This window comes from Zea mays, chromosome 6 (assembly GCF_902167145.1).
Source record: "Zea mays cultivar B73 chromosome 6, Zm-B73-REFERENCE-NAM-5.0, whole genome shotgun sequence".
NCBI classification, from domain to species: domain Eukaryota; kingdom Viridiplantae; phylum Streptophyta; class Magnoliopsida; order Poales; family Poaceae; genus Zea; species Zea mays.
The window spans coordinates 12,861,586-12,933,674 of NC_050101.1; the positions used below are offsets into that span (position 1 = coordinate 12,861,586).

The 72,089-nt window shown below is 51.8% G+C and overlaps 1 long non-coding RNA gene across 1 annotated transcript; it reads right to left on the minus strand.

The window, feature by feature from the left end:
• Nucleotides 1–46,557: 46,557 nt before the first annotated feature.
• On the minus strand, nucleotides 46,558–54,281 carry LOC118472152 (uncharacterized). The gene is made up of 3 exons (XR_004850035.1): nucleotides 53,494–54,281; nucleotides 53,200–53,372; nucleotides 46,558–52,374 (listed from the first exon to the last, which is right to left on the minus strand). It is a non-coding gene; the product is annotated as an uncharacterized lncRNA (long non-coding RNA).
• Nucleotides 54,282–72,089: the final 17,808 nt, after the last annotated feature.

Here is a 72,089-nt window from a genome sequence, read left to right on the forward strand (position 1 = left end):
CCGCGGACGCGGACCAGGGCACCGGCTTGGCTCGGGCGCGGCGCGGGGCGTGCTCGGGCGTGCTCTGGCGCGGCAGACGGCGTCGAACACGTGGCGGTTTGTTTCTTCCAGTGTTCAAATGTCGCCAGAGGTCGCAACCGTGCGAATCTTTGCAAAGGTCCGGCGCAGACCTCTTCCTGGCACCTAGGGCTGTCACTCAACTGTGAGACGCCGGGGCAGATACGGCCTAGGGAGGAAGATCTTCGGGTGCCAAAACAGGTGTGTCATACTGAGCATAACACGACAAAAGCCATGCCATGGCATGTCAAACGTCCGAGTCTCGAGCTCAACTTTTTCCAGTGGGTGCCCTAAGTGGTATTGCACATTTTTGGTATAGAACCCAAGTGGTTTTGGCGCCATTTTTGAAGTGAACACGGTTGATCTTTGATTTAGGGCTAAAATGGGACTTAGAGGGAATTAGAGAGCTCTAGCTCTCTCTCCACTTGGAGAATTGAAATGGGGTTTCCCTAGGGGCCTTTTTGTAATATTTCCCCCCCTAATTGATGGTTATAATGTTGCTTAGGGTTTGGGTAAGGATTACCCATGTTTTGCACATTTGCTCACTCTCTTTCCCCTCTTATCCATGGTTTGGGAGTTAGGGTTTAAGAGAGGCCTAGGGTTCTTTCCCCCTCTCCCAAGGTGATAGTTGCACACAATTAGGGTAATGCCTTTGGTCATTCCCAACTCTGGGTAACAACTTAGTTTCCAAAGCCCCTTATACTTTTGCTCCTTAAGTTCTTCCACATGTGATCATAGTCTTGAGTGCCAAGGTGTGCTCCAGCCATAGCAACACCTGGGGTGTTACACGACCCCAGGGCTCGGACTCGGGCTAAGACCCGGAAGACGGCGAACTCCGCTCTGCCCGACCCCAGGGCTCGGACTCGGGCTAAGACCCGGAAGACGACGAAACTCCGCCTCGCCCGACCCCAGGGCTCGGACTCCGCCCTGGCCTCGGCCGAACGACCTCCGCCTCGCCCGACCCCATGGCTCGGACTCGGCCTCGGCAACAGAAGACAGACTCAACCTCGGCTTCGGAGGAGCCCCCACGTCACCCCGCCTAGGGCACAGACCCGCCACGTCAACAGGAAGCGCCATCATCGTCCTACCCCGAATCGACTCGGGTCACGGAGAACAAGACCGGCATCCCATCCGGCCAGCTCCGCCGGATGGGCAATGATGGCGCTCCACAAGCTCTGTGACGACGGCGGCCCCCAGCTCTCTTACGGAAGCAGGGCGACGTCAGCAAGGACTCGACCGCTCCAACAGCTGTCCCTCCGCCAGGCTCCGTCGCACCTCCGACAGCCACGACATCACGCCAGCAAGGTGCCAAGACCTCTCCGACTGCCACATTGGCATGTACCTAGGGCGCTAGCTCTCTCTCCGCTAGACACGTAGCACTCTGCTACACCCCCCATTGTACACCTGGATCCTCTCCTTACGACTATAAAAGGGAGGACCAGGGCCTTCTTAGAGGAGGTTGGCCGCGCGGGACCGAGGACGGGACAGGCGCTCTCTTGGGGCCGCTCGCTTCCCTCACCCGCGTGGACGCTTGTAACCCCCCTACTACAAGCGCACCCGACCTGGGCGCGGGACGAACACGAAGGCCGCGGGACTTCCACCTCTCTCACGCTCGACTCCGGCCACCTCGCCTCTCCCCCCTTCGCGCTCGCCCACGCGCTCGACCCATCTGGGCTGGGGCACGCAGCACACTCACTCGTCGGCTTTGGGACCCCCTGTCTCGAAACGCCGACACCCATTGTACACCTGGATCCTCTCCTTACGCCTATAAAAGGAAGGACCAGGGCCTTCTTAGAGAAGGTTGGCCGCGCGGGGACGAGGACGGGACAGGCGCTCTCTTGGGGCCGCTCGCTTCCCTCACCCGCGTGGACGCTTGTAACCCCCTACTGCAAGCGCACCCGACCTGGGCGCGGGACGAACACGAAGGCCGCGGGATTTCCACCTCTCTCACGCCCGTCTCCGGCCACCTCGCTTCCCCCTTCGCGCTCGCCCACGCCCTCGACCCATCTGGGCTAGGGCACGCGGCACACTCACTCGTCGGCTTAGGGACCCCCCGGTCTCGGGATGCCGACAGTTGGCGCGCCAGGTAGGGGCCTGCTGCGTGCTGACGAAAAGTTTCCCGTCAAGCTCCAGATGGGCAGTCTCCAACAACCTCTCCAACCCGGGACGGTGCTCCGTTTCGGGAGTCTTGAGTTCATGTCCCTCGACGGCAGCTACGACATGATACTCCTTCCACCGCCGCGCGACAACGACAATGGCGGCCGACAACCCGCCCGCCGGCGGCGGAATCGACGACATCTTCCCCGCGTGGTGGAAGGACAACATTCGAGCTCGCCCCGTCCTCTCCCCCGCCAACGGAGGAGGAGGCGGGGCAACCAAGGCCAAGCGGGAGGCCGCGCTTCGTCGGCTGTCGAGCGAATCGACGTCCCCAGCGCCCCAACGGGGGGCGCGTCGGGCGTCGACCTCGCGTTTGAGACAAAGGCGAGCGCCGTCCCCCCGCGACACGCCAATCCCGAGCAAGTGGACGACGCCAGCGCGCTCGCGGAGGGCCTGCAGGACGTCGCCCTCGTACCTAAGACGACGGCGCAATCAGTCCCCGACGTGACTATGTCGCTCCTCATCGACCAAAAGGTACTGACTGATTCCCATCCTACGTCATTTCGACTCAGCCTCAACCCGCCTAGCGTGCCGAGCCCCGGGAAATACCCGCTCGTCGTCGACCCCATCGTCGGCGACGTCAGGCTCACCAAGGTCCTGATGGATGGGGGCAGCTGCCTCAACATCATCTACGCCGAGACCCTCAGGCTCTTGCGCGTCGATCTGTCCTCCGTCCGAGCAGGCGCTGCGCCCTTCCACGGGATCATTCCTGGGAAGCGCGTCCAGCCCCTCGGACGGCTCGACCTTCCCGTCTGCTTCGGAATGCCCTCCAACTTCCGAAGGGAGATTTTGACGTTCGAGGTGGTCGGGTTCCGGGGAACCTACCACGCGGTGCTGGGGAGGCCATGCTACGTGAAGTTCATGGCCGTCCCCAACTACACCTACCTGAAGCTCAAGATGCCGGGCCCCAACGGGGTCATCACCGTCGGCCCCACGTACAAACACGCGTTCGAATGCGACGTGGAGTGCGTGGAGTACGCCGAGGCCCTCGCCGAGTCCGAGGCCCTCATCGCCGACCTGGAGAACCACTCCAAAGAGGTGCCAGACGTGAAGCGACATGCCGGCAACTTCGAGCCAGCGGAGACGGTTAAGGCCGTCCCACTCGACCCCAGTGGCGACACCTCCAAGCAGATCCGGATCGGTTCCGGGCTCGACCCCAAATAGGAAGCAGTGCTCGTCGACTTTCTCCACGCAAACGCCGACGTCTTTGCGTGGAGTCCCTCGGACATGCCCAGCATACCGAGGGATGTCGCCGAGCACTCGCTGGATATTCGGACCGGAGCCCGACCCGTCAGGCAGCCTCTGCGCCGATTCGACGAGGAGAAGCGCAGAGTGATAGGCGAGGAGGTCCACAAGCTAATGGCAGCAGGGTTCATCAAAGAGGTATTCCATCCCGAATGGCTTGCCAACCTTGTGCTTGTGAGAAAGAAAGGGGGGAAATGGCGGATGTGTGTAGACTACACTGGTCTCAACAAAGCATGTCCGAAGGTTCCCTACCCTCTACCTCGCATCGATCAAATCGTGGATTCCACTGCTGGGTGCGAAACCCTGTCCTTCCTCGATGCCTACTCAGGGTATCACCAAATCCGGATGAAAGAGTCCGACCAGCTCGCGACTTCTTTCATCACGCCCTTCGGCATGTACTGCTATGTCACCATGCCGTTCGGTTTGAGGAATGCGGGCGCGACGTACCAGCGGTGCATGAATCATGTGTTCGGCGAACACATCGGTCGCACAGTCGAGGCCTACGTTGATGACATCGTAGTCAAGACAAGGAAGGTTTCCAACCTCCTCTCCGACCTTGAAGTGACATTCCGATGTCTCAAAGCGAAAGGCGTCAAGCTCAATCCCGAGAAGTGTGTCTTCGGGGTGCCCCGGGGCATGCTCTTGGGGTTCATCGTCTCCAAGCGAGGCATCGAAGCCAACCCGGAGAAGATCGCAGCTATCACCAGCATGGGGCCCATCAAGGACTTAAAAGGCGTACAGAGGGTCATGGGATGTCTCGCGGCCCTGAGCCGCTTCATCTCACGCCTCGGCGAAAGAGGTTTGCCTCTGTACCGCCTGTTAAGGAAGGCCGAGTGTTTCACTTGGACCCCTGAGGCCGAGGAAGCTCTCGGGAACCTGAAGGCGCTCCTTACAAAGGCGCCTATCTTGGTACCCCCAGCTGATGGAGAAGCCCTCTTGGTCTACGTCGCCGCGACCACTCAGGTGGTTAGCGCCGCGATTGTGGTCGAGAGGCAAGAAGAGGGGCATGCATTGCCCGTTCAGAGGCCAGTTTACTTCGTCAGCGAGGTACTGTCCGAAACCAAGATCCGCTACCCACAAGTTCAGAAGCTACTGTATGCAGTGATCCTGACAAGGCGAAAGTTGCGACATTACTTCGAGTTTCATCCGGTAACTGTGGTGTCATCCTTCCCCCTGGGGGAGATCATCCAGTGCCGGGAGGCTTCGGGCAGGATCGCAAAGTGGGCGGTGGAAATCATGGGCGAGACAATCTCGTTCGCCCCTCGGAAGGCCATCAAGTCCCAGGTATTGGCGGACTTCGTAGCCGAATGGGTCGACACCCAGCTGCCGACGGCTCCGATCCAACCGGAGCTCTGGACCATGTTTTTCGACGGGTCGCTGATGAAGACGGGAGCCGGCGCGGGCCTACTCTTCGTCTCACCCCTCGGAAAACACCTACGCTACGTGCTACGCCTCCATTTCCCGGCGTCCAACAATGTGGCTGAGTATGAAGCTTTGATCAACGGATTGCGAATCGCCATCGAGCTAGGGGTCCGACGCCTCGACGCTCGCGGCGACTCGCAGCTCGTCATCGACCAAGTCATGAAGAACTCCCACTGCCGCGACCCGAAGATGGAGGCCTACTGCGATGAGGTTCGGCGCCTGGAAGACAAGTTCTACGGGCTCGAGCTTAACCACATCGCTCGGCGCTACAACGAGACTGCGGACGAGCTGGCAAAAATAGCCTCGGGGCGAACGACGGTTCCCCCGGACGTCTTCTCCCAGGATCTGCACCAACCCTCCGTCAAGATCAACGACACGCCCGAGCCCGAGGCACCCTCGGTCGAGCCCGAGGCACCCTCGGTCCAGCCCGAGGTACCCTCGGCCCCCGAGGGCGAGGCGCTGCGCATCGAGGAGGAGCGGAGCGGGGCCACGCCTGATCGAGATTGGCAGACCCCGTACCTGCAATATCTCCGCCAAGGAGAGCTACCCCTCGACCAAGCCGAGGCTCGGCGGGTAGCGCGACGCGCCAAGTCGTTCGTCTTGCTGGGCGATGAGAAGGAGCTCTACCACCGCAGCCCCTCGGGCATCCTCCAGCGATGCATCTCCATCGCCGAAGGTCAGGAACTCCTGCAAGAAATACACTCGGGGGGCTTGCGGCCATCATGCAGCGCCTCGAGCCCTCGTCGGGAATGCTTTCCGGCAAGGCTTCTACTGGCCGACGGTGGTGGCTGATGCCACTAGAATTGTCCGCACCTGCGAAGGATGTCAATTCTATGCGAAGCAGACCCACCTACCCGCTCAGGCTCTGCAGACGATACCCATCACCTGGCCCTTCGCTGTGTGGGGTCTGGACCTCGTCGGTCCCTTGCAGAAGGCGCCGGGGGCTACACACACCTGCTGGTCGCCATCGATAAATTCTCCAAGTGGATCGAGGTCCGACCCCTGAACAGCATCAGGTCCGAGCAGGCGGTGGCGTTCTTCACCAACATCATCCATCGCTTCGGGGTCCCAAACTCCATCATCACCGACAATGGCACCCAGTTCACCCGCAGAAAATTCTTGGATTTTTGCGAGGATCACCACATCCGGGTGGACTGGGCCGCCGTGGCTCATCCCATGTCGAATGGGCAAGTAGAGCGTGCCAACGGCATGATTCTATAAGGGCTCAAGCCTCGGATTTACAACGACCTCAACAAGTTCGGCAAGCGATGGATGAAGGAACTCCCCTCGGTGGTCTGGAGCCTGAGGACAACGCCGAGCCGAGCCACGGGTTTCACGCCGTTCTTCTTGGTCTACAGGGCCGAGGCCGTCTTGCCCACTGACCAGGAATACGGCTCCCCGAGGACGAGGGCCTACGATGATCAAAGCAACCAAGCTAGCCGAGAAGACTCGCTGGACCAGCTGGAAGAGGCTCGGGACAAGGCCTTACTACACTCGGCGCGGTATCAGCAGTCCCTGCGGCGCTACCACGCCCAAGGGGTCCGACCCCGAGACCTCCAGGTGGGCGACCTGGTGCTTCGGCTGCGGCAAGACGCCCGAGGGAGGCACAAGCTCACGCCCCCCTGGGAGGGGCCATTCGTCATCGCCAAAGTTCTGAAGCCCGGAACGTACAAGCTGGCCAACAGTCAAGGCGAGGTCTACGGCAACGCTTGGAACATCCAACAGCTACGTCGCTTCTACCCTTAAGATGTTTCCAAGTTGTTCATATACCTCGCACCCACGCAAAGTTTAGTCAACAAGGAAGGGTCGGCCTCGCCTCGGCAAAGCCCGACCCTCCCTCGGGGGCTAAAAGGGGGGAAACCCCCTCTGCGTCAAAATTTTCCTCGAAAAAAGATCTCTTTTACCAGAATATCTTTCGTGCTTTTTGACTACTTCGAAAAGTGGGTCCTGGAAATGACGGAGTACACGTAAGCAGCCAAGGCTGACCGAGCCGAGGGACTCCTACGCCTCCGGGATACGGATACCTCACTCATCACCTTCTGCGATAAGTAACTCGCGTTCGGATAAAGTGGCTCTGCGGATCGAACAAGTCTTTACGTTCGGAAGCCCTTCTGCCGAAGCGATCCTTCGAGCCTTCTCGACCGAGTCGGTGACAGGGCCTCACGGACGGGTGAAAGTACGAGTAAGCGGCAAGGCTGACCGAGCCGAGGGACTCCCACGCCTCCGGGATACGGATACCTCACTCATCACCTTCCGCGAGAAGCAACTCTCGCTCGCACAAACATCCCTGTTACCGACAAAAAGTCCAGATAATCGAAACAAGAGGAAAAGAGACGCAGCTTTACAACGCAGCGTGGGTGTGTGTTCTGGCCTCGGCGGCCGCACAAGGCACACGCTACAAGACAATCTGATCCTGCAGGCTCGGGTCTTGACGCTGGAAGGGGGCAGCAACACCCTCGGCATCGACGACACCTTCGGCGAGGCCCGACCTAGCCTCGGACGGCGACGCGGTCCGAGGTTCTCCGCTCCGAAGGACGACGTCATCACCACGCCCGGGCAATCGCTGCCAGGGACTTCTCCGGGAATCCGGCCCGAGCAGGCGGCTCGGCTGGTTACCCCAGGGGCCTCGGCCAACCATCTTCCAAGGGCGCCAGCCCGACCTGAGGCCTCGGCTGATCAACTCGGACGTCGGTCCCTCCAACGGACAACCCGGCTAGGCTCCGGCCAACCAGGTTTCATTCTCGAGCCGACTCCACCTCTGTTCATACTGATATCGCTACCCCTGGCCTTGGCTCGTCGAAGAGCGGCCGAGGGGTCTCTTTAACTAAGCTAGAGGAGCCTCGGACAGCAAGGCCGACCGAGCCGAGGGATTCCTACGCCTCCGGGATACAGATACATCACTCGTCACCTTGACACGGGGCGACTCATGCTTGGTGAAGCGGTTCAGATAATCAACAGACGAGTCTTAGCGCTCAAAAATGAGGAAAAAACGCGGCTCCGTGCCGTAATTACATACATGTTCAGGCCTCGACCGCCGCAATGAACAAAAAACCCTGGCATTCGAAGTGCCATTACAAACGGAACTCCGGTTCCCCCTCCGCAGGTACGAACAACCCCACTCGATAGGGGCGGGCCTGCGGGGCTACAGAAGACTGACGAGCGGCTCGCCGCCGCCCGCTCTGACTACGACGACAACGGCCCCCACACCGGATGGCCGAACTGCAGCAGCGCAGGCCTCAGGGTAGGCACTGCTGCGGCCTTGCCCTCGCCCACGCCGACGCTCGAGGGGCGAGGACAAGTACAAAGAGCCGGAGGCCCAAAGCGCGGATGGTGGCGGTGATCCCGTCGGCAACGGGGACTTCTCGAGCCGCCTCCGCCTCGGCACCGACGGCAGGAGCCATCAGCTCTCCGGCAGATCCCCACTCAAATCCTCCCGGACGAGTGGGGCACCGGCCTCCGCGTGAAGGCGCCGTCCCGGTGCAAAGGCAGGACCACCCCAGAACACGAACGCCGCCCTAGCAGCGCGCGGCATCTAGGGTGGTCCTCCCGTGTACACGGCGCGGCAGCCGCCTTCCTGCAGAAGGGGCCACCGGGAGCCAAGCCGACGAACCCGACACGCTGGAGGTGACGACGCCTGCCGTCGACCAGCCCCGCGTTGTCGAAGTCCGGGCCGCCCGCAGGGCCAGTGAGCGCCCTCTCCCTCGAATGCCGCGGGAGAGGATGACCCACAAACCCTCGCGGGAGGAAGAGCGCCGGCTCAGCCTGGCACCCACCCCAGCGAGGATGATGAGCATCCTTGAAGCTGAGGGTGGGACCAAGATCGCAGCCCGGCTTGCTCCTCCCCACCCAAGAATTGGTGGTCACCATCTTGGGTGACCACCGGCGGGGGGTGCAGCCGGGCTGGCTGATGAAAATCCTTGAAGCCGAACGATGGCTGAAAGGTACCAACTCCCACGGAGTTGCGTTCCTCCAACGATGAGGCGAAAAGACGGCGGGTTCCCCCCATCCGGGGGCTTGGAAGGTGGAAAGGCGCGACGCATAAGGGAGCGAGAAGACATGGTCGCCTTACGAAAGGGGTCACCCTCCTTTTAAAGGCAACTCTCCCTGCTTGCGCCCCCAATCGTCACGGGCTGGGTCTTCTCCAACACACTCCAAAGCCCTCCCCTGCGGCCCGGGGGCTGGGTCCCGCATGTCATGCAGACCGGCTCCGGGCAGAAGAAGCCAAACCGCCGCGCATGGTGCACGCAACCGCCCAGCGGTTACAAGTGACCCTCCACTTTTGCCCGGACCAACGGGCGAAAGAGGCGGGCAGCCATGCAGGCGGCACGCAACCGCACCAAGTGGACGCGCTTCTCCGACTCCCGACACGCCAGCATGGAGGCCCAAGCCCACGCATCGCGCAACCGGCGCGCCGGACGCTGCATGCAAGCAACTGCACCGCTTGCGCCACCACCGCGCCTCCTCGATTGCGGAACCAATACCGCGACTCGAGGCGACCCAGCGCGCGACCCAGCAGCGCCAGCCTGACGCGGCGGCCAACGCGGCCAAAAGTGGGCCGGCAGTAATGACGGTGGTAGGCGCGCGGGAGCAGCGGTCACGTCGTCAGCCAAGCTCACGTCCCATCCGGGGGCAGCAAGAGAACCCCCTCTCACGGCGTGAAGACAACGCGCCTGTGATTCGTTCCTCGAACGGCTCGCGCACGCGCAACGGCTGCCCCGCCAACTACTCGCCCCGTCGCATTAACTCCGCGGCTGGACAGGCGGCGCTTCTGGCAGGAGCAACGGGCGACGCTTCGCCTTCGCCGAAACAACCGCGCCAAAAAAAGGTACACCGCGTCGTTCGGTTTCGTATCCTTTTTCCTTTTTTCCTCTTTCTCTATCTCTTGCGACAGGGACCGGGAAAGGGGGATACCCCGAAAGGGATCCTTCCCCGTGAAGGAACCAGGCTCCGAGCCTCCTTACTGATCAGGGGTTCGAAGGCTGGCCCCCCGAAGGGTTCAACAGCCGCCACAGATCGCGTGGGCCCTACACCCACTACTGGTCAGAGGTTCGAAGGCCGGCCCCCCGAAGGGTTCCACGGCCGCCTCAGGCTACTCGGGCTCCGCGCCCATTACTGATCAGGGGTTCGAAGGCTGGCCCCCGAAGGGTTCACAGTCGCCTCAGACGCCGAGCGAGGGATGACCAAGGGTACGTTCGATACATAACCAAGGCTCGGGCTGCGCTCTCGAGGTACCCTAGGACATTTCCGAGACCAGCGGGAGCGATCTTGTAACGGAATCCCATCGGAGGGAGGCATCGAGCCCTCGGACCCCATCGCCAGGGGACCGGGTCCGGCAGATCACCCGCAGGTACTTTTGGGCGTGCCTCTGGGCCCCTAGCCGACCCCCAACGAACGGGGCACGGACGTCCACTCGGATTACCCGCTTGCAGCTCACCGGAGACACCATGTTCGGTGCCCATCGAGGGTAACATGGCGCTCTCCCCCCTCCTCCTTGCGGAAAGGCGACGTAGGGGCGTATGTAAAAAAGCCGAGTCTGTCCCTGATCGCCGTCTCGCCCTGTGCGGAGGCTCGGGGGCTGCTCTCGCAAACCCGGCTCCGGCCGAACCGTTGACAGCGTCAACATACCAGCCCGAGAACTTGGGCCCCGACCGTGCTCCCGGGCTATGGCCAGTTCGCATGAGGGAACCACCAGACCAGCCGAAGTATTACGCAAGGCATTAAGACCTCGAAGGAGTGAAACCACTCCTCCGAGGCCTCGGGGGCTACACCCGGCGGGTGCGCTCGCGCGCACCCACCGGAACAAAATGCAACCGAGAAAGGCTGGTCCCCTTGCAAAAAAGTGCGACGAAAGCCTCCAAGCGAGTGCTAACACTCCCTTCGAGGCTCGGGGGCTACTGTCGGGGACCATAATTAGGGGTACCCTCAAGACGCCTAATTCTCAGCTGGTAACCCCCATCAGCATAAAGCTGCAGAGGCCTGATGGGTGCGACTAAGTCAGGGATCAGTCCATACGAGCGACTCGATCACGCCTCGCCCGAGCCAAGCCTCGGGCAAGGGCAGCCGACCCCGAGGGGTTTCCGTCTCGCCCGAGGCCCCCCTTTTAACGGCGGACACATCTCCGGCTCGCCCGAGGCCTTGCCTTCGCTAAGAAGCAGCCCTGACTAAATCGCCGCGCCGACCAACCGAGTCGCAGGAGCATTTAACGCAAAGGCGCCATAGGAAACTCCGCTCCGCCCGACCCAGGGCTCGGACTCGGGCTAAGCCCCGGAAGACGGCGAACTCCGCTCCGCCCGACCCAGGGCTCGGACTCGGGCTAGGCCCCGGAAGACGGCGAACTCCGCTCCGCCCGACCCAGGGCTCGGACTCGGGCTAGGCCTCGGAAGACGGCGAACTCCGCTCCGCCCGACCCAGGGCTCGGACTCGGGCTAGGCCCCGGAAGACGGCGAACTCCGCTCCGCCCGACCCAGGGCTCGGACTCGGGCTAAGGCCCCGGAAGACGGCGAACTCCGCTCCGCCCGACCCAGGGCTCAGACTCGGGCTAGGCCCCGGAAGACGGCGAACTCCGCTCCGCCCGACCCAGGGCTCGGACTCGGGCTAAGGCCCCGGAAGACGGCGAACTCCGCTCCGCCCGACCCAGGGCTCGGACTCGGGCTAAGGCCCCGGAAGACGGCGAACTCCGCTCCGCCCGACCCAGGGCTCGAACTCGGGCTCAGCCCCAGAAGACGACGAACTCCGCTTCGCCCGACCCCAGGGCTCGGACTCCGCCCTAGCCTCTGCCGAACGACCTCCGCCTCGCCCGACCCAGGAGCTCGGGCTCGGCCTCGGCCATGGAAGACAGACTCGACCCCGGCTTCGGAGGAGCCTCCACGTCGCCCGACCTAGGGCACATGCCCGCCACGTCAACAGGAAGCGCCATCATCACCCTACCCCGAGCCGACTCGGGCCACAGAGAACAAGACCGGTGTCCCATCTGGCTAGCTTCGCCAGATAGGCAATGATGGCGCCCCGCTAGCCCTGTGACGACGGCGGCTCTCAGCTCCCTTACGGAAGCAGGGGGACGTCAGCAAGGACCCAACCGCTCCGACAGCTGTCCCTCCGCCAGGCTCCGTTGCTCCTCCGACAGCCACGACATCACACCAGCAGGGTGCCAAGATCTCTCCGGCTGCCACATTGACATGTACTTAGGGCGCTAGCTCTCCCCCGCTAGACACGTAGCACTCTGCTACACCCCCATTGTACACCTGGATCCTCTCCTTACGCCTATAAAAGGAAGGACCAGGGCCTTCTTAGAGAAGGTTGGCCACGCGGGGACGAGGACGGGACAGGCGCTCTCTTGGGGCCGCTCGCTTCCCTCACCCGCGTGGACGCTTGTAACCCCCTACTGCAAGCGCACCCGACCTGGGCGCGGGACGAACACGAAGGCCGCGGGATTTCCACCTCTCTCACGCCCGTCTCCGGCCACCTCGCTTCCCCCCTTCGCGCTCGCCCACGCGCTCGACCCATCTGGGCTGGGGCACGCGACACACTCACTCGTTGGCTTAGGCACCCCCCGGTCTCGGGACGCCGACACACATATATATAATTCCTCCTTTTAGATTTTTTTTTACAAAGTGGATATTACAAAGTGAGAGCTTGAAGTCCACCTCAACGTGGATTAGGGGTGATCGGCAAATCACCGATACCACGGGATAAATTTCGGTGTCTCTACCTTCTTGCATTACTTATTGCCTTGCAAGTAATTAGTGTTTTGCATATTGTTCCTCAAGTATTCAATCACCGTAGTTGTTTCTCATACATTGTTTACTTATTGTCACTAGAGAATTTATTCCTCTTGTTATATTGATTAAATTTACCTAGTGTTTTTTATTTTAGTCAAAATCGCCTATTCACCCCCCTCTAGCCGGTGTCCTAGATCCTACAGGCGACACTACGTCCACCCGATCACACATCAAGGGCCAGATTTTTATGAGACGAAGGGGTACGCAAGATCAAATCTCCGCCGCTTATTTACGATCCCACGGCTCCCACCATCACAACCCTTCATCTAATCGTGGCCGTTTATCACGAAATCGATGGCCCCGGACTCTTCTTCCTCCCACCGATGGCCATGCCATCATCTTCTACCTACGGCTCGGCTAGTGATGACACCGCGCCTGCCCTAGGGCCGTGACCAGAGCCGAAGAGACAACCCAGACGGGCGAGCGCGATTCTGTGTATCACCGCCGGTGGGTGCCCCAGTAACGACGTGGGCAAAGCCCGCGGTGGTGCCCGAAAGCTGCGGCCGCGCACAGCCTATGAGGGCAGCAAGAACCCCGACGACTACAACCCAGCGCAGCAAGGCGAAATAGGAAAACAGGTAAGGTCGCATGGGTGCCTTACCGCGATCCGTGTCGAGACAGTCCTTCGCTCCCGCACGGTGCGGCCCACGGCACCAGCGGCATCGAAGCACAAGGCGGCCATCATATTCCCTCTGGATCTCTCCCTGCGCACCCCTCTCTCTCCTACTATCTCACGGCCATGGCGAAACTCGGCGCACAGGGATTGGTGAAGATGGCAGCGAGGGTCTAAGGGTTAGGGTAACGAGGCTCGCGTCCGCCTTAAACCACTCGGGATCGGCTACATGGGGGAAGGTGGCACCCGAATCCTGCGGAGCTCGTTGCGCGCGGCAGTGGATGGTGAGGCAGCACTGCGCCCGAGTCCTCAGGCAGAGATGGCACATGACGCGGGTAAGGGCGACCGACGATGCGGACCACCAGTCAGGGTCACACTGCCGGACTAGTGCGCGCGCATAGAGACCGACGTCTCGGGCCCGCTTGTCGGTCACCTGAGATCGATGCACGCAGAGGCACAAGCGCGGCTGACCAGGGGGGGCCCACGTGTCGGCGCCATCCTCCGGGTGGGCTGCGCGGCGGAAGAGAACTTGGGCCGCCCGTGAGGATGTGGCCCAACACGAGTTTATTATTTTTTTTCTTTTTCCTTTTCTGTTTTCTCTCTCTTTTTTTTTCTTTGTAGAATTCAAATTTGAATCCAATTCCAATTGTGAACTTATACTCATTTTAAATGTACAAATTTAATATACTACTATGGAAAGGGCTTCTTGTGTTCATGAATTTATTTCTCTACTCTGTGTAGTAGTTTTATCCTCTTCCCTCAAATCTTAGAATTTCCTTTAGAATTTAAATTCTAATTCGGAGATTAACATATTTCTTTTTTTACATTATTTGTATATGGTCACAAAATGCAAACAAAAGGGGAACCTCAGCATGATGCATGATTTTTTTGAGTTTTTTTAATTATTTATTTGTGTAAGTGAGGTGTCCACATGAAATGATAAATAGAGACAACACACATATATATAATTCCTCCTTTTAGATTTTTTTTACAAAGTGGATATTACAAAGTGAGAGCTTGAAGTCCACCTCAACGTGGATTAGGGGTGATCGGCAAATCACCGATACCACGGGATAAATTTCGGTGTCTCTACCTTCTTGCATTACTTATTGCCTTGCAAGTAATTAGTGTTTTGCATATTGTTCCTCAAGTATTCAATCACCGTAGTTGTTTCTCATACATTGTTTACTTATTGTCACTAGAGAATTTATTCCTCTTGTTATATTGATTAAATTTACCTAGTGTTTTTGATTTTAGTCAAAATCGCTTATTCACCCCCCCCCTCTAGCCGGTGTCCTAGATCCTACAGGCGACCGTGGGGGTGGCAGCTCCTCTCGTGGCCGAGGTGGCGGCCAGGCGTGGCCATCACTCTATAACCCCTGGACCGGGAGGCCCCACGTGCCTCAGGTATATAACTTTCAGTCTAGGTACAGACTACTGAGAGGGGGGGGCTCTGTTTTACTTCTGGACAGCGAGATCGTGGGCCTGACAATCCAGCTCCAAAGAAAGTTGTTGGGAGTCTGGGACTATGTGGAGAACGAGGCTGCACTTGTGATGGCAGAAGTTGTGACAGTTTGTTTCCCCTGAAAATTGTAGATTTGCATCTGATTTCCTGTCCAACAGCTAGGTCTCTTTCAGAGAAGAGAGTTGCTTCTTTTGATTCCCACATCCGGAATCTGAAGTTCAGAGATGTCTCCAAACAAGCAGAAGATATGGACGTAAGCAACTACCAAAGATCATTCTTATTGGAGATATTCAGCGCAAAGCCCACCCACCAAATAATCATGATGTTCTTCTTTCCCTAGCTGTTGCAGAGAGGTCGGAACTGTTTGGGGCTTTCACTAGCCAATTAAAATATTAAGTAGCAAGCTGAGTACCATGTCAATATTAATAGTGTGTTTGGTTTGATGAATGAAGTGATCCATCTTCTTCTCACTCCTCATTTTTTTATTTGGTTTGTGGAATAGAATGGGTTGATCCATCACCACCCCATTCCTCATAAGCTAATAATTAGTATATACATGAGTAATGAGTTGATTCCATCAAAATTGATGGAATAAACTTATGATGCATCACCTCATGAAGCATAGAGTGACTCCATAAACCAAACACACCACAAATCTATCTCTGTAATTGCCTAAGCACGCGAGTGAAACAGCCTGACCCAAGGGTTCTCTTTTGCGTCTGCCATTGGAGAATGTTACAAATGTGTACGCGACCTTGTGCTCTGGCGCAAGACATATTACTGAATACATCTCTAATTTTAGGTAGCATGGTTGGAGACAGTCTCAGTATATGTAATCTGCACTTAGAGGTACAATATAGGTGCACAGGGGCAGGACCTGTACTTAAACATAGGGAGCTCGTTCAAACTGTCAAACATTACGCGTCATAAAATACAGAGATGACAAGAATATACATGCTACAATATAAAAAGAAAGCTTGAAAACTTAAAAAAAACACCGAATATTTTCAGAAAGAAATGGAACGAAATTAATCAGCCTCAGGTATATAACTTTCAGTCTACCAATCTAATTCCTTGGCCAGGGGAAAAATCATAATGATACTAGAAATAGAAGAGATAATGAAGACTAGTCCCAAATAATACAGATGCCATCGGAGATCGATAACCAGACAAATTAATAGCCATAGATCTATAACTTTCACTTGATCAATCTATCTATTAGGCCAGACAAAAGAACTACAATAATAACAAGCACAAGGGAGATAACGATAACAAGAAGACTAATCTCAGACAATATAGATGGCATTAAAGATCAACTCAGAGTGAGAGCAAACAAGCAAAGTGCTAATTGCATTTAACTTGGTAACGAGAGGGCGTCAGCATGTTCGCTGCGGCTTGTTGTGGCTTTAGTTCCGTTACGGCTGCAGCTTCTACAATATTTTATCTTTATTAATTACAGCTGCAGCAGCGTTGGAATGATAAATTATAGTATCCTATAGTTACTCTGAAATAGTATTTATTGCCAAATGCTTCGTACAGACTCTCAAGTATTCGGAGTTCGAAATGGTTCCAAATAATTATTGAAACAACATTATCACACATAAACATTATTAACCGGTCCTGATGACTGATGTTGCCTGGCGGCTACGGTTCCTCTTTGGTGCCAGTGCCTGTGCTGCTTTCTGCTCGAAGGTTTGGATCCTACTAGGTACCTGAATGACATGACATGCCCTTCAGCTTCAGCGCTGCTTTCTGCTCGAAAGCTTGGATCCTAGTGCTGCATTTCCTCTCCACAGTAATTGCCGAAGCTCAAAACACTCATCATGAACCTTTCGCCAATAATGCAACCCGCCCTAATTTCGGTGGAGGACAGAAGGTACCCGTAGACACACAAACAAACCATACTGCAAAAAGGTGATACCAATTGTCAATGCTTTGATATGGTGCTGGTGCTGAGTTGCGATTTTTTGCATAGTGATTAGTGACCAATTTGCTTAGCGTCTTGCAAGCTGCTAACAGACAAGACAAGCTCAAAGTAACTAGTCAAGACCAGATCCATAGTCTTGTTGTTATATAGTATATCCTAAGTGGCCACTCCAGAACCGGTCATTACATTACGGTAAGTGTTAGAATACCTGTCTAGGGTTTGGGGTCTTTCCCATGTAATTACCATCTCACCCCTTTTAATGGGTCAGGCCCAATTACCCAAGTCTATTAATACCACACCCAACCCTGATTAGGGTTAGGGTTTCACATTCCAATATGGTATCAGAGGGCTAGGTTTAGTTCTCTCTTCTCTCTCTCCTCCCCAAGCCGCCGCTCCCTGGCTTCCCAGCGCCTCCAGCCACCAGGGCCGCGCACCGCCTCGCGCCTTCTCCCTCCCAGCCGCCGGCCACCGGCACTCCCTCCCTCCCAGCCGCCGGCTCCGGCGCCGACCGCCTCCAGCCGCCAGGGCCGCGCCGCCCCGTGCGCCGGCCCACGCACCGGCCGGACGCCCCTGCAGCCGCGACACAGACGCGCCAGGAAGCGCCTAGGCCGACCTCGGGCGCGCCCCTGTGCCCGCGCCACCCACGCGCCCCGCCGCGCCGTGCAGAGCCGTGCCCCACCCCGACCAGCAGAGCCCCCTGCTGCGGCGCCCTCCAGCCGTCGCCCCGATGGACGCGTCCACCGCCGCCACCACTGCTGCCATGTTGGCCGCCATGGACACCACCACTGCCACCACCGGCCCTGGCATGCACCTCCCCATCACCCCTGCTGCGATCAGCAGCGAGCTCGCCCATGGAGGGCCCCCTACATCGCCGGCCTTGGGCCGCTCCACGCCGCTCCCCCGCTGACCCTACGCCGCGGCTCCTCGCCGGGCTTTCCCGCCCCCGCTTCACCCACCTGGAGCCACATCGTCGCGCCCTTCACACTCCCCAACACCAACTCACTGCTCGTCGGCACCCTCGCTACGATCCAAGCCGCAGTGACGGCCTCGCGGGAGCGCGAGCGCGCCGCCTCCCTCGCCCTGGAGCGAGAGCGTGCCCTGGGCGTCGCTCTGACCACCCAGATGGCCACCACGCAGCGCCTCCTCGGCCGCCCGCCGGCCGCCCATGCGGAGCCCCCGGTGACCCCAGAGGACCCCCTCGCCTCTGACCTCGACGCCGACCTCATCGCTGCTCTCCACGCTCAAGCCACAGGACTGCACAACATCCGGGCCCTCGTGTCCGTGGTGTTGGATCCGACATCTTCCCACTACCCCCGTTGGCGAGGACAGGTCCTCCTCACGCTGCGGCGGTTCGTCCTCGACGATCACATCCTCGTCGACCACGACGCTCCGCCGCCTCGCTCCTGGTGCCTCATGGACAACGTTGTCCTCTCGTGGCTCCACGACACCATCACTATTGAGCTACAGGACATCATCCACGACCAGGCGGACACTGCGCGCCAGGCGTGGCTCGCTCTCGAGGACCAGTTCCTCGGGAATCGGGATGCGCGGGTGCTCCACCTCGACGCCCAGTTCCACCTGTTCTCTCAGGGGGACATCTCCGTGGGAGAGTACTGCTACCAGATGAAGGGCCTGGCTGACTCTCTCTGCGACCTCGGTGAGCCAGTCGCCGATCGTACCTTGGTGCTGAACCTCCTGCGTGGCCTCAGCCCCCGCTACGGCCACCTGAAGGCTCTCATCAAGAGGAGCGTGCCCTTCCCCACCTTCCACGCCGTGCGGAATGAGCTTCTCCTCGAGGAGCTCACCATGGCGAATGAGGCGCCTACTCCAGCCTCGGCTCTCTATAGCGCTCCTACCAGCGGTCAGCCGCCTTCGGGGGCCAGGCCACCCATCCTCCGTCGACCGGGGCTCCTACCCGCCCTCCACCCGCCGTCCCGGCGGCTCCTCGTCTGGCTTCCACGACCGACGGAGGTCGTCGCTCCCGCAAGGGCAGCCGTGGGGGTGGCGGCCCCTCTCGTGGTGGTCCCTCCAGCCGGGGTGGCGGCCACGCGTGGCCGTCCTTCTACAACCCATGGACCGGGACCATCACCATGTGGCCGGGCCAGGCACCGAGTGCCTCCCGTCCCCCGGCGCCGGCCCTCCTGACTGCACCTCACTACGGCATGCCCCCAACGCCTCCCTACGGTGTGCCCGTCGTGCCCCAGGCTCCGCCCGCGCTTCTGCCCCCGGGGACCCCCACCTCGATGACTTGGTCCCCGCCGGCTGGCGGTTGGGACAACGCCTCCCTCGCTGCTGCCTTCAGCACCATGGCGTTGACCCCTCCCTCCTCCGACTGGGTGATCGACTCTGGTGCCTCGTACCACACCACTCCCACTGCTGGCACGCTCTCTCGCTCTCACCCCCCTTTCCTCTCACCCATCCTCGATCGTCGTTGGAAACGGTTCCACTCTGCCAGTCACCTCAGTAGGTGCCTCGGTTCTCCCTGGGCCGTTTTACCTCAACGATGTTCTCGTAGCTCCCCACATCACTCACAATCTTGGAAGTACCATGATTATAACACCTATCATGATGAGCAACATTGGAAGCATTCTTGACATGAGCATAAAGATAAGCATGGTGAAAGTCGCCTAGAGGGGGGGGTGAATAGGCGAAACCTGAAATTTATAAACTTAAACACACACTAAAGGCCGGGGTTAGCGTTCGAAATAAATTCAAGTTCAAAAGATTGTTTCTCTTGCTAGGAGTTGCTCAAAGGATGCGAATGACGTATGAGAGCAAACTCAAATCAATACTTAGCAAGGAAACGTTAGAGAGAGAAAATAGGGAAAACAAATCAAATGGAAATCGAGCAAGTGGACACGATGATTTGTTTTACCAAGGTTCGGTTCCAAAGAACCTAGTCCCCGTTGAGGAGGCCACAAAGGCTATGTCTATTCCAACCATTTTTCTCTCTCAAACGGTCACTTAGACCGAGTGAGCCTTCTCCTTAATCAATTGGGTCACTAAGACCTCGCAAGGACCACCACACACTTAGGTGTCTCTTGCAAGCTTTTACAAGCACTTAGAAATAAGAATGAGAAAGGAAGAGAGGCAATCCAAGCGATAAGAGCAACAAAAGAACACAAATGATCCTCTCACAAGCCCTTAAGCACTAGAGTTGATTTTGGGGACTTTGAGTGGATTGATTGCTTTGATTGTGTCTTGGAGTGTTGAACTTTGCTCTTGCAATGAATGAGAAACTCAGAATGCTTGGATGGCTTTGAATGAGGTGCTTGGGGGTATTTATAGCCCCCAACCACTTCCTGGTCGTTGGTGAAGTTTGCTGGCGATGGGCGCACTGGACAGTCACTGTTCACTGTCCGGTGCGCACCACATTAGCGTGTCCGTTAGGGTTTGGAGCAGTTGACCGTTGAAGCCGTTTGTCTTCTTGCTGCACCGGACAGTCCGGTGACCTCTGACTTCTACGCTTTGACTTTTGCCGTGGCACTGTTTATCTGACAAAACGACCGTTGGAACATAGGGAGCCGTTGCTCCGCTGGCTCACCGGACAGTCCGGTGGCACACCGGACAGTCCGGTGAATTATAGCGGAACGCGCCCCTGGAATTCCCGAGAGTGGTTGGTTTGAGCGCGCTCGGGCACCGAACACTGTGCAGTGCGCGAAAAAATAGCACACTATAAGTCTTGCTCCAATTTTGATAGAGTCCCTAACTGAATTTCTTTCTTGGTTTGTGTTGAACCTTATTGTCGGGTACCGTAATTAGGGGTACCCCAATACTCCTAAGCATGGCTGAAAAGCATCTTCAGAACAAACCATAAAGACTGATAAGCACGGTTCAAGTCAGGGCCTCGTCTACCAAGGGACGCGATCTCGTCTCGCCCGAGCCCGGCCTTGGGCAATAACAGTAGCCCCGGACGGATTCATGCCTCGCCCGAGGGCCCCCTCAGGCAGTGTGCGCACCCTCGGCTCGCCTGAGGCCAAGCTCGGGCAAACTTTGTCGTACAGCAACCTCGGCCATATTGCCTTACCACCGACCGTATCGCATGCATATTTAATGCAGGGATCACCTGACATCTTATCCTGACACGCGCGCCTCAGTTGGCAAGGTCGAAATGACCGCAGTCACTTCGCCCCCTTTACTGATCGTTCTGACAGGAAAACAACACTATTCACCCTGTTCCGACTACTGTGCCAACCACTAGGATAAAACTAGCGACAGTAAGTCACGACCTCCCCCGAGTTCAGCCTCGGGCGCAACAGGGACCTCCGCCTTGCCCGACACCAGGCCACGGCCTCAGCCTCGGCCTCGGGAGAAGGTCTCCGCCTCGCCCGACCCCAGGCCTCGGCCTCAGCCTCAGTCTCGGGAGAAGGTCTCCGCCTCGCCCGACCCCAGGCCTCGGCCTCAGCCTCGGGAGGAGTCACAACCTCGCCCGACCTCAGCCTCGGCCTCAGGAGAAGTCTCCGCCTCGCCCGACCTCAGCCTCGGCCTCAGGAGAAGTCTCCGCCTCGCCAGACCTCGGCCTCGGACCGACTGCGCCACAGGGGATACATCATTACCCTACCCCTAGCTAGCTGCCTCAGGCTACGAAGGAACAAGACCGGTGTCCCATCTAGATTACTCCGGCAACAGGTAATGATGGTTCCCTGCATGCGTCCATGACGTCGATTGTTCTCAACTCCCTACGAAGGCAAAGAAACGTCAGCAGGGCCCCGGGCCGCACCATCAACTATGCTTCCACAGGGCTCAAGCACTTCTCCGCCTGCCACGTTAGCACATAGCTACACCCCCATATGTACAGTTGGATCGTCTCCTTGTATCTATAAAAGGGGATGTCCAGGACCTTTCCAAAAGAGAGGGCGGAGGCGAAGGAGGCCAACTCAGACGGCTCACTCCAAGGCCAAACCCTCTCTCTCGCGACGCTTGTAACCCCTACTACGAGCACCCCGGTGTAAGATAATATAAGCCTCATCCTCCCTCTTGTGTTTCATCTTGCATCAACCCATCTGGGCAGGGACACGCAACATCAAATTCACTGGTCGGTTGAGGGTCCTCGCGGGTCCAAAACGCCGACAGTTGGCGCGCCAGGTAGGGTGGCGCTACGTGTTGGCAATACTTTCCCGTTGAGTTCTAGATGGATAATCTTCAGCAACCTCTTCGGCCCGGAACGGTGCTCCGCTTTGGGAGTCTCGAGTTCATGTCCCCCGACGGCAGCTACGACATGGTACTCCTCCCCTTGCAGCACGACAACAACGACGGTCATCGGCTCGCCCAGCAAAGGCGAACTCGATGACGACATCTCCCCGTGGTGGAAGAGGAACACCCGGGTTTTCCCCGCCACCCTCCTCGCTGGAGGAGGAGGAGACGGAGCAACCATGGCCAGGCAAGATGTGGCACCTCGTCGACTATCGGACCAGAGCGAGTCGACGACGCCGACACCCCTGCGGGAGACATGTCGGGCGCTATCCTCGCACCTAAGACAACGACGGGTGTCGCTTCCCAGCAACGTGCCAACCCCAGGCGGACTAATGACGCCAACACCCTTGCGAGGGACTTGTTGGGCATTAGTATCACGCCTAAGATAACGACGCATCTCGTCCCCGATGCGACTTCACCACCGTCCATCAACCAGGAGGTACCATCCGTTTCCCATCCTGTTCCCTTTAGATTCAGCTTCGATCCACCAAGCGACCCCACTTCGGCGAACGCTTTCGCAAGGGCATATCCTGACCTCCCGGGGTACCATATGTGGTCAACTTGGGACCTGTTGACGGCCGCCTCAACCTCTGGACCCGCAGGTTCCGAGGAAGAGGACGACCCCGACTTCAGTTGGGATTTCTCCGGACTCCATGATCCCAGTGCCATGCGGGACTTCATGTCTGCATGTGACCGCTGCCTCTCCAGCTACTCTGACGATGGCCACAACCTTGATGACGAGGGTTACGGCCCAAGTTGCGAGTGTTTCCACGTCGATCAGGGGGATCACGGTGAAGACAACCACCTCGGCATGCCAGAAAATGATGACGCCCCTGTGCCTGCGTCTCGCGTTGAGATCCCGCGGGAGCTAGCTGTGGTCCGAGTCCCTGTGGGGGGTCAAGGCACACAGCTCGAGCAACTCCGCGAGATGCAGGCCAAGCTCGACGAAGAAACGGGGCGACTTGTGCAGCTCCGACAAAACATCGAGCAGGAGTGGGCAGGCCGAGCACTCGCCGGAGGAGTGCGTCATCGGGCCCGGGAAGTCCAGCGCCGTATCATTGACGATGCCAGGGTAGGGCTACCCCCAGCCTTCAGCGGGGCCGGCCAGAACCTAGCTGCAGCGGCGATGTTACTTCGAACAATGCCAGAGCCATCCACCACCGAGGGGCGACGTATCCAGGGCGAACTCAAGGACCTCCTGGAAAACGCCGCTGTCCGACGAGCCGAGAGCTCTGCCTCCCGAAGGCGCGGAGGCCCCTCGGAGCATCACGCAGCGTCCTCCCGACTCATGTGCGAGGCCTCGGTCCACACCGAGCACACAGGAGACAGGACACCTGCCGCCCGGGATCGCCTCGGCGACGAGCAACACCGCCGCGACCGTCGAGCCCGCCTCGAGGAGAAGGTGCACCGAGGCTACCACCCCAGGCGGGGGGGACGCTATGACAGTGAGGAGGATCGGAGCCCCTCGCCCGAACCACCAGGTCCGCGGGTCTTCAGACGGGCCATACGACGGGCGCCGTTCCCGGCCCGGTTCCGAGCCCCGACTACCATTACCAAGTACTCAGGGGAGACGAGGCCGGAGTTGTGGCTCGCGGATTACCGACTGGCATGCCAGTTGGGAGGGACGAACGACGACAACCTCATCATCCGCAACCTCCCCCTTTTCCTCTCCGACGCTGCCCGAGCCTAGCTGGAGCATCTGCCTCCTGCGCAGATCTTCGGCTGGGACGACCTAGTCAAGGCCTTCGCTAGAAATTTCCAAGGTACGTACGTGCGCCCTGGGAACTCGTGGGATCTCAGGAGCTGCCGCCAGCAGCCAGGGGAATCCCTGCGAGAGTACATCCGACAGTTTTCAAAACAGTGCACCGAGTTACCTAACATCACCGACTCGGACGTCATCGAAGCATTCCTCGCCGGCACCACTTGCCGGGACCTGGTAAGCAAATTGGGACGCAAGACTCCCACTAAGGCGAGCAAATTGATGGACATAGCCACCAAGTTCGCCTCTGGTCAGGAGGCGGTCGAAGCCATCTTCTGGAAGGACAAGCGGCCTCAGGGAAGACACAGAAGGAAGATGTCCTTGAGGCGTCCGTCCACCGTGGCACAAAGAAGAAGACCAGGAAGAAGGCGCAAGCAAAATGCAACGCCATTGACGCGGATCTCGTCGCTGCTGCCGAGCATAGGAATCCTCGGAAACCTCCCGGAGGGGCCAACATGTTCGATAAAATGCTCAAGGAGTCGTGCCCCTATCACAGGGGTCCTGTCAAACACACCCTTGAAGAGTGCGACATGCTCCGGCGTTACTTCAATAAGGCCGGGCCCCCGGCGGAAGGTGGCAAGGACCAAGGCAACAACAAGAAGGGGGGGGCGACAAGGAAGAGGAGTTCCCGGAGGTCCACAACTGCTTCATGATCTACGGTGGGCAAGTAGCGAATGCCTCGGCTCGACACCGCAGGAGCGCTGGGAGGTCTGCTCGGTGAAGGTAGCGACGCCAGTCTACCTAGACTGGTCCGACAAGCCCATTACCTTCGACCAAGGCGACCACCCCGACTGCGTGCCGAGCCCAGGAAGGTACCCGCTTGTCGTCGACCCTGTCATCAGCAACGCTAGGCTCTCCAAGGTCCTCATGGACGGAGGCAGCAACCTCAACATCATCTACGCCGAGACCCTAGGGCTCTTGGGGGTCGATCTGTCCACGATCTGGGCCAGTGCAGCACCTTTCGACGGGATCGTCCCAGGCAAGCGTGTCCTGCCCCCTAGGCAACTTGATTTGCCCGTCTGCTTCGGAACTCCCTCCAACTTCCGAAAGGAAACCCTCACTTTTGAGGTAGTCGGGTTCCGAGGGACCTATCACGCGGTGTTGGGAAGACCGTGCTACGCCAAGTTCATGGCCGTCCCCAACTACACGTACCTCAAGCTCAAGATGCCAGGCCCCAAGGGAACCATCACCGTCGGATCCACATACCGCCACGCTTACGAGTGCGACGTGGAATGTGTGGAGTACGTCGAAGCCCTCGCCGAGTCCGAAGCCCTCATCGCCGACCTGGATTGCCTCTCCAAAGAGGCGCCCGACGCGAAGCGCCACACCGAAAACTTCGAACCTGCCGAGGCGGTTAAGTCCATCTCTCTTGACCCCAGCAACGACGCCAGCAAGAAAGTCAGGATCGACTCCGAGCTCGACCCCAAATAGGAAGCAGTGCTCGTCAACTTTCTCCACGCAAACACCGAAATTTTTGCGTGGAGTCCCTCGGACATGCCAGGCATACCGAGGGATGTCGCCGAGCACTCACTGGACGTCCGAGCCGGTGCCGGACCCGTGAAACAGCACCTACGCCGTTTTGATGAAGAAAAGTACAGAGCCATAGGCGAGGAGGTCCACAAGCTAATGGCTGCAGGGTTCATCAAAGAGGTATTCCATCCAGAATGGTTTGCTAACCCTGTACTTGTAAGGAAAAAAGGTGGGAAATGGAGGATGTGTGTAGACTACACTGGGTTAAACAAAGCATGTCCAAAGGTTCCCTACCCTCTGCCCCGCATCGATCAAATTGTGGACTCCACCGCTGGGTGCGAAACCCTGTCTTTCCTCGATGCCTATTCAGGCTATCACCAAATCAAGATGAAAGAATCCGACCAGCTCGTGACTTCTTTTATCACACCTTTTGGCATGTATTGTTATACTACTATGCCATTTGGCTTGAGGAATGCAGGTGCAACATACCAAAGATGCATGAACCATGTGTTCGGAGAACACATAGGCAGAACGGTCAAGGCTTACGTCAATGACATCGTTGTCAAAACAAGGAAAGCCTCTGACCTCCTCTCTGACCTTGAAGTGACATTCAGGTGCCTAAAAGCAAAGAGCATAAAACTCAATCCCGAGAAGTGTGTCTTCGGAGTACCCTGAGGCATGCTCCTGGGGTTCATCGTCTCCGAACGAGGCATTGAGGCCAACCCGGAGAAAATCGCGGCCCTCACCAACATGGGACCCATCAAAGATTTAAAAGGAGTACAAAGGGTCATGATGCCTTGTGGCTCTGAGCCGCTTCATCTCGCGCCTTGGCGAGAAAGGATTGCCCTTGTACCGCCTCTTAAGGAAGGCCGAGCGCTTCACTTGGACTCCCGAGGCCGAAGAAGCCCTCGGAAACTTAAAGGCACTTCTTACTAATGCGCCCATCTTGGTGCCCCCCGCTGCGGGAGAGAATCTCTTGATTTACGTAGCCGCAACCACTCAGGTGGTCAGCGCTGCGGTCATAGTCGAGAGACAAGAAGAGGGGCAATCACTGCTCATCTAGAGGCCAGTCTACTTCATCAGCAAGGTGCTATCCGAGACCAAAATCCGCTACTCGCAAATCTAGAAGCTACTGTACGCAGTGATTCTAACACGGCGAAAGCTGCGACACTACTTCGAGTCTCATCCGGTGACTGTGGTGTCATCCTTCCCCCTGGGAGAGACCATCCAGTGCCGAGAGGCCTCGGGTAGGATAGCAAAATGGGCAGTGGAGCTCATGGGGGAAACACTTTCATTCGCTCCTCGAAAGGCCATAAAATCCCAAGTCTTAGCAGACTTCCTGGCTGAATGGGTCGACACCCAATTGCCAATAGCTCCAATCCAGGCCGAACTTTGGACCATGTACTTCGATGGGTCGCTTATGAAAACCGGAGCAGGTGCTGGCTTGATCTTCATCTCGCCCCTCGAGAAACATGTGCGCTACGTAATATGCCTCCATTTTTTAGCGTCAAACAACGTGGCAAAGTACGAGGCCTTGGTTAATGGATTGCGCATCGCCGTCGAGCTAGGGGTTCGGCGCCTCGACGCTCATGGCGACTCGCAACTCGTTATTGACCAAGTCATGAAGAACTCTCACTGCCGCAATAAAAAAATGGAGGCCTACTGCGACGAAGTTCGGCGCTTGGAAGATAAGTTCTATGGGCTAGAACTCAATCATGTTGCTCGACGGTACAACGAGACTGCGGATGAGCTGGCTAAAATAGCCTCGGGACGAACGGCGATTCCCCCGAATGTCTTCTCCAGGGACATGTATCAACCATCCGTCAAACTCAATGATGCACCCGAGCCCGAGGGGACCTTGGTCCAGCCCGAGGTACCCTCGGCCGCCGTGGGTGAGGCCCTGCGCGTCGAGATAGAGCAGAGCGGGGTCACACCAAACCTAAACTGGCAGACCCCGTACCTAGAATATCTCCTCCGAGGAGAGCTGCCCCTCGACAAGGCTGAAGCTCGGCGACTGGCTCGTCGCACCAAGTCATTCGTTTTACTGGGTGATGAAAAAGAGTTGTACCACCGCAGCCCCTCAGGCATTCTCCAACGATGCATATCCGTCGCCCAAGGACAAGAGCTGTTACAAGAAATACACTCGGGGGCTTGTGGTCACCATGCAGCACCTCGAGCCCTCGTAGGAAACGCTTTTCGACAAGGTTTCTACTGGCCGACCGCAGTGGCCGACGCCTCTAGGATTGTACACTCCTGTCGAGGGTGTCAATTCTACGCAAGACAGACGCACCTGCCCGCTCAGGCCCTCCAGACGATACCTATCACTTGGTCGTTCGCCGTGTGGGGTCTGGACCTCGTCGGTCCCTTGCAGAAGGCACCCAGGGGCTTCACGCACCTGCTGGTCGCCATCGACAAATTCTCCAAGTGGATCGAAGTCCGACCCTTAACCAACATCAGGTCCAAGCAGGCGATGGCGTTCTTTACAAATATCATCCACCGCTTTGGGATCCCAAACTCCATCATCACCGACAATGGCACGCAATTCACTAGGAAAAAGTTCCTAGACTTCTGCGAAGGCCACCACATCCGATTGGACTGGGCCGCCATAGCTCACGCAATGACAAACGGGCAGGTGGAGCGCGCCAATGGCATGATTTTGCAGGGACTAAAACCGAGGATCTACAACGACCTCAACAAGTATGGCAAGCGGTGGGTAAAAGAGCTACCCTCGGTGGTTTGGAGTCTGAGGACGACGTCGAGCTGGGCCACGGGTTTCTCACCGTTCTTTCTAGTCTATGGGGCCGAGGCCGTCCTACCCACGGACTTAGAATACGGTTCCCCGAGGACAAAGGCATACGACGACCGAAGCAACCAGGCCAGCTGAGAAGATTTGCTGGACTAGCTAGAAGAGGCTCGGGACGTAGCCTTACTACACTCGGCGCGGTATCAGCAGTCTCTGTGACGCTACCACGCCCGAAGGATTCGGCCCCGAGGCTTCCAAGTGGGAGATTTGGTGCTTCGGCTATGACAAGACGCCCGAGGGCGCCACAAGCTTACTCCTCCCTGGGAAGGGCCGTTCATCATCGCCAAAGTTCTGAAGCCCGGGACATACAAGCTGGCCAACGATCAAGGCAAGGTCTACATCAACGCTTGGAACATCGAACAACTACGTCGCTTTTACCCTTAAAGTGTTTCAAGTCATTCATGTATCTCGATCCCTTTACATGCATAAATAAAAAGTCTAACCGTCAAGGAGGATCGGCCTTGCCTCAGTAAAAACCGAACCTCCCTCGGGGGCTAGAAGGGGGGAACCCCCTCTCCATCAAAATTTTCCTCGGGAAAGTTTTCCACCAAAACAACTTTCGTGCCTTTCGACTACATCGATAACGGAATCCTAAAAACGAGCTAGAGAAACCTTGAACGGCAAGGCCGACCGAGCCGAGGGACTCCTACGCCTCCGGGATACGGATACCTCACTCATCACCTTCCGCAAAAAGTAACTCACGCTCGGATAAATGATTCTGCTACCGAACAAGTCCTAACGCTCGAAACAAGAGGAAAGAAAACACAACTTTATACTTTGACACTAAAAAAAAAGTTTAGGCCTCAGCGGCCGCAAGAAACATATGCATACTTAAAACAAACTGTTCCCCACAGGCTCAGGTGTCGGCAGGGGGAGGAGCAGCACCCTCGGCGTCGTTCCCGCCCGTGGCAGAATCTGGCCCGGCCTCGGACGACGATGCAGGCGGAAGGATCTCCACCTCGAAGAAGGAAGCCAACGCCGCGCCACCGACCGTATCGCATGCACATTTAATGCGGGGATCACCTGACATCTTATCCTGACACGTGTGCCTCAGTTAGCAAGGTCGAAATGACCGCAATCACTTCGCCCCCTTTACTGATCGTTCTGACAGGAAAACAACACTATTCACCCTGTTCCGACTACTGTGCCAACCATCAAGATAAAACTTGCGATAGTAAGTCACGACCTCCCCCGAGTTCAGCCTCGGGCGCAACAGGGAGCTCTGCCTCGCCCGACCCCAGACCGCGGCCTCAGCCTCGGCCTGGGGAGAAGGTCTCCGCCTCGCCCGACCCCAGGCCTCAGCCTCAGCCTCGGGAGGAGTCACAACCTCACCCGACCTCAGCCTCGGCCTCAGGAGAAGTCTCCGCCTCGCCCGACCTCAGCCTCGGCCTCAGGAGAAGTCTCCGCCTCACCCGACCTCGGCCTCGAACCGACTGCGCCAAAGGGGATACATCATTACCCTACCCCTAGCTAGCTGCCTCAGGCTACGAAGGAACAAGACCGGTGTCCCATCTAGATTACTCCCGCAACAGGTAATGATGGTTCCCTGCATGCGTCCATGACGTCGATTGTTCTCAACTCCCTACGAAGGCAAAGAAACGTCAGCAGGGCCCCGGGCCGCACCGTCAGCTACGCTTCCACAGGGCTCAAGCACTTCTCCGCCTGCCACGTTAGCACATAGCTACACCCCCATATGTACAGCTGGATCGTCTCCTTGTATCTATAAAAGGGGATGTCCAGGACCTTCCCAAAAGAGGAGGGCGGAGGCGAAGGAGACCAACTCAGACGGCTCACTCCAAGGCCAAACCCTTTCTCTCGCGACGCTTGTAACCCCTACTACGAGCACCCCGGTGCAAGATAATATAAGCCTCATCCTCCCTCTTGTGTTTCATCTTGCATCAACCCATCTGGGCAGGGACACGCAGCATCAAATTCACTGGTCGGTTGAGGGTCCTCGCGGGTCCAAAACGCCGACACTTATGTACCTGAGATAAATGATATCTAGACAAACTAGTTAGTCCACATGGTTTGTGTTGGACGTCAACCACCAAAATCGACTATAGGAAATGATTAGGTCCATTTCTCTTTCACATGGTTCTTTTGGTCATGTGAAGAGTAGGAACTACTAGCCATAGGAGCCTTCCCTTTCTCTTTGTTGAGACTGGAGGTCCTTTGGCTTGTTAAGTTCTTGGTTTCTTTTCGGAAACCAAGTCCATCCTTAATAGAGGGGTGTCTACCAACAGTGTAGGCATCCCTAACAAATTTTAGTTTCTCATAATTATCTTTGCAAGTCTTAAGTTGAGCATTAAGACTTGCAACATCATTGTTTAACTTAACAATGGTAGAGGCATGTTTATTACAAGCATCAATATTAACATCTTTACATCTGTTACAGATTATGACATGCTCTACACATGAGCTAGCCACATTTAGTTATTCTAGCTTAGTATTTAAATCAACATTTAAATTCTTTAGACTAGAAATAGAATCACAATAGGTAGATAATTCAGAAGACAACAATTCATTCTTCTTAATTTCTAGAGCAAGAGATTTTTGAACACTAATAAACTTATCATGTTCCTCATAGAGTATATTTTCTTGCTTTTCTAAAAGTCTATCTTTTTCATTAAGAGCATCAATTAATTCATTTATCTTATCTACCTTAGATCTATCTAATCCTTTAGAAAGATCACTATAATCTATCTCACCATCATCAGAAAATTCCTCATCACGAAAAGTGAAAGTTGCCTAGAGGGGGGTGAATAGGCAAGTTAAAACTTTTTCAACAAAAACTAGAAACAAACTAGGTAAAACCGTCCGGTGTCAAAACCGGTGCAACCGGTTTGAACGAGCTCAACTAAAGAATGAGATATAAAACTGAATTGATCTCGAAATTCACCGAGTTAACTTTGGAAATGAGATGTTTTAGGATCCATAGGGTTCAAAGTATTAGATCTGAGAAGGGCACTTCTCAAAGTCCACACACCAAAAAGATATAAGCAAATCTTCCACAGAATGGTGAGAGAATGAAGAACACAAACAAACACAATGAACAAGAACACAAGATTTATCCCGAGGTTCGGTCACACCACAAAAGGTGCCCTACTTCCTCATTGAGGTGCCCACAAAGAGCTAGGTCTCTTTCAACCCTAATCCTCCCTTTGCCTACCACAAAGGTCAAGCTCACACACTAATCTTTGCTCAAACGAGCGGGTAATACAAACTTTCTTGTGGTCTTCCACAAGATTTGGAGACTCACAAGAGACACCTAGTCGTCTAGGAGCTAGAAGCTCCAAGAGTAATGAATCCATAAAGAACTCGATGTAGTACCAAAGCTCGAATGAAGAAGAGCAAGAGAGATTTGGAGATGAAGCACAAAAACCGCAGCTCTCAAACTCACTCAAAGATTTCTCTCCAAAGATTTGAAATGGGAGAGGCAAGAGATGTGTGAGAGAGAGTGGGAGGTGTTCTTCAAGTTAGAAATGGAGTTTGGGTCGTGCTCTTTTGTGTGGGGAAAGAGGTAGGAGTGAGTATATATAGGTGGGGCTTCAAAACTAGCCGTTGGGCTGATTTTTCTGCCTGAGACCGGTTGAACCGCCCCTGACAGGTTAGGCAGACTGTATGCCAGTCTGACTGTCAGTCTAACTAGCAGACTGACCTGCAGGCTGACCAGGGTTGACCAGACCGGTTGAACCGCCCCCAGGGCGGTTGAACCGCCCCTAACACCTTTGGCGACCTATTTTCCAGTCTGACTGGCAGACTATTGGTCAGAGGTCAGAGGGTCAGAGACCACCTGAACTGCCCCTCAGGACCAGTTCAACCGGTCTTGACTAGAGAGTTTAGGAGAGAAAACCCTAGCTCAACTGTCGGAGGCAAGTTCAGCTGGTGTATGGTCAAAGAGGTTCACATCTGAAGTTGAGTTCAGCTGGAGTTGAGAAAGCTCAACTCAGCTGAAGTTCAGCTCAGCTAAAAAGCTCAGCTGCAGCTGAAGAAGCTCAACTCAGCTGAAGTTCAGCTCAGAAGAAGTTCAGCTGCTTTTCAACAAGAACACTCTAGGTTTCTCAAACCTAACCATGGTCAACCAGAGAACATTCAAGAGATTTGGTTTTCAAAAAATAGCTTTTGAATATAGAGGCTTGAGCTTTGGCAAACACCAACCTTCTTTTTGGATCCCCTTTATAGTACAACGATTCCTATACTCAAGTTTAATCTTTACTATTATTAAGACGGTAAGGGGTAGGCTGCCATTCCTGGTTCTGCCATTCCCATTCCTGGTATGTCATTTCAATTCCCATTCCTAGAAACCATTCCCTGATGCATGCTCTGTTCAGCCCCACATCCCGACTTCCATTCCCAACGCCCATTCCCAACGTGCAAACTCTGCACGACATTTCAATTCCCATCTTCCACTCCGCACGCTGGGCCCACGTGCCTCCATTCCCATTCCCATCGCTCATTCCCAACGTGCAAACTCTGCACGCCATTTCAATTCCCATCTTCCACTCTGCACGCTGGGCCCACGTGCCAACTCCACGTCCGCTCGCGCAAAAAAACAACACAAGTTGACACTAGGAAGAGCACATGAACATGATTGCTTCTTCTAAACTGGGAAGGTTATAAGCTGGTACCACAACGTTTGGCTGGCCGGTATGGTACATTATTTACGTCGCGGTGGCAACGACAGTAGCCCATATGGGCTGAGTTATTTGGTTACCGTATGAGGCCCATCTGTCAAATTGTATAAGGCCCATGCGCTACGGGAAATGAAAAACCCTACCGACTTCCTCCACTGGCGGCCTCCACCGCCCACTCTTCACCGTGCGGCACAACAGCGGCCTCATCCCCGCCGACGGCTTCCCCTTCGCTCGTCACCCGCCGGTGGCCTCCCCCTCGATGGACAACCTTCATCGCCTCACTAGTCGTGCGGCCTCCATCGCCCACCCGCCGCTCTACGGGCCGTGTGACCACATCTACAGTCGGAGCAACCGTTGTCCCCACAACCTCTTCCCCCGGTCAGCGGACTCCCCCCTTCCATCGCTCCCCTTGCCCCCAAATTGAATCGTGCTGCCTCCATTCTCCCATCTCCTCTCCCCGCCACTCCTCCCCCATGGACGCCGGACCCGACACTGCCGTGCCTCGCATCAAGGTGGCCACGACCCTCCCCCTATGCATCCACCACGGCGGCACCTTCAAGATCTTGGCGGTGGTGCGGGCGAGCTTGGCGGTGGTCCAGTTGCTGGCCACCGTTGCCGCGAGGGACCTTGACCATGGCGTCACCGTGGGGGCGATTGATCCAAGAGACGATGCTGGAGACCGTGGCGCTTACCACCACCACCAGCAGGCCAGGCAGAAGCTGCTCAAGAGCCTCACCTTCGTTTTCTCACTCTGCGGGCTTGACAACGATGAACCCTACTGGGAGGAGAAGGAGGACACCGTCGAGCTCGTCCAGCTCGACGCCAACCGTGCCAAGAACGTCCTCGTCCTCATGAGCGACACCGGCGACAGACATCGTGCCTCCACCAAGGCCATCAAGGATCGATTGCCGCCACCACACCGCCACCGGAGCAGCAGCCTCAAGGAGGGCAGATCAAGCACTAGATCCTGCCTGAGGAACACTGGGCCTTCATCTACTCCATGGTCCAGAAGGTCTTCCGCAGCTTCGCCCTCGTCATTCAGCAACTCGGGCTCAAACTCCGCAATGCCGCCAGTACGAACTCGCTTCGCCTCCTCCCATTTTTCCTCTGTCCAACACGAATTCGCTGGCGTCGTCAATTGTGCCACTGCAAGTATTGTTCTGTTCCTCGACAAGGGCCCTATTGATTCCAGTGAGCTTTTACCATCAGTGCGAATGCTTTCTCTGAAATATGAATTGGAAGTTGAACTAATCTGAACATTGCAAGATATGCATTATAACTATTCATTATCCTATCCTAGAGTATTGCATTTATTTTCTAGAGGTCCAAGCTTTTCATGCAGTGGGCCTTTAATAGACAGCCATAAATACAACTAGGAATTTTCACTTTTTTAAGTGATGGTTTTAATTAATCAAAACATTTGTTATGATAGTTCTTCATACAGAGATGTAACGCCCCGAATTTTGCAGTTGAATTTTTTCTTTTCTTTACTCGCCAAAATTCGGGCGTTACCTTTCCCTTTTCTTTTTCCCTCGCTAAACCTTGACCTTTTTCAAAGTTTAGCGGGATTCGGTTTGGATCTCCCGTGTAGGAAAAACCCTAAATACCTTATGTTGTTTGATGCACCATGCCGAACCTTGCATTTCTTTTGATTGCTTTGAAAGTGCAAATGCATGCATGTAGAAAGATCGGATTTCGAAAATGAGGAGGAGATCTTTTCTTTCTTTTTCTCTCTCTTTCTCTCTCCTCTTTTTCTCTCTCTCCCGCGCCGTGGGCCGACCCCGGCCGGCCCAGGCCCCTGCGCGCCCCCCCCCTTGGGCCCAATAGGCCCAGCCGCCCCCCCCTCTCTTTCCCTTATCCCCTAACCCTCTCCCTCTCCCCCCTCATTTTCTCCCTCCCCACCTAGGCCGCCGCCCCTACCCCCTACCCGCCCCCTGCCCTAGGTCGCCGCGCCGCCCCCTGCCGCCGGCCGCCCCTCGCCGTCGATCCCCGACGCCGGTGAGCCCCCCCCCCTCCTCCCTCTCCTCCCTTCCCCTCTCCTCCCTCCCCTTCCTCTCGCCGCTCGGCCCCATGGCCGGTTCGGCCGCCCGCCCCACCCCGCCCGCTCGGCCCCTTGGCTGCGCCCCCGGCCCCCCCCGCGCGCGCCCCCATGGCCGGCTCGGCCGGCTCGGCCGGCTCGGCCGCTCGGCCGCCCCGCCCCCCCCTGCTCGGCCGCTCGGCCGCCCCCTGCGCGCCCCGCCTAGGGCCGGTTCAACCGCCCTAGGGCCGGTTCAACCGCCCCCCCCCCTCTGTTTTTTTTTTATTTTATTTTTTATTTTATTTTATTTACTTTCTGTGATTATAATTACTGTATTTTAAGTAGGCTAATCACTGTTCATGATATGGGAAAATAGGAAGTTTAATTTAAAATTCCGTTATGCTATTGATTCACGTAGTTAATTGTTTACCCTGTGCAATGTTGATCAACTAAAAGTGATTAGGTTTCCATTAGTATATATAAATATATATAACAGAATTATTTTGTTAAAAACCAATTGTGTCATTAGTGCATAAGATTTAACCCCCTGCGAGACCTTTCCCGTTTCTTTCTAACCATAACAAATGCGATATCGAATGTCATACTTGATGCATATTCGCTTTATTTGTTATCTTGTATGGTGTACTGTTCTTTTGTATTAAATATGTGGATGGATGTATGTATGTTTGCGCTCGCATAGAGAACGATTCGGTCGAAGAGCCCGAGGAATTCGCAGGAGAAGCCCCTGAGCAGCAGTCGGTTGGTGGAGGCAAGTGTCCTTTGACCTATCTCTGTCCTATTCATTCTTTAATTCACCTCCCGCATTACACATTTATACCTAAGGATTGACTAGCTTTTGTTATCCATGTCCTTGTTTACCTATTTGGGTCGGATTATTACTACTTAGTCTGATGCTATTGCTCAACTCTAATCAATGAACATGATGTGATTATCTATGATACGCTGTTTTCCCGTTCTTCTTTATGATTATACTTGTGGTTTTCAAGGGGACTCGAGCGGTTTCTCGAGTGCCTCTCCGTAAGGACCTGTTCTATGGATGACCGCCCGGGAAAACAGTGCAACCATGAGGGTGGAATGGGGTGCCCTTAGCTGAATAATTAGAGGATCCGGGATGTAGTTCACTTAGCCGTCGTGCCGTCAATGGGGCTCGGTGTATGCGGCTCGCTCTGCCAAGTTTGGGTTCGCCCCTTGGGGAGGAGTGCGGTGCATTTAGGAAACCTAACGGGTGGCTACAGCCCCGGGGAATCTTTGTAAAGGCTACGTAGTGAAACCCTGCCTATTCACCTTGGTAGTGTTTAAGGGTTTGATCGGCCCGAGGCAAGAGGGAATCACGGCTTGTGGGTAAAGTGCACAACCTCTGCAGAGTGTTATGAAACTGATATATCAGCCGTGCTCACGGTTATGAGCGGCCAAGGGAGCTCCAGTGATTAGTGATACTTGATCAGAGATATTTTGGTACAGGTGGCAATGAGATTGATGGTTCTGGTTATGATTATGGTATTGGTAAGTGGTATTCTTTCCGTTTGGAAAGGATACATTGGGTTAATAACTTGGGTTAATGTTAAAACCTGGCTTTCTACTAGTAAGTAATAACCTGACCAACTAAAAGCAATTGCTTGACTTATCCCCACATAAAGCTAGTCCACTACAGCCAAACAGGATACTTGCTGAGTATGTTGATGTGTACTCACCCTTGCTCTACACACCAAACCCCCCCCCAGGTTGTCAGCATTGCAACCACTGCTCAGGCGAAGATGAAGTTGTGGAAGGAGACTTCCAGGAGTTCCAAGACTACGACGAGTTCTAGGTGTGGGTTAGCGGCAACCCCCAGTCGGCTGCCTGTGAAGGCCGTGCTATCTACGTTTCGTTTTCGCACTTTGATTTATTGTAAGAACTATATGGACGTCTCAGACGTATGATGTAATCGACTATTATCCCTTTTTAATACTATTTCGAGCACTGAGTGATGATGTCCATATTATGTAACTGCTGTGTACGTGAATAACTGATCCTGGCACGTACATGGTTCGCATTCGGTTTGCCTTCTAAAACCGGGTGTGACATAAGTGGTATCAAAGCCGTGCTGACTGTAGGACCGCTAACCTAGAGTAGAATGGTCGTTCTAAGGACTATAGACCTCTGTCTCTGCCTTGACTTTGATATCCCTTCAAAAGTTGGTCCTACTGACCAAACCTATGTTCTACTACATATTATACCTTGCTGAAAATTATGTTTTATTCTGATCCTTCATTTATTTATGATTCATTACTTGCTGGTCATATTAATTCTATTCTTACCCTTTTGCTTGCGATGTCTTTTGTAGATGGCTCGACTTAGACACACTGCACGAAAGTCAGTCATCCCCTTCTTACCCTCCCGCCTTGCTGAGCGTCCGCTTCGCCGTCCCGTGGCCGGACAGTCCAGCCACTTGGAGAGACTACACCACCGCCTGCGTGAGGAGCAGGAACGTCGACGACAGGAGCAGCAGAGCTCTTCCTTCTCGCTCCACCAGGAGATAGAGTCTGTGAGGAGCTGCTCCCCTGTGCTTCCTCTGGAGCCGCCCCCTGCACCACCCCTGGGCGCCCCAGCTTCTGGAGTAGCTGCTGGAGGAGACCCAGACGACGGAGATGGCGACGACAGCTCGAGCCACGACACCGACTTCTCTGCTAACCCTGAGCCGGAAGGATGGGTTGCTCGACCCATCACTCGCGACGCTGCTCGCGGGTGTCACTTCCACGATGCGCTCGACACCCTGCTACGTCGGGCATTTGACCGGCATACTTGGTCCGTCGAGTATCGCTGTGTGGTCTACCAGCATAGTCGCGGGGTCTACCCGGACCGCTGGGAGGCGACTTGCTTGGTGCGCTGCCCGGAGGACAATCTCCAGGGTGCGGAGGCCTGTTCAGAGCACTATTCTATCTCTGAGCGGGACTCAGCTGAGGCAGCCATGCAAGATGCTGCACGGCGTGCGCTTTCGCACTACTGCTCGGTTTTCGGTGGGGCAGCTGACGGTCTTGACCTGAAGTATTACCCCCGCCGTTCATCTGGCAGCACAGGAGGCGTGATTGTCTCACCTGTCGGTGAGGGCAATCCTAGGTTGAGCAGCACAGTCAACCTAGCCGCCGTGCTAAACACGGAGCTGGACCATGCATTAGACGAGCTGAGTAGGGCTCGTGCTGAGATCGCCCAGCTGCGGGCTGAGCGCGCGGAACGTCGTTATCTGGATGGTGGTTCCCCCGCTCCCGTTGGGACTCAGCACCCGTACCGCTCACCTCAGCGTGGACACCAGTCTTATGGCAATCCCGCCTGCAAGACCAAGATCAACCTAGAACCATAGATCGTTAGAGTTGGATCTTGTAATTAATACGAAATATATATACATAGAAGCTTCAGTCTTAGCGTTAGACTCGGTCTTAGTTAGTTTTAGTTAGACAGGGTAGTTTGCTATACCCTGTGCATTTATGTTTGTCATGGTGAACTATGTTTGGTTTGGATCTTTGTAATGATTGTCACCAGAGTGTGGGTATCCCCTGCATTTTGGTTTACATACTATGTCAATAAAGTTAGTTATATAGTTGGGAAAACCTTTATTCTACTTTCCTCTTTATCTGAGAAGCTGTGTGGTCTGTGTTGGAGATCAGTGAAGATGCTCATCTGTTCAATGCTGTTGAGGAATTCTATTCTCTTTTCTTATGCTGCAAGATTTGCCAGATCAGTTCTGATGTGTGGTTGCGTTCTGCAGATGTCAGAGAACAGGCGCAGAGGAGGAAGGCGTGCTCAGCAGGAGCAAGCCGGTCAGCAAGATGAGGCGCCCCAGCAGCAGCAGCTGCCGCCCCCGCCCCCGATGTCGATTGAGCAGATGTTTCTGATGCAGACTCAGGCAGTTCAAGCCATCGGTCAGACTTTGGCCGCCATTCAGCAGCAGCAGCAGCAGCAGCAGCAGGCTCCACCCCAGCCTCAGATGCCTCAGATGCCTAGAGATAAGCGTGCTGAATTCATGAGAGGTCATCCACCAACGTTTGCTCACTCTTCTGACCCCATGGATGCTGAAGATTGGCTGCGCACTGTGGAGCGGGAGTTGCATACCGCTCAGTGTGATGACAGGGAGAAAGTTCTGTATGGTCCCCGTCTGTTGAGAGGAGCAGCCCAGTCATGGTGGGAGTCTTACCTCGCCACCCATGCCAACCCCGACACCATCACCTGGGAAGAATTCAGAGGTAGCTTTCGTCAGTACCATGTGCCTGCAGGTCTGATGACAGTGAAGAAGGAGGAGTTCCTGGCCCTTAAGCAAGGGTCATCGTCTGTCAGCGAGTATCGAGACAGGTTTCTGCAATTGTCTCGCTACGCTCCCGAAGATGTCAACACCGATGCCAAGCGACAGTACCGTTTTCTGAGAGGCTTGGTTGACCCTCTGCAGTATCAGCTGATGAATCACACCTTCCCGACATTCCAGCACCTGATTGACAGAGCAATCATGACAGAAAGGAAGCGTAAGGAGATGGAAGATCGTAAGCGCAAGATCAGTGGACCCCAGCCTGGAAGCAGCAGCCGTCCCTGTTTCTCAGGCAATCAACCTCAGCAGTTCAGGCAGAACCAGCGTCCACCTCAGCAGCATCAGCAGCGTCAGCAGTATCAGCAGTTCCAAAGGCAGTATCCTCAGCATCAGTACCAGAACCGTCAGAGCAATCAGTCAGGAGGTCAGTTTCAGAAGCAGAATCAGCAAGCACCTCGTCTTCCTGCCCCAGCAAATCAGCAGAACAGTCAAGCAGCACCAGCTCAGGTTGGAAACAGGGCATGTTTCCACTGTGGAGAGCAAGGCCACTGGGTGATGCAATGTCCGAAGAAGGCAGCCCAGCAGCAGTCAGGCCCCAATGCCCCAGCAAAGCAGAATGTGTCTCAGCCTGGAGCAGGCAATCGCCCCCAGCCGCGTTATAATCATGGAAGACTGAACCACTTGGAAGCTGAAGCAGTTCAGGAGACCCCCGGCATGACAGTAGGTATGTTCCCAGTCGATTCCCATATTGCAGAAGTGTTATTTGATACTGGAGCAACACATTCTTTCATTACTGCATCATGGGTAGAAGCACATAATCTTTCAATTACTACCATGTCAACCCCTATTCAAATTGACTCAGCTGGTGGTAGAATTCGAGCTGATAGCATTTGTTTAAATATAAGTGTGGAAATAAGGGGGATAGCGTTTCCCGCCAACCTTATAGTAATGGGTACTCAGGGAATAGATGTCATCCTAGGGATGAATTGGTTAGATAAGTATCAGGCAGTTATCAGTTGTGATAAAAGGACAATCAAGTTGGTGTCCCCACTAGGAGAGGAAGTGGTGACCGAGTTAGTCCCGCCTGAGCCAAAGAAAGGAAGTTGTTATCAGATGGCCGTTGATAGCAGTGAAGCAGACCCAATTGAGAGTATCAAGGTTGTTTCCGAATTCCCAGATGTGTTTCCAAAGGACTTACCGGGTATGCCACCAGAGCAGAAAGTTGAATTTGCTATAGAGCTTCTTCCTGGAACCGCCCCCATCTCTAAGAGAGCTTACAGAATATCTGGACCAGAGTTGGTTGAGCTTAAGAAGCAGATTGATGAGCTGTCAGAGAAAGGTTACATCCGGCCAAGCACTTCGCCTTGGGCCGCCCCTGTCTTGTTTGTGGAGAAGAAAGATGGCACCAAGAGGATGTGTATTGATTATCGAGCTTTGAATGAGGTCACGATCAAGAACAAGTATCCTTTGCCCAGAATAGAAGATCTGTTCGACCAGTTGAGAGGAGCCAGTGTGTTCTCCAAGATCGATCTGAGGTCAGGTTATCATCAGCTCAGGATCCGACCTTCGGACATTCCGAAGACGGCATTCATTACCAAGTATGGTTTATATGAGTTCACAGTGATGTCTTTTGGTTTGACCAATGCACCAGCGTTCTTTATGAACTTGATGAACAGTGTATTCATGGATTATCTTGATAAGTTCGTGGTGGTATTCATTGATGACATTCTGGTTTATTCTCAAAGTGAAGAAGAGCATGCAGATCATTTGAGGATGGTGTTGCAGAGATTGCGAGAGCACCAGTTGTATGCAAAGTTGAGCAAGTGTGAGTTCTGGATCAGTGAAGTCCTGTTCTTGGGTCACATAATCAACAAAGAAGGATTGGCTGTGGATCCGAAGAAAGTGGCAGACATTCTAAACTGGAAAGCGCCAACAGATGCTAGAGGAATCAAGAGTTTCATTGGAATGGCCGGATATTATCGGCGATTCATTGAAGGGTTTTCGAAGATTGCGAAACCAATGACAGCGTTGCTAGGCAACAAGGTTGAATTCAAGTGGACCCAGAAATGCCAAGAGGCCTTTGAAGCGCTGAAAGAGAAGTTGACAACAGCGCCTGTCCTAGTCTTGCCTGATGTGCACAAGCCCTTCTCGGTGTATTGTGATGCTTGTTACACAGGTTTGGGATGCGTGTTGATGCAAGAGGGAAGAGTTGTGGCTTACTCGTCCCGACAGCTGAAGGTTCATGAGAAGAACTACCCAATCCATGATCTAGAGTTGGCAGCAGTGGTTCACGCACTGAAGACATGGAGGCACTATCTGTATGGACAGAAATGCGATGTTTACACAGACCACAAGAGTCTGAAGTACATATTCACTCAGTCGGAGTTGAACATGAGGCAACGAAGATGGTTAGAGTTGATCAAAGATTATGAGTTGGAGATCCATTACCATCCAGGAAAAGCGAACGTAGTGGCAGATGCTTTGAGCAGAAAGAGTCAAGTCAATCTGATGGTCGCTCGTCCGATGCCTTATGAGTTGGCCAAAGAGTTTGACAGGTTGAGTCTCGGGTTTCTGAACAATTCGCGAGGAGTCACAGTTGAATTGGAACCTACCTTGGAGCGCGAAATCAAAGAAGCGCAGAAAAATGATGAGAAGATCAGTGAGATTCGGCGATTGATTCTAGATGGCAGAGGCAAAGACTTTCGAGAAGATGCAGAAGGTGTGGTATGGTTCAAAGACCGCTTGTGTGTTCCCAATGTCCAGTCTATTCGGGAGTTGATTCTTAAGGAAGCTCATGAGACAGCTTATTCGATTCACCCTGGCAGTGAGAAGATGTATCAGGATCTGAAGAAGAAATTCTGGTGGTACGGAATGAAAAGAGAAATCGCAGAGCATGTGGCTATGTGCGATAGTTGTCGAAGAATTAAGGCAGAACACCAGAGACCAGCTGGATTGTTGCAACCGTTGCGGATCCCTCAGTGGAAATGGGATGAAATTGGTATGGATTTCATAGTCGGATTGCCTCGCACTCGAGCCGGCTACGATTCCATTTGGGTAGTAGTGGACCGCTTGACCAAGTCAGCCCACTTCATACCTGTCAAGACCAACTACAACAGTGCAGTATTGGCAGAATTGTATATGTCTCGGATCGTTTGTCTTCATGGTGTGCCAAAGAAGATAGTGTCAGACAGAGGAACGCAGTTCACCTCTCATTTCTGGCAGCAGTTGCATGAAGCCTTGGGCACGCATCTGAATTTCAGTTCAGCTTATCACCCGCAGACAGATGGTCAGACTGAAAGAACCAATCAAATTCTTGAAGATATGTTGAGAGCCTGTGCGTTGCAAGATCAGTCCGGATGGGACAAGCGATTGCCTTATGCAGAGTTTTCCTATAACAACAGTTACCAGGCCAGTTTGAAGATGTCACCGTTTCAAGCGCTTTATGGAAGGAGTTGTAGAACTCCGTTGCAATGGGATCAGCCTGGAGAAAAGCAAGTGTTTGGGCCAGACATTTTGCTTGAAGCCGAAGAGAACATCAAGATGGTCCGAGAGAATCTGAAGATAGCGCAATCGAGGCAGCGAAGCTATGCAGACACAAGAAGAAGAGAGCTGAGTTTCGAAGTCGGAGACTTTGTCTATCTGAAAGTGTCACCGATCAGAGGAGTCAGAAGATTCGGAGTCAAAGGCAAGCTGGCACCCCGCTACATTGGTCCGTATCAGATTCTTGCAAGACGTGGAGAAGTGGTCTATCAGCTCAGTTTGCCAGAGAATTTGTCTGCTGTGCATGATGTCTTTCATGTGTCTCAGTTGAAGAAGTGCTTGCGTGTGCCAGAAGAGCAGCTGCCAGTGGAAGGTCTTGAGGTCCAGGAGGACTTGACCTACGTTGAGAAGCCAGCTCAGATCCTTGAGGTTGCAGATAGAGTCACCCGAAGGAAGACCGTCAGAATGTGCAAAGTCAGATGGAGTCACCACTCTGAGGAAGAAGCAACCTGGGAGCGTGAAGATGATCTGATGGCCAAGTACCCGGAGCTCTTTGCTAGCCAGCCCTGAATCTCGAGGGCGAGATTCTTTTAAGGGGGGATAGGTTTGTAACGCCCCGAATTTTGCAGTTGAATTTTTTCTTTTCTTTACTCGCCAAAATTCGGGCGTTACCTTTCCCTTTTCTTTTTCCCTCGCTAAACCTTGACCTTTTTCAAAGTTTAGCGGGATTCGGTTTGGATCTCCCGTGTAGGAAAAACCCTAAATACCTTATGTTGTTTGATGCACCATGCCGAACCTTGCATTTCTTTTGATTGCTTTGAAAGTGCAAATGCATGCATGTAGAAAGATCGGATTTCGAAAATGAGGAGGAGATCTTTTCTTTCTTTTTCTCTCTCTTTCTCTCTCCTCTTTTTCTCTCTCTCCCGCGCCGTGGGCCGACCCCGGCCGGCCCAGGCCCCTGCGCGCCCCCCCCCTTGGGCCCAATAGGCCCAGCCGCCCCCCCCTCTCTTTCCCTTATCCCCTAACCCTCTCCCTCTCCCCCCTCATTTTCTCCCTCCCCACCTAGGCCGCCGCCCCTACCCCCTACCCGCCCCCTGCCCTAGGTCGCCGCGCCGCCCCCTGCCGCCGGCCGCCCCTCGCCGTCGATCCCCGACGCCGGTGAGCCCCCCCCCCCCCTCCTCCCTCTCCTCCCTTCCCCTCTCCTCCCTCCCCTTCCTCTCGCCGCTCGGCCCCATGGCCGGTTCGGCCGCCCGCCCCACCCCGCCCGCTCGGCCCCTTGGCTGCGCCCCCGGCCCCCCCCCGCGCGCGCCCCCATGGCCGGCTCGGCCGGCTCGGCCGGCTCGGCCGCTCGGCCGCCCCGCCCCCCCCTGCTCGGCCGCTCGGCCGCCCCCTGCGCGCCCCGCCTAGGGCCGGTTCAACCGCCCTAGGGCCGGTTCAACCGCCCCCCCCCCCCCCTCTGTTTTTTTTTATTTTATTTTTTATTTTATTTTATTTACTTTCTGTGATTATAATTACTGTATTTTAAGTAGGCTAATCACTGTTCATGATATGGGAAAATAGGAAGTTTAATTTAAAATTCCGTTATGCTATTGATTCACGTAGTTAATTGTTTACCCTGTGCAATGTTGATCAACTAAAAGTGATTAGGTTTCCATTAGTATATATAAATATATATAACAGAATTATTTTGTTAAAAACCAATTGTGTCATTAGTGCATAAGATTTAACCCCCTGCGAGACCTTTCCCGTTTCTTTCTAACCATAACAAATGCGATATCGAATGTCATACTTGATGCATATTCGCTTTATTTGTTATCTTGTATGGTGTACTGTTCTTTTGTATTAAATATGTGGATGGATGTATGTATGTTTGCGCTCGCATAGAGAACGATTTGGTCGAAGAGCCCGAGGAATTCGCAGGAGAAGCCCCTGAGCAGCAGTCGGTTGGTGGAGGCAAGTGTCCTTTGACCTATCTCTGTCCTATTCATTCTTTAATTCACCTCCCGCATTACACATTTATACCTAAGGATTGACTAGCTTTTGTTATCCATGTCCTTGTTTACCTATTTGGGTCGGATTATTACTACTTAGTCTGATGCTATTGCTCAACTCTAATCAATGAACATGATGTGATTATCTATGATACGCTGTTTTCCCGTTCTTCTTTATGATTATACTTGTGGTTTTCAAGGGGACTCGAGCGGTTTCTCGAGTGCCTCTCCGTAAGGACCTGTTCTATGGATGACCGCCCGGGAAAACAGTGCAACCATGAGGGTGGAATGGGGTGCCCTTAGCTGAATAATTAGAGGATCCGGGATGTAGTTCACTTAGCCGTCGTGCCGTCAATGGGGCTCGGTGTATGCGGCTCGCTCTGCCAAGTTTGGGTTCGCCCCTTGGGGAGGAGTGCGGTGCATTTAGGAAACCTAACGGGTGGCTACAACCCCGGGGAATCTTTGTAAAGGCTACGTAGTGAAACCCTGCCTATTCACCTTGGTAGTGTTTAAGGGTTTGATCGGCCCGAGGCAAGAGGGAATCACGGCTTGTGGGTAAAGTGCACAACCTCTGCAGAGTGTTATGAAACTGATATATCAGCCGTGCTCACGGTTATGAGCGGCCAAGGGAGCTCCAGTGATTAGTGATACTTGATCAGAGATATTTTGGTACAGGTGGCAATGAGATTGATGGTTCTGGTTATGATTATGGTATTGGTAAGTGGTATTCTTTCCGTTTGGAAAGGATACATTGGGTTAATAACTTGGGTTAATGTTAAAACCTGGCTTTCTACTAGTAAGTAATAACCTGACCAACTAAAAGCAATTGCTTGACTTATCCCCACATAAAGCTAGTCCACTACAGCCAAACAGGATACTTGCTGAGTATGTTGATGTGTACTCACCCTTGCTCTACACACCAAACCCCCCCCCAGGTTGTCAGCATTGCAACCACTGCTCAGGCGAAGATGAAGTTGTGGAAGGAGACTTCCAGGAGTTCCAAGACTACGACGAGTTCTAGGTGTGGGTTAGCGGCAACCCCCAGTCGGCTGCCTGTGAAGGCCGTGCTATCTACGTTTCGTTTTCGCACTTTGATTTATTGTAAGAACTATATGGACGTCTCAGACGTATGATGTAATCGACTATTATCCCTTTTTAATACTATTTCGAGCACTGAGTGATGATGTCCATATTATGTAACTGCTGTGTACGTGAATAACTGATCCTGGCACGTACATGGTTCGCATTCGGTTTGCCTTCTAAAACCGGGTGTGACAAGAGAGTTGCTTATTGGTCTCTTAAATAGCATTCTTGTGGAATTAGAAAGAGCTCTTTACAGATGATAGTAAAGGATGTGCACTTAAATACGAAACAGAACTATACTGGTCATCTAGAAAGAATAAATCTCTAGGTTAGTCCTTGTTTTATTAAGGTAAGTGGCTTTGTTTTCTTTTTCTTACTAAACAAGCAGGGCTTGCTTCAACACTTAATAAGTGGATTATTTCCTATCCAGAATTTGTCATAAGCATTACAAACTATAGGAAATGGTTACTTATACATATATAAGACTTGTTTTCTCGAATTTCTTTTTCAGTAATGGATATCGCTAGAAACAACCTATGTCAATTAATTAACTTGCTATTTTGCTAGGGGTATCATGTTGGACAATTACTGGAGAAAGACAAGCACCACGAATCAAAGCCTTGTATTTCAAGGCAATTCTAAGACAGGATAATTCATTCTTTGACATGGAAATGAGCACTGGGCAAGTGGTTGAGAAGATGGCAGGGGATACATTTCTAATTCAAGATGCCATTGGAGAAAATGTATGCTACTTTTAGCCTGTAGGAAGTGAAAAGCTAATAGCTAAACCACATTTCTTCTTTGATTTACATGTTTTGAAGGCTTTGATGTGTAGTTGCACTGCTTCTTCTCTTAGTGAAATGTGTAACAAACCAAAGTAAACTATTAGCTTAGGAAAAAGATGGCTAAATGCAAAATTACCTAATTTATCTGAACCACAAAAGTACTGATGACAACTTTTTCGGTGCCATGGTTTGTCGTCATGGATTCTTGTATAGAGTTGTAGTAGGCACTTTAAAAAGGTGGGATGTAGGTAATTTTTTTTGACTAATCAAACACATAATCAGTATTAACAAAATTGTTTTCAACACAATTATATCAAAAATTTGCAAGGGGAGTAACTGCCACTAGGCAGAGCAAACGAATGCTGAAGTAGACAACCTGGGCTGAAAGGAAACGACTTGTGCATATGTGGAACTCAAAGACCACAAGTTTAGAACTATCAATAATGCAATCTGAATTCATACATCATCTTGGAATTTCTTAACTAAGACACTACACATGTTACACAAAAACTTCAGAAGGATTCAAGGATAAGAATTCAACACAAACACTGGTCGAAATGCACAAGAGAACCTACAAGTAGCATCATAAGTATCCTACATTAGCAATTTACAAAAAGAATAATGTTGGAACCACCTGAGGAGACAACATTTGCCCACTTATCAACAAAACAAACACACATTCATTAAACCGCTGGAAAATGGCCATCTCTACTGGAAGCGGTCGAGTAATTGAACAGGCATCCAACTCTGGTGTTGGTTCAGAGGCCAAGACACTTGTTATAATGATTTCTTGTGGTATAACCTGAATTATGATGCCTTTTGAACCCAACTCGTGTTCTCTGTTTACCTTGTTTCTAACTCTACTCTACATATGTGCATATGTATTGTCTTTAACTTTGGAGTATGAAATTAAGCATTCCACCTCATTAGCATCCCCACATCCAATTTCGACATCGATTTCCTCATGGTTGTGCCTATGTGAAATCTTCATCAGATCACCATCAGTATCAAGGCCATCCCCCACTTTTGCTCGAGGACCACCAACTCATTCTTCTTCAGCCTCTCCAGCACGGTTAGCTGGTGCAGCTCACACTTTCTCTTGTATGTGCGCCTAGAACTTATGTTTAGAAGGTTCTATCTTGGCACAAACTACTCCTTAAAAGTTACCCAGACACCCTTGATCATAAACATTAGCCTGCCATCTGATCTGTACTGAAATATAAGTGAACTGAAGTGAAGAAATGTTGAGATTGCAGTTCAGTTAGAAATCTAGAACCTATGTTGTCCCAATTTCCAAAGTAGGACTATAGGAGTATGCTTCTGAATGGGAGTAACTTTGATTCTTTGAAAAAAAAGAATCATTATGGATAGAGGGGAGGATTGCATTAGTATTCACGAAAAATATGTCGACTTAAAACTAAAGCAAAGGCCAGATATTGTTGACTTCCCTTCATTAAGGTGCTTTGCGTAATTTATTTCTACTGAAATCATCTAGGGCCTAGGAAGACAGAAACCTTGTTTCTTTAATTTGCATGCACACCCAGTCTTTTTATTTCCTTGTATTATTATTTCTAAATAATTTTGAATTCTTCTTTAGTTTAGACAAATAATTAGCAGTTATGGTCACCTTTTCAAACCCTTGAATAGTTTTCTGATTTGTGGCATGGCGGGCGTGGGGAAGGCATTGAAAATAAAAAATTAGCCATGTTGAGCGTGCCATGGCTGGACCTTGAATCCATGCCTCTCTCTTCTCTTCTACATATTAATCCTTATCTCAACTATTTTGGAACTAAAAATTCATGTCAATGATCTAGCATATTACACTGAAACTAATTTCGAAGTTTTTCTTTGTTATCTAAAACCAAAATAAGAATGGATTCATCCTATATAGTAGAAGAAAAGGAATTTATTATTATTACTCAAAAACTCTCAGTAGTGTCAATTTTGGGGTCAATTGTGTGGTGCCATGAACAATAGAAGTCTAAGATTTACCTATAGAAAACTAAAAGATGCACATGAACCTACTATAAAGCACTTGAGACATCATCATTAGTTAAGAGAATTAGATGCAGATAACTTACCTTTGGTATTTTGAAGGGAGTTTTTGGCTTCGATTTGCAACTATATTTGAGCAATTGAGTGTCTTTTTTGGAGCAATACATGCCTTAAGAACCATGAGGGAAGAAATTGAAGGATAGTAGCTAGAACAAATTATTAATAGAACATAAACCTATAATCCCTGTTTTGAAACTGTGGACCATTGCACTAAGGCTGTCTCTAGCAGCCTTCCTATCCCACTCCCTATTTAAAACTACACTCTTTAAACAATACAGTCTATAATGTAAAACAACTGTTTTGCACGACCATATGCACGCAATGCTGAGCATGACTTAAGGATATTTAGAGTTTTAAATTAGCCCAATTCAACCCCCTCTTGGGCATTCAATCCTTTAATGTTCCTTAGGCTCTTAATAGGTAGTAGAGATATTAGGGTACCCCAGACAAAGAGGGTTTGATTATATTTTAAAAAATGTTACAATCGTGGAATATAGAATTGAATTAACTAAGGGCATGGTGCATTTCATGTCTTCCTGGATGCACACCTCTCAAGGACTGCAAACCTGTTGCATGCCACAAATACAACAGAACCACTAGCTCCATTCTTTGCCTCTTGCAAGTAACGTGGCCTACCAACAGAATCCTTGGGAGCAATGTAGAGATCATATGGACCCTCATCAGCATCAGAGCAAAACAAGACAACATTCTCGATTGGGCTGTAGGACAACGTCTTGGGTGATTGGTTCAAGTTGTCTGATCCATGTTTTCTTATTGTAGCCACTTGAACTTCCTTCTAGGTGGAGTACACAAAGAATCAGATAAACTAATCCTTCTGTCAGCGTTTCGACCCCGGGGGGTCCCTGGACCGATGAGTAAATTGTCGCCGCGTGTCCTAGCCCAGATGGGTCGGCGCGAGATGGAGCACGAAGGGGGGGAAGAAACAGGCAAAGGGGAAACCCGCGGCCTTCGTGTTGCCCTACGTCCAGGTAGGGTGCGCTTGCAGTAGGGGGTTACAAGCGTTCGCGTGGGAGAGAGAGAGAGAGAGAGGGCGAGAGCCTTATGCGTCGGCCCGTTCTCCCGCGCGGCCAACCTTCTCGTACGAGAGCCCTGGACCTTCCTTTTATAGGCGTAAGGAGAGGGTCCAGGTGTACAATGGGGGGTGTAGCAGTGTGCTAACGTGTCTAGCAGAGAGGAGCTAGGGCCCTAAGTACATGCCGTCGTGGCAGTCAGAGAGGTTTTGGCACCCTGTTCATGTGATGTCGTGGCCGTCGGAGGAGAGCTGGAGCCCTGCGGAAGGACAGTTGTCGGGGCTGTCGAATCCTTGCTGACGTCTCCTTGCTTCCGTAAGGGGCTAAGAGCCGCCGTCGTCATGGAGCACGCGGGGCACCATCATTATTTGTTTACCGGGGCGAGCCAGATGGGACGCCGGTCTTGTTCCCCATAGCCTGAGCTAGCTAGGGGTAGGGTAATGATGCCCCCCCCCTGTGACGTGGTTGGTCCGAGCCCTCGGTCGGGCGAGGCAGAGGCTCCTCCGAGGTCGAGGTTGAGTCCGAGCCCTGGGGTCGGGCGAGGCGGAGTCCATCGTCTTCCGGAGCCGAGGCTGAGTCCGAGCCCTAGGGTCGGGCGAGGCAGAGTTCGTCGTCTTCCGGAGCCGAGGCTGAGTCCGAGCCCTGTGGTCGGGCGAGGCGGAGTCCGTCGTCTTCTAGAGCCGAGGCTGAGTCGTGGTTGAGTCCGAGCCCTAGGGTCGGGCGAGGCAAAGCCCATCTTCCGAGGACGAGACAGGGGCCGAGCCCTGGGGTCGGGCGAGGCGGAGTTTCCTATGGCGCCCGAGGCTGGACTTAGCTGCTGTCAGCCTCACTCTGTCGAGTGGCACAGCAGTCGGAGCGACGCAGGCGGCGCTGTTTTCTTGTCAGGTCAGTCAGTGGAGCGGCGAAGTGACTGCGGTCACTTCGGCTCTGTCGACTGAAGAGCGCGTATCAGGATAAGGTGTCAGACGATCCTTGCATTAAATGCTCCTGCGATACGGTCGGTTGGCGTGGCGATCTGGCCAAGGTTGCTTCTCTGCGAAGACTGGGCCTCGGGCGAGCCGAAGGTGTGTCCGTTGCTTGAGGGGGCCCTCGGGCGAGACGTGAATCCTCCGGGGTCGGCTGCCTTTGCCCGAGGCTGGGCTCGGGCGAGGCGAGATCGTGTCCCTTGAGTGGACTGAGCCTTGACCTTAATCGCACCCATTAGGCCTTTGCAGCTTTGTGCTGATGGGGGTTACCAGCTGAGATTAGGAGTCTTGGGGTACCCCTAATTATGGTCCCCGACAGTAGCCCCCGAGCCTCGAAGGGAGTGTTGATACTCGCTTGGAGGCTTTTGTCGCACTTTTTTGCAAGGGGACCGACCTTTCTCGGTTGCGTTTCGTTCTGGTGGGTGCGCGCGAGCGCACCCGCCGGGTGTAGCCCCCGAGGCCTCGGAGGAGTGGTTTGACTCCTTCGAGGTCTTAGCGCGTTTCGTGTGGCAGAACCTCCCAAGTTATTGGGCCCACATGCACCTGTCCTTGTCTCAAAGACCTCAGACTGCTATGCATGTGCACCAGATAACTTAACAGGATCCGTCCGATTGCCCCAAGGACATCGGATAAACCACGAACAACCAGAACCGCGGGATTAAGTAACACAAATCACACACACAACATTTTTGCAGCGGAAATCTTATTACCAAATTTTACAGGTTACATCAAGTTTTATAATGTACATGATCGGAGTGATTACTACAGTGATTCAAAGAAAGAAACTTTGAACTGTTATAAATTATTTATAGTTTTAAAATATATGCTAGCTCAAGTGACCATCCTCAATAAGAAGATAAAGACGGAATATACTTATATAAGAAGGCCGAGCCCACCGGCACTTAACACCATCAACAGCAGCACAAAACTATAACCTGAAAAACAACAGGGAATAAAACCCTGAGTATGAAATTACTCAGCAAGACTTACCCGACTAAAGAAAAGACTCTCAAGGGTATGCTGGATAAATAGGAATCAAGGAGAGGCTTTAGCAAGAATCAACTTAGATACTTTTGCAGAAATAGCTTACTAAAGTGAGTACTTACTTTCAATATTTTAACGCCAGATTGAATATTAATAGACACTGTTTGCATCTAGTCTAATTTCATCATCTCATCAATACAACATCCTTTTTATTCATAATGTTCACATCCTGACTTAGGTTGTAGGGAAGTGACCAAGTCTTCATAACCGCGAAGGTACGGCGATCCGAATCGATTATACTCAGCTGAGGATCTCCAATCACACGACATATGTAGCACTTAACCCTTGCATATGTCAACCCGCCACCGGGGTTCTTAAGACCAGATCAGGTTCACGCAAACCGAGAGCACAGATACACCAACGTCCAGCCTCTTGCCACGGTGGGTACACACTACTCTCGCCACCGCTCCACGCCCATTTCATGTTATCTTATTCTGGCCTTAGTCTGCCCGAGGCAAGGCTTACCCATGACGAGGCATGTGACCAGTTAAAGGGTCCTTGATCAGCACGCCTACATACGCATTCAATCCTTAATCAACCTGGGTAGAACATCACCTGTTCCTAACCCAAGTCTCAATTTAAGTATTTCCATCCTTAGGATTGTTTCTGTTCCTTAGGATGAAAAGAGCATCACAGGGAACTTTGCAGTAAGATCCCACCATTGCTCCAAATGAAAATATTCTTGCAGGTAGAAGCCATCCTTTCTCGAGCTAGGCTAAGGACAACCCCTATCCACAAGATCTAAGCAGGGCTAAGCATTTTTGTAAATCATGTTTTTGATACTTCACCAAAAGTATCTATAAAGGTATGGATATCAAGGAAAGCAATGCATCAAAGGGTTCCAAGCAACTCCTATAAACCTAATGCACATTTCACTAGACTTAAAGTGTGCGAAAATTATTTAAAAACACAAGGAAGGGGTTGCATGCACCGGGGCTTGCCTGGAATAACACTAGATTAGTGTTTGTTAGTTGACGTCCACTTGACGATCATCCTTGTCTTAGCACTTGATCAGGCAGGTTCGTCCATCAGCATCACCATGCGAAGTAGTCCACGCTTGGGGTCGACTTGGCTTGTCTTCCGCATCGCGCGATTAATTAACGTACCTGAATGAAATGCATTATACACATGAATGCATATAGACAGGAATATTTTAAACCTAAAAAGTATTACGCGATAGCGAATTAAAGAGCTAGCGGCGAGGCGTTGTACAATTTCATACGGAGACACTAGTTATCGACGTATGACTAAGCGCAATAATCACGCTTCTTTAAATTAAACGAACCTAATGCAAACATCACGAACAACACACTAAGCATGAATTTTATATCTTTCTTAGCTAACACATAATACTAAAGACTAACAATACTTAGGTTAATTAATCTAGTATACCTCGGACTTAGAATAACAATTAGTAGCTTTACAATTAGCTTTAAAATTACTATTCCATAGTCTCATAAGTAGAGTATTATCAAGGACTATAGATCTTTATAAGACCATAATCTTAAGGCCTAATGGCTTAAAACATTAATGTAGACCCTTTATCATGAAATTCTCATATTTTAACCGAAACAGATTTGTTGACGTTATTCATTTAAATTATTCCAGTAGCAATCAACATTCATCCTTATTCCAGTAGCAATCAACATTCATCCATGACACTCAATCTATTACTAAACATAGAATATAATAACTACCAGATAAAATCATTGACTTTATCATGGGGTTTCTTGTATTTTGACTAAAATTGGCTCGCTAACGCTACTCGCTTCCAATTTATTTAGGGACGACACAACAGAGCAGCATACCTAAAATAGTAAGAATATGGAGCTCATCACAGAGCGCGCCTGCTAAACATGAGAATCATCATGACTAATAAATCTAGCTAATCCAATCATCGAACTAATAATAGAAATAGCGAATCAACTCACCATACTGCAATTTGACTCGATCATGACACGAACGATGACGACCTTCAATTAAAGTCTTCGACCGAGCACTTGATGAGCGATACACAGGGGCCTCGTTCATGACCAGATACCCATAGGATTCATTTTGTCGAGCTGGTGGCGCGTGGCCAGCACAAGAGCGTCTTCACGGCTTGCTGTCGACACAAGGGAAGCAGATTGATTTAACACGATGAGCGGAAGCACTCATGACACAAAGAAGTCCCCACGACAATGTCGGGGAAGTGGCTATAGGTTGTGGCAACGAGCTTCACGAACTTGGCGTAGATGAGGATGGCGATCGACGACATCGATGTGTTAGCACGACGATTTCCATTCGACGAAGACGATGGCATGACGACTCGTTCGAGTTTTTTGTCGAGCACTTGGTGGACATCACACAGGACGAGTCCGATGCGGCGCTTGGGGTGACGGCGAGCGACTGAGCCTCTATGGCGAGGATGGGGAAGTAGGAAAGGGCGCGACGAGAACCATGGCCAGGATTTGGGCGAGCTGAGTGACGACGCGCTACATCCAATCGAAGCCGGCATGGGGCGCAGTCCGACCTCGAGAGGACCGAGATGAAGTCCGGGCGTCCAGCGCCATGCTGAGGCCGAGCCCCACGACAGCTAGTGTGCTCGATAGCCATGGACGCGGCTTGGGCTGAGGCGAGCACTAGAGAAGAACAGCGGCGACAAGGCAAGAAGATGGCTGGCGAGCTGGGCACCGGCGACCAGAGAACCACGACATCCGAGCTGCGGACGGACGAGCAGGAAAGCATCAGAGAGCAAGGCGACTATAGAAGATGGGTGAGGGAGCACCGGCCAGCAGAAGAGCAGAGGCCGAGCGAGCTAGGGACTGGTGACCGAGCGCCAAGGAAAGGAAGAAGAGGGAGCAGGTGCGGCAAAGGAAGGGAGGAGCAGAGACGTGCGTTGATGGTCTGTAGTAGATGCAGTCCATGCATCGGCTGGGATAAGGATTGGAGACCTGTTCGTGCTGGAAATATCAGAGAGAACATCGGCTGAAAAAAATCGGAGGGGGAGAGAGCGGCTTGGCGTGCAGTGTCTTGGACTCTTGGTGAAGAGGCGAGAAGAAACTGCGCTGTGCGTCAAGAGAGATATGCTTCAATGAGATACGGCTGGTATCTGGCACCTTGTCCATCGTGAGCAGTGAGCAGGAAAATATCCAACTGTAGAGCGGCAGTTGCTGTGAGGGAGTCAAAAATCTGATGATAAGGCTGAGCTCTACAAAAAAAAAAAAAATCAACGAACAGATATGGGATGGGTACGATTGGGAGATAAAGGAGATTAGAGTAAGCGGTGGGGAAGAAAAAGTTAGATCCTTCCATCGTTTTTTAAACAAAAGCATACAAAAATTAACTCGGTTCTTAGGTGAGGGTTTTAGTGAGATGCAAATCGACCAATCAAAATAATATTGGCCACAAGATTTCAGACGTGGTTGGTTTGGTTGAAATCAGTTGTACATTCATCTGATATCTGAAACATTTGATTTCCCCGCCACAGATAACTTACTGAAGAAATAATTTCTAATTTATTAACCTTGCGCACGATTTCCCAGTTAACACACGGGATCAAGATTATTTTGAACTGAAAACTTTATTCGTCGAATTCTAAATAAATTTGTTTTGGGAAAAATTACAAGGCTGAGTTTTAGCCCGATGTTGATGGATCAAACCATACGATATCGAATTCGATATTTTAATAGACATTCAATTTAGTTGAACCTAAACGAATTTCGCCGTTATCCGATAAATTTGAATAGCACCGGACACGAGATTTTGGAAGGTCGATAAAGTCTAAATTTCACGAAATATTTTGGACAGTCCAGATAGTTGGAGACAGATGCTATACGGCAAACGGCTACACACTCTATTTTCTGAATCACGAAACAGAAAATCCGAGGTTTACGATTCTGACTAAATTTTGTTTAGATAAATTTTTGTGATTATTCCGGCCATGATGCAAGCGGACCAGATCGACATGAGTTTGGCTTCGCTATTTTAATCTGCTCTGCGTGATTCGACCGAAATTAGCCGAAACCAGAGCCGCTAATGTATACGCGATTTCGTCGTCAAAACAGCGTGCGGACGAATAAATCGAATCATATTCGCGCGCACGATTTCACTTAGACGACGCGCGATCCTAAATATTTTCCTCGAATTATTTTAGTCGTCGAGCACAAATTAATTTGCCCAGGATAAACATCATCCGAGTGAGTCGGGCTTCCGAATTCGTATTCGCGCGAGCGACGAATTTTAAATAATCATCGGACGCACCGATTTTCAGAACAAATATGCCCCGAACAGCACAAAAATTTAGGAAGAGCTCGGACAGATAAAAAATAACAACGACGTCGCATTCGCGACAGACGAGACAAATGCGATATTAAAATCACGATAGGCGAAAATAATTAGACCTTAGTGTCCGTCTTATTCACTGATATCATGTGCTTAAATCCGTACTCGTTGTCGAGCGGAATATAAACACCTGGGGTGTTACATTTCGTGATGCTTCGGCCGGTCTGGTTGTTCCCTCATGCGAACTGGCCGTAGCCCGGGTGCATAGTCGAGTCCCAAGTTCTCGGGCTGGTATGTTGACGCTGTCAACGGTTTGGCCGGAGCCGGGTTTGCGAGAGCAGCCCCCGAGCCTCCGCGCAGAGCGAGAGGACGGTCAAGGACAGACTCGGCTTTTTTCATACGCCCCTGCGTCGCCTTTCTGCAAGGAGGGGGGGGGGGGGAAAGCGCCATGCTGCCCTTGGAGGGCGCCGAACATGGTGTCTCCAGTGAGTTGCTAACGGGTGATCCGAGTGGATGCCCGTGCCCCATTCGTTAGGGGTCGGCTAGTGGCCCGGGTGATTTGCCGGACCCGGTCCCCTTTTGACGGGTGATTTGCCGGACCCAGTCCCCTTTTGACGGGGTCCGAGGGCTCGATGCCTCCCTCTGGTGGGATTCCGTTACAAAATCGTTCCCGTCGGTCTCGGAAATGTCCTAGGGTACCTCAGGAGCGTAGCCCGAGCCTTGGTTATGTATCGAACGTACCCAAGGTCATCCCTCGCTCTGCGCACTCTGAGGCGGCTGTCGAACCCTTCACGGGCCAGCCTACGAACCCCTGATCAGTAGTGGGCGCGGAGCCCGAGTGGCCTGAGGCGGCCGTTGAACCCTTCCGAGGGGCCGACCTTCGAACCTCTGACCAGTAGTGGGCGTGGAGCCCGAGTGCTCTGAGGCGGCTGTTGAACCCTTCCGAGGGGCCAGCCTTCGAACCTCTGATCAGTAGGGGGGCTCGGGGCCTGCTTCCTTCGCGGAGAAGGATCCCTTTCGGAGTATCCCCTTTCCCGGTCCCTGTGGCAAGAGAGAGAAAGAGGAAGCGGAAAAGGATACGAAATCGAGTGACGTGGCACACCTTTTTGACGCGGTCATCATGGCGGAGGTGAAGCGTCGCCTGCTTCGCCTGCCAAAGTTGCCGCCTGTCCTGCCGCAAAGTTAATGCGACGGGACGAGTGGTTCGCGTAGCAGCCGTTGTGCGTGCGAGCCGTTCGAGGAACGGGCGTCTCGCTTTGAGTTTTGAATCTCGCGGCGGGTTCGGGCGAAGTGTTGAACGGGTCTCGCCTGAGCCTTTATATATTCGGGAGAGGGACCGGTGACGGTTCTTCACTCTGCTGCTCGCTTCCCACTTAGGTTTTCGCAACCCGAGGGAATAGTCAGAGAAAGGAAATCGCGCACCTCGTCCTCTCCGCCGCCACCTCTTCTGTTTGGTGATGGCCGACCGGGTGACCGTTGTTTCGCCGCGTGACCCGTGGCCTTTCTCCACCGTCACGGCGGATGATCTGGAGGCCCTTGTTGCTGATGGTTTGCTTCGCCCTCTCTCCTGTGACTCACAGCCGGAGTGGATGGCCCCTCTGAGCGGAGCCGCCCCGTCCCCGCCGCCGGGGTATGTGCTGAGCTTCGTCTCCTTTCACGAGCGGGGGTTCGGAGTGCCGGCAAGCCGTTTTATGCGGGCGATTCTGCACGTCTACGGGGTGGAGCTACACAATCTCAGTCCCAACTCCATCTCGCAAGCAACCATCTTCGCGGCGGTTTGCGAAGGATATTTGGGGATCGCCCCCCACTGGGACCTATGGACCCATCTCTTCTCCGTGGAGCTTTTTGCCTTGTCGACGGGGGAAAGAAGAGTTCGCATGGCGGTGCGGGCCGGTGGCTGCATCCTCCAGTTGAGGCAGGCGCGGGCGCTGCAGTACATCCCTGCCGTCCTCGCGTCTTCGAACAAAGGGTGGCAGCGTTGGTGGTTTTATCTCCGAAATGACGACGGGAGGCTCCCGTCGTTTTCTCAACGAGTGGTGACCGCCGCCAGCGATAACTGGCGCTACGGGGCCCCGTGTGAGAGACAGAAGAATCTCCAGCCCCTTTTGAAGGCCTTGGAGGAGCTACGAGAAGGAGGGCTCACCGCCGCGGGGGTGGTTGCCGCCATTCATCGCCGGAGGGTTGTAACACCCACTTTGTAATTTGCTAGAAATAATACCCATAGATAAACAATTTCTCTTTATGTGAGTTTGACCTTTTATGCATCATCACGTGTGAACACCATCTTTAAAAACAAATCATAAAAATAAATACCACTAAATCATGCAACATGCTGGAGTTTAATGTTTGTGCATTTAATGAAAAGAGTAATACCACTAATAGAAATAAATTAGTGGCAAAAGCAAGGATTTAATACCTAATCTGAGAGTTTGAAAAAGAGAAGATATATAAAATATAAAGAAAGTTTATATATATTTCCAAACTTAGTAACTTAAGGCCACAATATAACTTGAAGATAAATGTGTCACAAGTTTGAATTTAAATTAGGATTTAAATTTGAATTTGTGAAATAATAGAGAAAGAGGAAAGTAAAAGGAAAAGGAAATAAAAATAGGAAAACCGGTACTAGGCCCAAAGTGAACGAAGCTCGGCCCACTACCACTGATTTCCCCTCCACGTGACCCATCAGGCTGGGATCAGCGCCGACATGTGGACCCGGGGGAGCAGCCTTCCGTGCATTGCGCAGCTCACTGCCTGGGCGCGCCTGGCGACTTACGTGTGGGGCCACCGTGTAAAACCCATCACTCCTGCGTCCTCCTATTTTTCTCCAGTGTATGGCGCGTGGGTCCCAGTCATCGGTCATAGTCCACGCACTTGGTCGTCTCCTTCCTTTGCTCTCGGAGGAAGCGGCAACGAACTCGCGCATAGCTCGCGCATCTCCAGACCCGTTCTCCAGTGCGCCAGGGTCCGAGTCGTCGACAATATAAAATGGGGGAGGGCACCGCGGCCACCCCATCCACTTGATGGCCGTCGGCCACCTCGGGTGAAGCCAGGCGCCCCACCAAGCATCCAAGAGAGAGAGAGAGAGAGAGCAGGGAAGCACCGCCGCCGGGGATTCTCGACCTGGGCGTCGCTCTGGTCTCGGCTTGCGGTTGGGGATGCTCGCTTGTGTTATCCACACGTCTCCATGTTCCTTCCGGGAGAGGATGTCCTCTAGGGGTGGACTAATTGCTCGCCGGAGCAATACTCGGCCGCGGATTTGCAGCTCGCCATGGACCGCTCCCACCACTACACCCTTGCTGGTAAGACTACCTCCTTGTCACCCGCTTTGCCCTTCTCAATGTGTAGCACCGTTCTAATCGGGGGTTAGGGTGTTGCGCACCGGGATGGCCGTCTCCGGCCATGGCCGTCGCCGTGGGGCAAGGCTCCGTTGCTCGGCGCGGTGGGTAAGGTGTCGATGAACGACCGTCGTTGGATCGATCACCGGCGGATAGGATTAGAACCGGGGTCAGCGCTTCAGTTCATTAAATCCAGGGCGTTCAGAACTAATCGGGTGGATAGGATTTAGTCAAACGCGTGGACGTTCCGTGTGCCATGGATCTCTGATCCAAGGGCCTGGATGGGATACCGGTTCACAATCTAATCCGAACCGCATTCTGGTGATCGGACGGCTGGGAGTTCACGATACCCTTCCGTGATGGCGGTTTTGTGAAAAAGTCCCTGACCAAAGTGCAAATCAACCCGCGGTCCGCTACAGAGAGTTCGGAGTCTTAGGGTTTTTTATACCAGAGCCCCTGCACTCTTTATATATTCTGCGCGCAGTCCAGGAAATAAAGAAATTAGGGAAAATGAATTTAGAAATTGATTTTGGATTTATAAATAATTCCAAGAACTCATTTTATTCATAGAAAATTCATACTGTAACACCCTGAATTTGGGGGTATAAAATTTCTTTGCTCATATTCACAAATTCAGGTGTTACTTCCTTTTCTCATCCTTCCTAATTCTTTTCTCTCTCATTTCTATAGGAGCTAAGTGCTTATTTTACTTGTAATTATAGTCTATTATGTTAAACCCTAAGGGAGTATGAATTGTTGCATCATGTTGAACCCTAGATTTCACTTTTGTTTGGTGCATAATTCTCAAAAAGTCTAATTTGGATTTTGGGGCTCATTTGAATTTGAATCAAATAGAATAGGTAAAAAGAAAAGGGAAAAACAATTCAGAATAAAAGAAAAAGGCAAAGAGGCCCAACCCAGCCGCCCCCTCGGCCTTTCGGCCCAGCCGGCCCATTCCCGCGCGCGCGCCTCTCTCCCCTCCTCTCTCTGCGCAGCGGGCCCGGCCTGTCGGCGCGGTCGCCTTCCGCGTACCCGCCTCCCTCTCTCACTGCTCGCCCGGCCCCACCTGTCGGCGCTGCCGCTTTCCCCCGCGCGCCCGCTCCCTCGCTCTCTCTCTGCCCGTGGGCCCAACCCGTCAGCCCTGCTTCTCTCGCGCCCGCACCCGCTTTCTTCTCTCTCTCTGTGTTGCGGGCCCGGCTTGTCAGCCCCGTCGTCCCCGCGTAACCGCCGCCGAGCTGCTCGCGCCCGCCTTCCCCGCGCCCACGTCGCGCGTGGGACTCGCCCCACCTCGCCCTCGGCCACTTGTGCCCCGAGCCCCACTCGCCCTCACCCTCTCCCCCCATTTGCGCCCAGTAGACCCTCTTTCCCCCCTCGCTGCGCGCACGCAGAGCGCCGCCGCCATAACCCCGCCGTCCCGAGCTCGGTTTCTCGTCGCCGTTGGAGCTCCGCCGCGCCCTTAGCCCCGGTGAGCTCCGCCCCGACGTCCGCAACCCGGAACGCGCCCCAATTCCCTCTCCCCCTCCCTATTTCTCTCTGCCCGCGCTCACCCGTCGTCCGCCGTGCAGCCGCCACCGTCGACCCGGGTCCCCGTCGCGTCTCTGTCGCCGCCGAGGAGTCCCCGGAGCCCGCCTTGAGGTAAGGGACCTCTCCCGCCCCTATCGCCCCTTGTTTTGCTCTCTGTTGCGTTTGATTGCTCGCCGGAGTAGAATAACCCCGCCGCCGAGCCGCCCCGCCGTGAACCGCCCCCCTCCGGTGCCTCTGCCCCGACCCAGACCCCACCAATGGAGTCCCCGTGCCCTCCCCGACCTCCCCGACCACTCGGATTGCCCCAGAGCCCCGCCAGTCGCCCGTGCCCCTCGTCTCCGGCGAGCCCTCCGCCGCGGGGACGAGCGCCGCCGCCCCAGCTAGCCGTAGGGAAGACCCAGGCCGCCCATCCGATCTCCGTCGTTCAACCCAGATCGGGCGGTCCTGATTCAACTCGCCCAGACCTAATCCTGGCCGTCCGCCAGCGATCCAGCGGCCCAGGCCCACTACCCCCTCACCCCGTCTCTCTGCCCGCCAGGCCCCACTTGTCAGTCCGCCCGCGCGCGCTGTCCGCCCGGCCCCGCCTGCCAGTCGCCCGCGCCCGCGCTGTCCGCCCGGCCCCGCCTGTCAGCCGCTCACGCCGCCGCGCGCCCGCGCGCCCGCCGCGGGATCTAATCCTAGCCGCCGATCTGAGATCCAACGGCTGTAGGCGCCCGATACCCCTTCGCCCGCGCATTTTCTTAAAGAGCCCCCCTGTTTTCTGGAAATTGCGCCCGCCGTCCCTGGTTTCTCGCAGTTAAGTCCCTGGCCCTTTTATTTAATTAAAAATAAGTCCTTAGGGTATAATTTTAACCCCTAAACTTGTAAAATTCATAACTTTGTCATATGAACTCCAAATTAGGTGCTTCAAATTGCAAAATGTTCATAATATTATTATCTATCTGTTTATGCAATGTTTCCCTGCTGTTTCCATGTATTAATTAATAGCTAATCACTAGGATAGGATTAAGACTATTGAAACCTTATTTAAGATAATTGGAAATGAGTAGACTTTAATAAAAGTTGGATTACTTAAGTTTATGGACTTAAATACTTAAGTTTAGGAACTTAAACCAGATAATTATTTAATCCCACCACTAACTTAGACCTGATTAGTGGATAGTGAATCACTTTGTGTAGTCCTCTACCCCCAGACCTAGGGAACTTTAGAGTGCCTATCCCTTTTCTGTTATGAACTTGTGACCCCTCTCTGCTGCATATGTTTGGTATATTGTTTTTGTTTGTTATTTTCCCAAGTGCATAGTGTGAATGATTGCTTTGCGTAGACAACGAGCAGTCTGTGTTTCCCGAGGCAGTTGCAGAGGAAGTCCCTGATCAGCAGTTTGGTGAAGGCAAGTGTCCTCTGTCCCATTATGTCCTATTCATTTATAACTTGCTACCCCGCATTACTTACTTGAAACCTAAGGATTGGCTAGCTTTGCACTTTACTTTATCCTTGATGACCTTATGGGCTATTATGGTTAGCACTTTGCTATTGCTTTAACATAATCAATGAACATGATGTGGCTATTTATGATACTGTTATCCTGTTGATGTTGATGATCTTGTGATACTCTAGGGGGCTCAGGCTGTTTCCTGAGTACCTCTCCGTAAGGACTGGTTCGTTGAGAGACCACCCGGGATAACAGTGCAACCATGAGGGTGAAATGGGATGCCCTTAGCTGATTAATTGGATGAACTAGAGGTGTAGTTGCTTAGCCGTCGTGCCGTCAATGGGGTCCAGGCACAGTGCTTGCTCTGCCGAGGCTGAGTGCCGAGGTTCTTTCGTTTTGCTCTTTGTTAGTCACTCTCCTGCGGGGAGGGGTACTGTGTTTATCAAACTGGAGAAACCTAACGGGCAGCTATGATCTCTAGGGAATCTTTGTAAAAGCTACGTAGTGATGCCCTGCCGGACCACCTAGGTAGTGGTCAATGGGGATTAGCTCTCCCCGGGTAGAAAGGGAATCATGACTCATGGGTAAAGTGTGCAACCTCTGCAGAGGGTAGTGAAACTGGTATATCAGCCGTGCTCACGGTTAAGAGCAGCCTTGGGATCCTCTTTGATTAGGGATACAGATGGTTCGAGATACAATGATTATGACATGGTTTTGGTTCGACTATGATGATGATGTTCCTCGATGAGGAAATGGTTTACGGATTGGTTAATGCTAAAATCTGGCTTCTACTAATGATAAATACTTGACCAACTAAAAGCAACTGCTGGAGCCTAACCCCACATAAAGCTAGTCCACCTCAGCCAAACGGGACATTTGCTGAGTACGTTGATGTGTACTCATCCTTGCTTTACCACAAAACACCAGGTTGTCCGCATTGTAACCACTGCTCGGGAGAAGGCGAAGCCGTGGAAGGAGACTTCCAGGAGTTCCAAGACTACGATGAATTCTAGGTGTGGGTTGGCGGCAACCCCCAGTCAGCTGCCTGTGGAGGCTTTATCTTTACTGCGTTTCGTTTAGCACTTTGATTTACCTGTTAAGACAATGACTATGTGGATGTCTATGACTCTATGATGTAATAAGTACTCTTTTAAGTTATTATTCGAGCATTGTGTGATGATGTTCATTTATGTAATCGCTGTGTACGTGAGTTCTGATCCTGGCACGTACATAGTTCGCATTCGGTTTGCCTTCTAAAACCGGGTGTGACACATACTTGGTCCAAATGAGCCCGTTCCAATTTCTATAATTCTATAATATTATTGTTTATCACATAGTACCTCTGATTTGACATGAAAGCCACTTTAAAATCTATTTTCTAATTTAATCTTGTACAAAACACATAAAATCATTAGAAATTCATAACTCCTTCGTTTTAACTCCGATTTGATCCGTTCAAGTTGTGTTAGTCTCGTACAAATGCATAGATCATTATTATGCAGTATATTCTTATGTTTGGTGTAATGTTAATTTTATCTATACCATGTTTGTTTGTGTTGCTACGACTAGCGCGAGGACACGTGTCATCTGAAAGGCAAGTTGGTACCTGGAACCTCAAGTGCCAGGCAAGTTGTGCCCTTGACCACTTTTTACCCAATAATGTTCTTTAATATCACTTATTCATGCATAGGTTAATTTTGATGGGACCCGATAGGTCACCCTAGATTGTTTATCTCATTACCTTGTTTACCCCTGAATCACTTGGGTAGTTTGCTATTGCTTTACATGGTTTTGGGATAATCATTTATTACCTCTATGTTCCAATTCTTTTGTTATTCTATTTATGTTCATGTTGAGATCATTAATGTTAATTGGAACATAGAGCTTAACTTGAGAACCACGTGCCACCACAAGGGTTTAATGGGACGCCCTTGGCTGACTAATTAGGAAAGCTAGTGGAAGACTACCTTACCCGAAAGGGGCAAGGGCAGTAGGGGAGTGGTCAGTGTAGGGAGGTCCTTGGTTGATTTTGCTGCGATGGCGGTCAGACAAGAACCCTGCATTGGAGCTTCCTATAAATTGTAGCGGGTTTTCGGAAGCTAGTGGAACTTTGTAAAGGCCTCGTAGTGTTGCCCTGCCGCGCTTCCTAGGTAGAGGTGTATGGGAGTCGCGACCCCTTGGCAGATGGGTAACATGACTTGTGGGTAAAGGGTACAACCTCTGCAGAGTGTAAAACTGGTATACTAGCCGAGCTCACGGTCATGAGCAGCTCAGGACTCTCTGATGTTTAAATTATGGAACTTAAATTCAATTTTGTCATTTGCATATGCATGGGTTTATTATTAATTTTGTTCTATTATTTATTAAGGTTTGGTATTTACTTACATCTAGTAATTGCTAATAAAAGTTTGACCAACATTAAAAGCAGTGCTCAGCTTTAACCATTCTCTTTGATAAGCCTTACACTCCATGAGCTCCCACCTTTGCTGAGTTCATGTCACATTATTCCCCACGACTTGTTGAGCGATGAACGTATGTGAGCTCACTCTTGCTGTCTCACACCCCCCACAGGAGAAGAACAGGTGGTTCAGGAGGAGCCACAAGGCGAGGAGTATGATCTGATCTAGGTGGCGTTTCTCTGTTGACATTGGCGCCAACGATCCTAAGTTCGTTTTATGTTTATTCTTTTATGTTGTAATAAGTCTTCCGCTATGTAATAAATACTCTGATGTTTTGTGACATTTATCTCTATACACTCTGTTATTATATATGTTGTCTTCTTGGCGCATGTATGAGATGCACCTGGCTTGTTCCTTAAAGCCAGGTGTGACAGAAGTGGTATAAGAGGAAATGTTGACTGTAGGACGAGACCTAGATAGAAATGGACAAAACCCTTACCTGCCTATCTTATTCTGATTCATTCTATACTTACCTTACTCCGATTTTCTCTATACTTATCTTGGTCCTGTCTCACCTTCTACTGTTCTCCTCTGATTATTCTTATCTTTTCTACTTCAAGACAAGATGGATTTCACACTTTGGAATCCTATAACTATGAGCTTTTTTAGAGATAGGGAACCTAAGACGAAATTAAAATTATTTTCTCTATTAGAAATGTTGGTTGATTGTTCTGATGATCAATGCCTGATTTGCTTCTTTGATTGATTGAAATAGTATAGACGGGCATCTTAGCATGTACCACCATAAGGTAATGTATTAGCTTTAGTGGATAACACACTAATCTACTTAGCTAATAAATCCCCCGCAGTAACATTCCTCGTAATTACTCGCCTTGTCTACAATTCTTCCTTACCCTGTATTTCTAACCCAGATTTACTACCCTATAGTGTTAGAAGAGAGCACTATAGACATGATCCTTGGTATGTCATGGTTAAGAAAGGCAAAGGCACTTTGTACATTGTGCTAAGGGAACCGTAGCACTCACCAGTTCCAAAGGACAAAGATTTGAAGTTGAAGTTGCAGTAACTACCACCATCAGACTAGTGGCATTCTTAGTAGATGAGAAGTTGTGGGTGACAACATCCGTGTGGTTAGAGATTTTCCGGATGTCTTTCCAGAGGAGTTACCAGGGATGCCACCCGATAGAGAAGTTGAGTTTGTTATTGATCTCTTACCTGGAACCGCCCCTATTTCTAAACGGCCATATAGAATGTCCGTAGAGGAGTTGAAGGAACTTAAGAAGCAGTTAACTGAGTTACAAGAGGCTGGGTACATTCGTCCGAGTTCCTCACCTTGGGGAGCACCGGTCTTGTTTGTACAGAAGAAGGATGGATCACAAAGGATGTGTGTGGATTATAGATCCCTTAATGAAGCTACTGTGAAGAACAAGTATCCGTTACCCCGCGTTGAGGATTTATTTGATCAGATGAGAGGTGCTAGAGTATTCTTGAAGATTGATATCCGATCGGAATACCATCAAATGAAGATTAGGTCATCAGATATTCCCAAGACAGATTTCTCGACTCGATATGGATTATATGAGTTCACCGTTATGTCATTTGGACTAACTAATGCACCAGCTATTTTATTGATCTGAAGAATAAGGTGTCCATGATCTGGACAGATTCGTCGTGATTTCATCGACGATATTTTTGTTTCAAGAGTGATAGTGATCATGAGGAACATCTGAGATTGGTGCTACAAGAAGCTACGAGATAATCAACTCTACGCCAAGTTTAGCAAATGCAAGTTTTGGATTGACAAGGTGCCATTTCTTGGACATATCATTTCTAATGGAGGAATATCAGTGGATCCTGCTAAAGTCAAGGAAATAGTGGCGTGGAGCATACCCACTACAGTTACGAAGATTCAGAGTTTCTTGGGACTTGCTGGATATTATCGGAGATTTATTGAAGGATTTTCTAAGATTGCTAAGCCTATGACTTCGATTTTGGAGAAAGGAAGAGAATTTAAGTGGGACGATAAGTGCCAAGACAACTTTGATCAATTGAAGAAAAGATTGATGTCGCCACCAGTATTGGTTATGCCAGACCTACAGAAAGGATTTGATATTTATTGTGATGCATGTGGCCAAGGCTTAGGATGTGTGCTCATGCAGGAAGGACATGTGATTGCCTATGCTTCTCGTCAGTTACGAAGACATGAATTGAACTACCCCACTCATGACTTGGAATTGGCAGCCGTTGTGCATGCACTTAAGATTTGGAGACATTACGTTATGGGAACCAAGTGCCAAGTATATACGGATCATAAGAGTTTGAAGTATATATCCACTCAGAAGGATCTCAACCTTAGGCAACGCCGTTGGTTGGAGCTTATTAAGGATTATGATTTGGAGATTCACTATCACCCAGGCAAGGCGAATTTGGTTGCAGATGCCTTGAGTCGAAAGGAGCATGTTCATTCAGCTGTTGTTGCCCAGCTAACCGATGAGATTGTTGAGGATTTCATGAGACTTAACCTGGGGATAGTTGCTCACACTGAAGGAATTACTATTGATGTGGCGCCTACTTTGGAGCAAGAGATCCGCAAAGGACAAATTGGTGATGCTAAAATAAAAGAGATCAAGGATCTGATTACTGAAGGTCGAGTTCTAGAATTTATGGAAGATGAGCAAGGCACTGTATGGTTCAAGGACAGAATGCGTGTTCCTGATATTGAAAGCCTCCGAGAGACTATTTTAAAGGAGGCCCATGATTCAGATTATTCTATTCATCCTGGTAGTACTAAGATGTATCAGGATTTGAAGCGGAAGTATTGGTGGTATGGATTGAAGAGAGATGTAGCTGCATACGTGGCTATGTGCGATGTATGTCAAAGAGTTAAGGCTGAACACCAGAGGCCAGCTGGACTACTGCATCCACTGAAGATACCCGAGTGGAAATGGGAAGAGATTGGTATGGATTTCATCACTGGATTGCCTCGCACCCAGAAAGGGTATGATGCTACATGGGTGATTATGGATAGATTGACTAAAGTGGCTCACTTTATTCCTGTCAAGACTACTTATAAAGGTTCTCAACTAGCAGAGTTATATATGGCTCGGATTGTGTGTTTGCATGAAGTACCAAAGAAGATCGTGTCTGATCGAGGTTCACAGTTTACCTCAAGATTTTGGAGAAGCTTTCATGACAATATGAGTACAAAGTTGAATTTCAGTACGGCTTATCACCCTCAGACTGATGGACAAACTGAAAGGACAAATCAAGTTTTGGAGGATATGTTGAGAGCTTGTGCCCTTCAGCATGGAGGAAGTTGGAATAAGAGTCTACCTTATGTTGAGTTCTCTTATAATAATAGCTATCAGGCCAGTCTGAAGATGTCACCTTTTGAAGCTCTATATGGCAGGAAATGCAGGACTCCTTTGTATTGGGATCAGACTGGAGAAATACAGTTCTTTGGGCCTGAACTGATTCAAGAAGCAGAAGAACAAGTTCGTATAATTCGAGAGAATTTGAGGGTGGCTCAAACCAGGCAAAAGAGCTATGCTGATAATAGAAGAAGACCACTGGAATTTGAAGAAGGAGATTATGTGTACCTCAAGGTGTCACCACTTCGTGGAATGAGGAGATTCAAAGTTAAGGGCAAATTGTCCCCTCGCTATATTGGACCATTATTGATCTTTAGGAGAGTTGGAGAGATGGCATACCAGCTTGAGTTACCTGATAGTCTATCGGATGTGCATAATGTGTTCCACGTATCTCAACTGAAGAAGTGTCTCCGTGTCCCTGAGGAACAGTTACCCATGGAAGAGCTTAGTGTTCAAGGTGATTTGTCTTACACGGAGTACCCGATCAAGATTTTGGATACTTTGACTCGAGTTACGAGAAATAAGGTGATAAAGATGTGCAAAGTGCAATGGAGTCACCACGGTGAAGATGAAGCGACCTGGGAAAGAGAAGAAGAACTTCGTATAGATTTTCCCCACCTTTTCCCTCGTTCTTCCTAAATCTCGAGGACGAGATTATTTTTAAGGGGGGGTAGGATTTGTAACACCCACTTTGTAATTTGCTAGAAATAATACCCATAGATAAACAATTTCTCTTTATGTGAGTTTGACCTTTTATGCATCATCACGTGTGAACACCATCTTTAAAAACAAATCATAAAAATAAATACCACTAAATCATGCAACATGCTGGAGTTTAATGTTTGTGCATTTAATGAAAAGAGTAATACCACTAATAGAAATAAATTAGTGGCAAAAGCAAGGATTTAATACCTAATCTGAGAGTTTGAAAAAGAGAAGATATATAAAATATAAAGAAAGTTTATATATGTTTCCAAACTTAGTAACTTAAGGCCACAATATAACTTGAAGATAAATGTGTCATAAGTTTGAATTTAAATTAGGATTTAAATTTGAATTTGTGAAATAATAGAGAAAGAGGAAAGTAAAAGGAAAAGGAAATAAAAATAGGAAAACCGGTACTGGGCCCAAAGTGAACGAAGCTCGGCCCACTACCACTGATTTCCCCTCCATGTGACCCATCAGGCTGGGATCAGCGCCGACATGTGGACCCGGGGGAGCAGCCTTCCGTGCATTGTGCAGCTCACTGCCTGGGCGCGCCTGGCGACTTACGTGTGGGGCCACCGTGTAAAACCCATCACTCCTGCGTCCTCCTATTTTTCTCCAGTGTATGGCGCGTGGGTCCCAGTCGTCGGTCATAGTCCACGCACTTGGTCGTCCCCTTCCTTTGCTCTCGGAGGAAGCGGCAACGAACTCGCGCATAGCTCGCGCATCTCCAGACCCGTTCTCCAGTGCGCCAGGGTCCGAGTCGTCGACAATATAAAATGGGGGAGGGCACCGCGGCCACCCCATCCACTTGATGGCCGTCGGCCACCTCGGGCGAAGCCAGGCGCCCCACCAAGCATCCAAGAGAGAGAGAGAGAGAGCAGGGAAGCATCGCCGCCGGGGATTCTCGACCTGGGCGTCGCTCTGGTCTCGGCTTGCGGTTGGGGATGCTCGCTTGTGTTATCCACACGTCTCCATGTTCCTTCCGGGAGAGGATGTCCTCTGGGGGTGGACTAATTGCTCGCCGGAGCAATACTCGGCCGTGGATTTGCAGCTCGCCGTGGACCGCTCCCACCACTACACCCTTGCCGGTAAGACTACCTCCTTGTCACCCGCTTTGCCCTTCTCAATGTGTAGCACCGTTCTAATCGGGGGTTAGGGTGTTGCGCACCGGGATGGCCGTCTCCGGCCATGGCCGTCGCCGTGGGGCAAGGCTCCGTTGCTCGGCGCGGTGGGTAAGGTGTCGATGAACGACCGTCGTTGGATCGATCACCGGCGGATAGGATTAGAACCGGGGTCAGCGCTTCGGTTCATTAAATCCAGGGCGTTCAGAACTGATCGGGTGGATAGGATTTAGTCAAACGCGTGGACGTTCCGTGTGCCATGGATCTCTGATCCAAGGGCCTGGATGGGATACCGGTTCACAATCTAATCCGAACCGCATTCTGGTGATCGGACGGCTGGGAGTTCACGATACCCTTCCGTGATGGCGGTTTTGTGAAAAAGTCCCTGACCAAAGTGCAAATCAACCCGCGGTCCGCTACAGAGAGTTCGGAGTCTTAGGGTTTTTATACCAGAGCCCCTGCACTCTTTATATATTCTGCGCGCAGTCCAGGAAATAAAGAAATTAGGGAAAATGAATTTAGAAATTGATTTTGGATTTATAAATAATTCCAAGAACTCATTTTATTCATAGAAAATTCATACTTGGTCCAAATGAGCCCGTTCCAATTTCTATAATTCTATAATATTATTGTTTATCACATAGTACCTCTGATTTGACATGAAAGCCACTTTAAAATCTATTTTCTAATTTAATCTTGTACAAAACACATAAAATCATTAGAAATTCATAACTCCTTCGTTTTAACTCCGATTTGATCCGTTCAAGTTGCGTTAGTCTCGTACAAATGCATAGATCATTATTATGCAGTATATTCTTATGTTTGGTGTAATGTTAATTTTATCTATACCATGTTTGTTTGTGTTGCTACGACTAGCGCGAGGACACGTGTCATCTGAAAGGCAAGTTGGTACCTGGAACCTCAAGTGCCAGGCAAGTTGTGCCCTTGACCACTTTTTACCCAATAATGTTCTTTAATATCACTTATTCATGCATAGGTTAATTTTGATGGGACCCGATAGGTCACCCTAGATTGTTTATCTCATTACCTTGTTTACCCCTGAATCACTTGGGTAGTTTGCTATTGCTTTATATGGTTTTGGGATAATCATTTATTACCTCTATGTTCCAATTCTTTTGTTATTCTATTTATGTTCATGTTGAGATCATTAATGTTAATTGGAACATAGAGCTTAACTTGAGAACCACGTGCCACCACAAGGGTTTAATGGGATGCCCTTGGCTGACTAATTAGGAAAGCTAGTGGAAGACTACCTTACCCGAAAGGGGCAAGGGCAGTAGGGGAGTGGTCAGTGTAGGGAGGTCATTGGTTGATTTTGCTGCGATGGCGGTCAGACAAGAACCCTGCATTGGAGCTTCCTATAAACTGTAGCGGGTTTTCGGAAGCTAGTGGAACTTTGTAAAGGCCTCGTAGTGTTGCCCTGCCGCGCTTCCTAGGTAGAGGTGTATGGGAGTCGCGACCCCTTGGCAGATGGGTAACATGACTTGTGGGTAAAGGGTACAACCTCTGCAGAGTGTAAAACTGGTATACTAGCCGAGCTCACGGTCATGAGCAGCTCAAGACTCTCTGATGTTTAAATTATGGAACTTAAATTCAATTTTGTCATTTGCATATGCATGGGTTTATTATTAATTTTGTTCTATTATTTATTAAGGTTTGGTATTTACTTACATCTAGTAATTGCTAATAAAAGTTTGACCAACATTAAAAGCAGTGCTCAGCTTTAACCATTCTCTTTGATAAGCCTTACACTCCATGAGCTCCCACCTTTGGTGAGTTCATGTCACATTATTCCCCACGACTTGTTGAGCGATGAACGTATGTGAGCTCACTCTTGCTGTCTCACACCCCCCCACAGGAGAAGAACAAGTGGTTCAGGAGGAGCCACAAGGCGAGGAGTATGATCTGATCTAGGTGGCGTTTCTCAGTTGACATTGGCGCCAACGATCCTTAGTTCATTTTATGTTTATTCTTTTATGTTGTAATAAGTCTTCCGCTATGTAATAAATACTCTGATGTTTTGTGACATTTATCTCTATACACTCTGTTATTATATATGTTGTCTTCTTGGCGCATGTATGAGATGCACCTGGCTTGTTCCTTAAAGCCGGGTGTGACAAGGGTGCCCCCCTTGACGGAGCGGTGGCTGCCGCTTTGGGAGATGACGCCGGGGGTCGACTTGGAGGGTTTGCAGATGTCCTCGGACCCCCTTCCCGCCGACGACCTCCACAGGCGGGTAGCCGGTACGGTAGGGAAGTTAGACGCCGGCGCCTTTTCCCAGCTCTCGATGCGTCCCGATCGCAGGTGTGTGTCCCTGGTGAGTGTCCGCTCCTTCTTCCTTGTGTCGGATTGCCCTTGGTTCTCACAGCCGAGACTTTTCGTCCGTCTCCAGGAGGTGGGGTCTCACAAGCCTTCCCTGCCACTGGTCCCGGAGGACGCGGTGGACCGAGCTGCGCGGAGGGTCACCGTGGAGAAGAGGAAGGAGAAGAAGGACGCGAAGAAGGCTCGGGCCCGCGAGCGGATGCGGGCTCGGGACGCCTTAGGCTGGCTTCGTCGTCGGCAGGAGAGGGATGGGCTCCCGAGGGAGCCGTCGTCGGAGACGCCTAATGACGACGACGACGA